This window comes from Paramisgurnus dabryanus, chromosome 11 (assembly GCF_030506205.2).
Source record: "Paramisgurnus dabryanus chromosome 11, PD_genome_1.1, whole genome shotgun sequence".
NCBI classification, from domain to species: Eukaryota; Metazoa; Chordata; class Actinopteri; order Cypriniformes; family Cobitidae; genus Paramisgurnus; species Paramisgurnus dabryanus.
In genome coordinates, this window is record NC_133347.1 from 30,454,674 (window position 1) to 30,526,762 (window position 72,089).

At 39.1% G+C, this 72,089-nt stretch overlaps 2 protein-coding genes across 2 annotated transcripts; both read left to right on the top strand.

The window, feature by feature from the left end:
* Positions 1 to 18,953: 18,953 nt before the first annotated feature.
* On the top strand, positions 18,954 to 53,137 carry LOC135729873 (cytosolic sulfotransferase 3-like). Its single transcript, XM_065247765.1, has 8 exons — positions 18,954 to 19,104; positions 20,144 to 20,279; positions 33,134 to 33,262; positions 33,913 to 34,013; positions 42,921 to 43,047; positions 51,284 to 51,381; positions 51,511 to 51,685; positions 51,773 to 53,137. The coding sequence occupies exons 1-8, from the start codon at positions 19,081 to 19,083 to the stop codon at positions 51,883 to 51,885; spliced, it is 903 nt and encodes a 300-aa protein (XP_065103837.1). The 5' UTR covers positions 18,954 to 19,080; the 3' UTR covers positions 51,886 to 53,137.
* LOC141283011 (general transcription factor II-I repeat domain-containing protein 2-like) lies at positions 40,328 to 42,835 on the top strand. Its single transcript, XM_073816274.1, has one exon. The coding sequence runs from the start codon at positions 40,687 to 40,689 to the stop codon at positions 42,001 to 42,003; it is 1,317 nt and encodes a 438-aa protein (XP_073672375.1). The 5' UTR covers positions 40,328 to 40,686; the 3' UTR covers positions 42,004 to 42,835.
* Positions 53,138 to 72,089: the final 18,952 nt, after the last annotated feature.

Here is a 72,089-nt window from a genome sequence, read left to right on the forward strand (position 1 = left end):
GCCTTGTTTTTGGAATTTTTGTGTCCCTTACAGATGCTACAAGACAATGATCACTTATATCATTTGCAAAAACAGAGGCTCCGGAGTATTTGTGAGGGGCATTTGTAAGAATTAGATCAATTAGAGATGATTTTTCTGGATGTTTTATATTTGGTCTGGTGGGGCTATTCACAATCTGAAAAAGATTAACAGAATCACAAAATGATTTAAAATGATCAGACACTGGCAAAAGCCAGTTCCAATTAAGATCTCCTAAAAAGACAATTTCATTATAATTTAAACTTGTTATAAGCTCTCTCAAAGAAGAAAGAGTACTACTGTCAGCTGAGGGGGGTCTATAACAACCAACAACTGTGATGTGAAGACTTTTAGAAACTTCTAAGTCAAGGGCCAACAATTCACATTGTCTACTTATTGACTTTGAGACAATTACATTCACAACAAATGACTTTTTCACATATATTACAACACCTCCACCCTTTTTAGGTCGGTCTGTTCTAAATAAATTGTACCCATCTATAGTCACATCTTTATCAGAAATAGATTTGTTGAGCCAAGTTTCACTTAAAACAAAAACATCAACATTGGTTGAAAGTGCCCAAATACGAACCATGTCTATTTTGCCAACCAGACTACGAACATTCAAATGACAGAAACCCAGGCCCTTTCTATCCTTAAAACTTTCAGGCGTGTCATATGACATATTTTGCTCCGGGCCTGGATTTGGATGGACATTTCCTGACATTAATAGCAACAAAATAAGCAAAAGTCTCTGTTTAGGCAGATTACGATGATGGTGGTTTTGAAATACTGGCAAGTTTGAAAGAGCTGCTCCATTACACCGCAAATAATTTTGCAGAGTCATAATAGAACTTAAACGTTGCACTTCTAGTGTGTCAGAGGTGAAGAGCAAAGGCTGGGGTTGAATGACCGCAGCCAACTGATGGTTTGTTTCACTCCTTCCACCGAATAAACAATCCGAGAATGAGTGCAACGCATCCCCTTGGCAACGAAGGGAGAATCCAATGGAGGCACACATCGCTATTAAATACAGCACAGGAAGAAACATCCGCTGCTTTAAATCCATTTTTGATTCAGGAGATTAATCAATATCATAAATAAATAAGTATATAAAATAAAAATCAAGTCAAGTCTCTTTTTCGATTAGAGTGATTTCACCACAGCCCCGCCCCCTTCAAGGCGCCAATGCCGTGAAGCAGGAAGCAAAACCAAACAAAATATCCTCCACGGATAAACAATGCAGAGAAAATGCGACAACAATGTTTATCCCAATATAATACTGTCCATGGATCCACCACGACCGGAACAGATCACCACTTCTTCACCGCGACACCACCCGCTATCACAGCAGTACAAAGATGGAAATTTATGTCGAAGTTGCTTTTCCCTGCGTCAATCCAGAAAAAAGTTCACATGACGCAGATTGAGTGAGTAGAAAATAACTCCCGGGATGCACACAGCCACACAATGTTTAGACTTAACTGCACACTTGCGTTAAGCCGAACGTGCCTGCAACGTTAGTCATTCATTCGAACAATCTCTCGGAGCGACGAAACAAGCGTGCTGCCACTTGCGTCTCCAGTGAGCCCATGTGGGATAAACAGGACAAGTTCAGTATGTTGACAATTATTACACTTTAATCTCAAGTAAACAAAGATTAATATGACAGACAAGATGTTACATCATGCAATTTTTTATGTATATGAAGGACCTTGAGTGCAGCCATGAGTGCAGCAACAGCAATGGGGGAGGAAAAAACAATACATCCTGCTCCATTTTTAGCGAGGGCAAGTGTTTGGAAATACTTTGGATTTTATAAGCTCCAGGGGAATAAGGAGCTTGACAAAACGTTTGCAATATGCAAGCCATGGGTTTTTAGAACAATTGAGCCACGATATAGCATACCATCCCATCGACAGTTAACAGAAAACATTACCTGAGCTCTACAAAGAGAAGCCTTGAAAACAGCAATTAGATTAGGTGCCTGGACATCTAGGGCAACTCAGTTTTTTTTCACCTTTACCGTGCAGTCTGTGTTTAGTTTTCTACAAACAAGAGTAAGGAATGAAAACCACACTGCGGCAAATATCTATCACTTGTTTTAGGCTGTTGAACAGGAATGGAAACTCACAGCCATCAACCTGCTAATAGTGTCACGACAAGTATGAAAGATTGGAGGCAAATGCAGGTGAAAGGTTAACAGTTTATTAAATGAATATGAAACAGATGATATGATGGCAGTCCAAAGACAGACAAAGGCTACGGTGGCAGATCCAGGTGCTTGTGGGTGAATGCTGTGTGACGGAGACAAAACCGGATACACAAACGGGCATAAATCCACACAAAGACGAGACGCTGGAACACACGAAGACAGAGCGGCTTGGGACCCAACTTCTCTCCTCCGGACCGTAACCTTCCCAATCCACCAAGTACTAAAACCAGCGTCCCCTCCGTCTGGAGTCCAGAATGCGATTAATCGAATAAGTAGGTTCCCCATCTACGAGACGAGGCAGGGGGGAACCGGGACAGGCGGATTAAGACGAGATTTAAACACGGGTTTAATTTTGGAAATGTGAAAAACCGGATGAATTCGTCTGTACACAGGAGGAAGATTAAGGCGGACTGTTACTGGGTTAATGATCTTAGCAACAGAAAACGGGCCGATAAATTTGGGAGTCAACTTATTCGAGACGGAACGCATCGGAATATTCTGAGTAGAAAGCCACACTTTTTGACCCACGACGTAAACGGGAGGCTTTGACCGGTGGCGATCAGCCTTAGCCTTGGTGCGTTGTCTCACTTGGAGTATAGCCTCACGCGCTCTACTCCAAGTGCGACGGCACCTCTGGACGAAAGCGTGTGCGGAGGGGACCGCGATCTCGGATTCCAGACTGGGAAATAAAGGTGGTTGGTACCCTAAGCTACACTTAAACGGAGATAGGCCCGTAGCTGACACTGGTAATGAATTGTGCGTGTACTCCACCATAGAGAGTTGTTGGCTCCAGGAGGAAGGATTCTTGGAAACCAAACATCGCAACACTCTTTCCACGTCCTGATTGGCTCGTTCGGTTTGACCATTGGTTTGGGGATGAAACCCTGAAGACAAACTAACCGTCGCCCCTAGCAACCTGCAGAACTCTCGCCAAAATTTGGAAACGAATTGGGGACCCCTATCGGAGACCACGTCTATCGGGAGGCCATGTAACATGAATACGTGATCAACGATAGCAACCGCTGTCTCCTTGTCTGAAGGCAATTTGGGCAAGGGAATGAAATGTGCCGCCTTCGAGAATCGGTCCACTACGGTTAAAATCACCGTATTACCCTGGGAGGGTGGGAGGGCGGTTGTAAAGTCTAGCGAAATATGGGACCAGGGTCTCGAAGGGACAGGCAGCGGTCTGAGTAACCCATCGGGAGGACGATTAGATGACTTACCCACAGCACAAACCGAACAAGCCAATACAAAATCATGTGTGTCGCGAGCCATCCCTGGCCACCAGAATCGTTGCTTAACCAGAAACTTGGTTCGACTAACCCCTGGATGGCAAGCTACGCTGGAATTATGACTCCATTTCAGTACATCTGATCTCAGTCCCTCTGGCACAAATAAACGGTTCGGTGGGCAACGAGTCGGGGGCGTTACCCCTTCTAAGGCTTTAGTCACCCTCGATTCGATCTCCCATGAGAGCGCGGAGATTAATAGAGTCTCCGGTAAAATGGGCTCGGGAGTGGAAACACGATCAGAATGCTCAAAAATACGGGATAAAGCATCAGGTTTGGTGTTTTTGGAACCTGGACGGTACGACAGTGTGAAATCGAAACGACCGAAAAATAATGCCCACCGAGCCTGCCTAGAGTTCAAACGTTTGGCTGATTTGATGTATTGTAAGTTCTTGTGATCAGTGTACACTATGAAAGGCACACCCGACCCCTCTAGCCAATGACGCCATTCTTCCAGTGCTAGCTTAACTGCCAACAACTCCCGATTACCAATGTCATAATTACGTTCAGCAGGCGATAAGCGATGAGAATAAAACGCGCAGGGATGCACCTTTTCGTCTGAAGATGTGCGTTGGGATAACACGGCTCCTACCCCCACATCTGACGCATCGACCTCCACTATGAACTGACGTTTACGATCAGGGGCCACGAGAATCGGGGCTGAAACGAAGCAGCCTTTCAGTTTGGAGAATGCAGCCTGAGCTGCATCCGACCACCTGAACGCAGTACTAGGGGAGGTCAAGGCAGTCAGAGGTGCGGCTAGTTGGCTGAAATTGCGAATAAAACGCCGGTAAAAATTGGCGAACCCCAGAAATCTCTGCAGGTCCTTGCGAGACTCTGGAGATGGCCAATCCACCACAGCCTTAACTTTCTCCGGATCCATACGGACACCCTCAGTCAAAATGATGTGCCCTAGAAAAGAAACGCTGTGTGACTGTGCATGAAAATCGCATTTCTCCGCCTTGACAAAAAGCCCATTCTCTAGCAACCTGAGAAGCACTCGTCGTACGTGTTGCACATGTTCCTGGAGAGACGTAGAAAAAATCAATATGTCATCCAGGTAGACATACAGAAACTGGTCGACCATGTCTCGCAACACGTCATTGACGAGTGCTTGGAAAACTGCTGGCGAGTTAGATAATCCGAAAGGCATTACGCAGTACTCAAAATGGCCTCTAGGGGTGTTAAATTCAGTTTTCCATTCATCCCCCTCCCTTATACGGACCAAATTATAAGCATTACGTAAATCCAATTTTGTGAAGACGGACGCTCCTTGCAACCTCTCGAAAGCTGAAGACATTAACGGCAAAGGATACGTATTCTTTACCGTAATGTTATTCAACCCTCGGTAATCAATGCAAGGTCGCAAGGACCCATCCTTCTTACCAACAAAAAAGAACCCCGCCCCCGCTGGAGAAGAGGAAGGACGGATGAACCCTGTTGCTAGAGAATCAGAAATATATTTCTCCATGGCCTCCATCTCAGGAACAGAAAGAGAGTAAAGCTTGCCCTTAGGCGGAGACGTACCTGGCAGTAATTCTATAGCACAGTCATAGGGACGATGAGGAGGAAGTGAAGCGGCTCTGGACTTACTGAACACTCCCTTCAAGTCGTGGTACTCCGCGGGCACGTTAGTTAAGTCCATCGTTTCCTCCTGAAACACAGACGCAGAGACAGGTACACAAGCAGAGACAAGACAAGACTTATGACAATCCTCACTCCAACCAATGATAGTACCCAGCCTCCAGTTGACAGATGGGTTGTGTTTAAACAGCCAGGGATGTCCAAGTACAACGGGAGCCAGAGGGGAAACCGTGACGTAAAACTTTAAAATCTCGGAGTGATTACCAGAAATACATATGGTGACAGGGTCCGTGATGTGCGTGATGACCGAAAGTTCACTTCCATTCAGTGCAAAAGGTGAAATGGGTTTAGAAAGTGCAGTCAACGGAACTTTGAGCTTACGTGCGAAATGATGGTCGATTTAATTCCCCTCGGCTCCCTAATCCAATAGTGCTTGACAGGTCAGGTGTGTCCCTTGCCACCGTAGCTTCACCGGGAGGAGGGTAGATGTTGCTGTGGCCTTTGTGGTGGAGATTCCGCCCGAGAGTAGCCCCAGATTTACTCCCGGGCGTTGCCTTTTACCGGACACCTATGTAGTAGATGTCCGGCCTTCCCGCAGTAGAGGCAAAGACCCAGTGATCTGCGGCGAATCCTCTCCTCCCGGGAAATCCGAGCTCGACCCACCTGCATGGGCTCCGGATCAGGCATGGAGGAACCGGCCGCTTTCTCTCTCACCGGTGACGGTCTTTCCTGACGACTGGGGAACCGAGCCTCATCGTCGTATGCTGGAGTGTCTCTCAGACGGATGTCGGCTCGGATGGCTGCGTCGATCACACCGTTGAGAGATGATGGTAATTCGCCGTGTTGTAACTCGTGCTGTATGCGGCCGGTTAACCCATGCAGGAAAGTATCCCACTGCGCCTCTTCATTCCAGTGAGTGTCGGCTGCCAGCGTGCGAAATTCAATGGCAAAATCTGAAACAGAACGGTTACCCTGTCGGAGATCGGCCAACCTCCTTGCGGCATCTCTACCCACCGCGGAGCGATCAAAAACCCTCTTCATCATGGTGGAGAGAGCCTCAAAAGATTGAGTGCACGGGTCCCGGTTTTCCGACACCGCTGTTCCCCATAGCGCCGCCCTCCCGGTCAGCAGAGACAAAATGAAACCAACCTTGCTTTCCTCTGTCGGATAGGTCTGAGGCTGGAGAAAAAAATGCAGAGCACATTGTGATAGAAATGGTCTGCAAAACTCAGGATCACCTGCGTACTTCTCAGGCGTGGATAACTTCGGTTCCTGACGGGAGATGCTCGCTGGTGGTGTGAGAGGAACAGACGGTGCGGTTGACGCAGTGGGTAGCGACAGCTGTTGGATCGCTTGGGTGAGCTCGGACACTTTGTCTGTCATATCCTTTGTTGCCCGGCTCAGTTCCTCGATCCTGTTGTCCTGTGTGGTGAAACGATGAATGGCTGCGGTGATGAATTCCTCGAACCGAGCCGGGGATCCCTTTCCTGCTGCTTCCATGAATGGCCAGATGATTCTGTCACGACAAGTATGAAAGATTGGAGGCAAATGCAGGTGAAAGGTTAACAGTTTATTAAATGAATATGAAACAGATGATATGATGGCAGTCCAAAGACAGACAAAGGCTACGGTGGCAGATCCAGGTGCTTGTGGGTGAATGCTGTGTGACGGAGACAAAACCGGATACACAAACGGGCATAAATCCACACACAGACGAGACGCTGGAACACACGAAGACAGAGCGGCTTGAACAGGCTTGTAGAACAATCATCTGGCAGTGAGAAGAGAGAATGGATGAGTATATATGCTGGCTGGATAACTACCACCAGCTGGAGCAAAGCAATCACACACACCTGCACTCACTCAGGTAATCAGCATTCAGGCACGCACACACTCATGCTTCAGTCACACAGACAAACAAAACACAGAAAGTCACGATAGACTTATCCTACCGTGACAAATAGGTTGCTGCTACACAGCTTGGCACTTTTGCACATATTAGATGTTTCACTCAAACCATCAACCTTGCTGCACAGCGAGCTTTGAAGCTGCCATTTTTATCACTACTGCTGGGAAGGATTTGGAAAATCACTGGATTTTTTCAGCGCAGCTTACTGCAAATCATGCCTTGGTGGAGAAACAGAGACTTCTGGGGCTGCTATAACACAAAGTGAAGACAGATGTTGCTTCCAGATGGAAAAGCGATTACTATTCGAAATGGTAGATCGATTCTTTGAGCAATGCACAGCTACTCCATGACACAGAAGCAGGTTTTTGTGTTAATGTGGCACCAATCGTCCAGGAAGTTAAACAGGCTATCCATGAAGATCTGGCCAAGAGATACACAAGTGTGGTGGAGAAGAATGTTCTTCTAAAAGCCTCAACCCCAGATTTAAAGATCTGACTTTCCTCTCCAGAGATGAAAACAATACATATACTCCAAAGTTATTGCTGAGGCTGCAGCACTTGACGTACTTATTAGAACTATATTTAAGATTTAAGACTTACAATACAGATTTTATAAGCACAACTACCATACATTGTGTGTGTGTGTTTGGTGAGTGTGTGTTTGTGTGTTTTGTGCATCAAAGTTAATCTTGGGGAAAGAGAATTTAGTTAAAACACAAGTAAACACTGAATTTGGAATTCAATGAAATCAAATGTGGGATTTTTGCTGGTTTTCTGTGCTCTTTTACTTCAGAATAGTGACCTTGAGGACCCTGCTAAGAAGCCAATCCCAAATGAAGGCCCTTCCCCGAAAACATCTGCTTTAGTGAATCTATTGGGCAAGACATTCAGTAATGACAGAGTTGTCCATAGATCTGCTGATGCCAGAGCTAAGAAGAAAATTATTAAATATCTGCCCCCCCCCCATTATCACTTTTAGAAAAAACCCTCAGCTGGTGGGGGTCCCATGAGATTGCCTTTCCTGTCCTGGCCAAGTTGGCTAAGAATTATCCATGCATCCCTGATACTAGTGTTGCAGCAGAGAGAATTTTCTCAACTGCCTGGGACATGGTAACTGCACAGCGGAGCACGTTGTCTCCAGAACATGTAGACCAGCTTCTGTGTCTATAAAAGAATCTGAACGTCCCAGTGTAGTGAACAGTAAAGTAAACTGAAACCTCAGTTCAAAAGTTTTTTTAAAAGTTAACATGTACTTTAGAGTTAAATCTAGCTGCTAATTTGATTTTGTTTGTATGAATAGAAAAAAATATTTTATGCAAAAAAACATTTATTTACCACCTTATTTATCATTATTATTTTTTTGCAAATGTTTTTTTTCTTGTATTAATTAATTTTATTTTGTATGAACCAGTTTTTCTATTTGCCTTAGGTCTGCCTTGCCCATAACACTGTAATTTGTTTAATTTTTGCAGTCAGTTTAAAGAGTAACTAAACACCTGGTCAGAGCCTTACTCCACCCCCCTGGCAATTTTTTGGATAAATGCAAGAAAAGTGGGCAGACCCCAACGGAGATAGAGGGGACGAACTGAGCTTGTAACAAGGGTGTGGTGAGCTTGAACCTGCTTACGTAGGGTCGTATCACTTACGCAGGGTTTCCCGCAGAAAATGTGTTAGTCAAGGTGGTAGGGTTAGGCGGGTGGGCGGGGCCAAGGGCGTGGCAATCAAAGGGGCGGGGCGTATGCGTCATGATGAAAATTTTAATATTTTAATAAAGTAAATAAATAAAATATTTATTTTTTAAAATACTCTAAAACTTAATTTTAAAGAAACTATGACAAAAAATGAACACATACTAGATTATTAATTAATTTTAATGTTTTTAACCTCTAATCGGAATAGCTGCATTATGAAGTGAAACTAAAGGGTTAATAAACACAAACTAAAGCAGATGTTGTAGATCGTCTGGCGAACAATGATAAATAGCGCAAAAATGGTAAAAACTGATTTTATGCTTTTATGACCTCTAGAATAGACTATTGTAACTCGCTACTCGGGGGATGCCATTCAAATCAGGTCAACAAGCTTCAGCTAGTTCAAAACGCTTCTGCAAGGGTACTTACTCGATCTAAGAAGTATGACCACATAAGCCCAATTCTGGCATCTTTACACTGGCTACCAGTTAAATATCGCATCCAATTTAAAATATCACTAATCACCTACAAAGCTTTAAATGGCTTAGCACCCTCATATCTTAGAGAATTACTATCAGAATACAATCCATCACGCACACTACGGTCGCAAAATTCTGGCCTATTGATTATCCCTAGACTATCAAAAGTGTCTAAAAGTGGAAGATCCTTTTCCTACTTAGCCCCTAAGCTCTGGAATGATTTACCAACCGATGTCCGAGAATCAGACACAGTCGATCATTTTAAATCTAGACTTAAAACTTTTCTCTTCAACAAAGCATTCGCATAATTTGTCTAGTAAAGGTACTTAACTCGCAATAGTTATTTTTACGGAACAAAGCACTCACGGTCATAACACAGACCAACCAAATAAATAAATAAAAACCTTTTCTGCATGAACACTTAAAATGAATTGCATTAAATAGTTTGCCACCGTTTGCCACGGAACCTGCATTAACGACGACAGTGGGGCTTCCGGCCTTAATCAAACGGTTTGGCAGGTATGGTTGGGTTGCGATTTTGGTGCTTTCGTGTGTCTTGTGAATAGTATGCCATACAGATCCGTTTGCCACTGAACCTGCATTAACGACGACAGTGGGGCCTCCAGCCTTAGTCAAACGGGTTGGTATGTATGGTCGGGTTGCGATTTTGGCGCTATCGTAAGTCTTGTGAATAGTATGCCATACAGACCCGTTTGCCACTGAACCTGCATTAATGACGACAGTGGGGCTTCCAGCCTTAGTCAAACGGGTTAGCACGTATGGTCGGGTTGCGATGTTTTGGCGTTTTCTCGTGGTCCTGTAAATGGTATACAATACAGACCCGTTTGCCACTGAACCTGCATTAACGACGACAGTGGGGCTTTAGGCCTTAGTCAAACGGGTCGTCAGGTTTCATTTTCTCTTAAAGATCGGAAGGTGACCCTTATTTACCATATATACCCTCGCATTGGGCCCCCAATTTGCTAAATCCTCAACTGTGGATAATATAATTATGCCGCAATAGTTAGTCTGTCTGGAACTAAGCTGAGTTAAACCACATCACTGTGTGACACTTCAATACATATGAACGGCCGCTACACTAATACGATATTGTTTTTCTCTCCCTGTCTCGTTCTCGACCCGAGGACAACGAGACAAACAGACCCAGTCCCGGTAGATGTGAAAGTCGGCACACCTCTGATCTACTGGCCGTCCTTCAACGTGATGCCCAGCTGATGCCTGACCAACGATCACCGGCAGAACCCGCTTAATCTCCGCTAAATCTCCATATCCGTTCTCCCAAGGGTTTTTCCCTCCTAGGACTTATTTTTCCACGGATAAAAGCCCGGGGGTTTTTTTCTCCTAGGGGGTTTATCACCCCGAGGAGGCAGCCTTTTTGGGCTTTACTTAGCTTCCTCTTCTAGACGTTACTTTAGTAATACGTTAACTTATAATATTGAGTCATAGCCGCAGCAAATTTAACTCCTTATGCTATCATGTATTTTGTTGTGCTATCTGTCGTGTTTTTCTGTGCTTTTCACTGCTTCTATTTATGTAAAGCTGCTTTGAAACAATTGACTTTTGTGAAAAGCGCTATATAAATAAAATTGAATTGAATTGAATCACTGATTTCATTCACCTGCGACACTCACCTGTTCTCATTTGCCTCCCCATTCGTTTGGTATTTAAGCTCTCTGTGTTTGTTGCTCCTTGCGAGTTCGTCATTGTTATGTTGCTTTAGTCCTGTCATGTCGTGTTCGCCGTTTTTGTTGGATTAATATATTTTTGCCCTTTTTGTCTTTTTTGCTATTTTTTGCTCTGCCTGCTCTGTCTGCAAGGCCGCCTTAATGCACGGGCTTACCTGGGCTGAAGCCCAGGGGCCTCCCAAGTTCAGGGGCCTCCCAAGTTCACGTTCATATTGTTTTGTAACTTGTCAGGTTATCTGTCAATCACTCTAACTGCACGTTACATGGCTGCTGATTGGTCCGTGGTAACTTACCGTGAAATAAAATATCAGACGTAACAGATTTTTCTATTCCGCGTAATGTAATTTAGTGCGCGTTGTCAACTTGGCATTCCTGCATGTTAGACTGAGTGTGACAGAGAAACGGGAAATAATCCACCATCAAATGAAAGAGTAATTTCTAAAATTTCATAATAAGCACTGAGGTGCAGGTCTCTCTCTCTTTCGCGCGCGCGCTCGCTCTCTCTGTGCTTGTGCAGCTGAGTCTCTGGCATGCAGAAGCCTCTCCAACTCTTCGCAAGATACTGTGCCGCGTCCACCAAATAAAGAAAGGAGTTCCCGAACATATTAATGCTGTTCGTTGTAATAAAGTTTAAGTTTACTCGCGTTTATATCAGTGACGCGTGCGCAGCTGGAGCAATGTAGTTTGACGCGATGTAAGCTCACAGTACACACATCTGTTGGTTTAGAAAGACGACGCAACGGTAAATGTGCAAGTCAAAGCGGGACAAGACCATCTCAAATGATCATCCCCTGAACGCACCATTCATATTTATATCTCCGTATCTAAAGATCTTATATACAGGTATGTTCCCTGTCTGTTTTGTGTACGTGTTCGTTTTACATAGTATGCATAAATACTAAATACAATGCATACTATATCTTCAATAGCCTACAAAATAAATAACTGATTAAAAAACAAGATTCTGTCTATAAAGACTTATCTTTTGTTAACATTAATGCATTTTCACTTTAAAACTAATTTTAACTTCTTATATTTTTAAAACTGTGGTGAGCATTTAGTTAGTGTGCAATTTTCTGCAAATTTGTATATTCCAAAAACTATAATAAACATAAAGATATATAAATATATACTCTCATACCTTTTGGTTTTATTTTCACCACAAGTTGCTGTGTGTGGTTGTTAAATAAAGTGTCTTGTGTTTATGCTCAAGTGGGCTCATTGATATGTTAATAATGATATTATGTGTTTTCTGGGTCAAAGAGGGAAAACTCACTGTTGTATGTATTAAAAGAAACTAATGCATTTTGTGATGAAGATTACCTAGATATTACACTTTTTTTTAAATGAGACTATAAATTGAGGGTATGGGGGGCCTCCAAAACCTCTCAGCCCCAGGGCCTCACATTAGGTTAAGGCGGCCCTGTCTGTCTGCTTTCTCTCGTCTCCTCTCATTAGGACTACAGCACCTCCGCTCCTCTTCTCTTCAGTGGATTATTTCTCCTCTCTCTGCCCTGCCGGTCTTCAGCCCTGCTGTCTCTCGTGTGTGGTCGTTGCCCTGTGGTACTGGGTGAGCTCCTCTCCGCCGCTCTGCTGTTTCTATCGGACTTCATGCTGTTCGCTGTCCAGAGTACTGGTAATCCCTGCTTTCCAGCAGCACTGTGATGGATCGTTTGGTGTTCAGCCTTCAGCCGGCTGTACTGCCGGGCTGTCATCTCATCTCTCCCCGATTTGAATCGGTGGTTCCCCACACCGCGCTGGGCGCGCGATCTCCAGTGCACGACTGAGACTTCTTTCTTCTATTTCATCACAGCGGCTGAGAACTTTGGACAGTTTTCTTGGACTATCTATTACCGGCAGAGCGGTGATTGGATTCCCCGTGTGTCACTCCAGTTTATCTCCCTGGCTACCCCAGTGGTTTTCTCTGTCTATTATTTGATCTTTATTAAACGTTTTGTTATCTGCAATTGGATCCTTGCATCTGTGTGTTCTCTACGTGTCTTGACACTTACAGTTCTCACGGACACGTGTTTTATCAACTGGCTATCCTCCAGACTAGGGGTGTGACGAGATCTTGTGCGACGAGATCTTGCAAGATTAATTGTGTTTCGCGAGATTACATGTGTCTCGCAAGATTTCTTGTGCAGGTGCTGGCCGTTTCTCAAATAAAAGACTGCATCCTTAGGAGGTCACATTTTTAAACTGCATTTACTTCATTACTGTATTATTAAAGACTATTAAAAAATTTGACCTAAACTCTGTAGTGCTCCGGCCCTCCAGAGTAAGATTTGGGGAACCCTTTGCTATAGTGTCCAGGTGCAGCTGTGGACATGAGATTCAAAACAAGACTGATTTGTCAGCTTCTTTAATATTTTTAAAATACATAGAGGAACATAAAAAACTATCCCAGTGTCTATAACAACAGGAGATAAGTAAATATTTAATTATCATTAAATTATCAAAAAAGTTGGAGATTTATCCAACATTGGATTAGTGGAGACACACAGAAAAAGATGTAATTTGTATTCGTAACTATATGGGTATGCATTTTATTTAAGATATTGGTATGTAAATAAAGGTACAGCACGTTTCAAGTTTTGCATATTTGTCCACATGGTACATATAAGGAACATTGCATACATACAATTGTGCATGAATTGTACAAAATCAAATTATGTATGAGCTTGTAAGTTTTTAATATAAGAGCAGGCTGTCAAAAATCTTTCAGTTTTTATGCTTGGGTGCACTTTGGGCCCTATTGTTAATTATGAGCAATTTTAAGACTCTGCCTAATTCTTTCTAGGCCTGGCAAACTCCATTCCTTTTAAGGATCCGGGTTATTGTGAGTCACTCACTAAAGTGATCCGGGTTGTGTGAGTAACTTGAGTCAGTATTGCTAAATCGCCAAGGAAACTCAGTAGAGACCCACTTGTAACCAGCTGATCCGCACGACTCGAGATTCTCAGAGCCAGTAACATTGCAGACTCACAGACCATGGGACCCATGAAACACTGCACAGCCGTAACATGGCAGACTAAAAAATGCCACATCTGAAATATATTTCTTATTTTTATTTATCAGTTAAATTAATTAAGTTAAATCAGTTAAGTATTGCATACATTTTGATGCTGATTTACCCTTTAATTCAGAAATACAATCTATGGAATTTTTTAAGTCAAGTTTAAAAATATTATAGTTATAATATTTTAGTTGTGTCCCATTCTTTTCTGGAAAAGGGGTTTGTAAATAAAGTTCAATGAGAAAGCTGTTACTTTATAATAATTAAGATATTAATAAGAAATATTCACAACAAGTGAATTAAGCTTTTATTTTCATTTATATTCTATGTTTTTTCAATGAAATGGGTGTCAACAAAAAGTAAAAGATAACAGTATTTAACCTCACACAGAGCAAAGGTTAATGCGCTGATTAAGCCCACTGTTTATTTTCATGCACAGGTGAAGGTCAACGCCTTATCAATAACGGCACGTCAGCAACTTTTAAAATGCTGGTGATTCTAGACGGGCACAATGTTTTTGGAAAACTGCACAGCTTTAACTGTTACACTTTGTAAAGTAGCAGAAATACAACGCTTGGTTTAAATAAATAATTTGTTGCTGTGATGGTTGTGACCACTATGTGAATTTATATACTATAGGGCCGAGGTCTCGAGTACTGGCCCTGGGATGTGGACAAGTTGAACAAATGCATAAATAAATAGCTTAATAGAGTGTTGTGCCCATTAAAAGCCGATTCAGACAACCTCGATTGTTTCCACTTTTGTACTGGGCCACTGTATGTCTCTCTACCAGCACATCTGCAATCACATAGGATTGCTATCATTAAAGTTGGAGCATACTTCTAAAACACAATCAAACTAAATTACATGAATCATTTGCACAATTTTTTTATTTTATTTAGAAATGTCATATATGTAATACATGTATAACATATAGTGTATTAACAATACAACCCAGATCATCTGAACAGATGGAAGAGAAGAGAAAGAAAAAAAAAAAGAAAAAAAGGTATTAATTACAGTACATTAAAGATTTCATCATATTTCTTCAAAAAAGAAATACATTTTTTGTTATCAATTAGTCTTAGTGATTTAATGAAATGTTCTACTTCACACAAGAAATCTATAAAAGTAGGTATTTTCTTAAGAAATCTTTGTTTGTGAAAATAGAATTTTAAGTATAAGTATAAGAAAGTTAACAGTTGATTCTAAAGATTTGTTTTGATTTTCAAAAAAAAAAAAATCACATCCTTAATGTGTAAATTACAGATCACATTAGTTTTTAAAAAGCAATAGGAACTCAAATCTTTCCAAAAAAGTGTTGACACATTGCATGAGAAAAATAAATGGCAGATATCCTCACTTTCGTTATTACAGAAGATACATATATCAGATACATCAGAAAATTTAGATAAAAAGGCATTACATGGGTATATATTATGCAAAATTTTAAAGTGAACTTCTTTCATTTTATTTGGTATACAGTATTTATATGGCAATAACCATGTTTTCTTCCAATTAATGTTATCTATGAATCATTTGCACATGTACCACACAAATCATACGCTGTGACATCGAAAGTATCACCCCTGCAGTCTTCTGGAAAACAGAATTATCCACCATGATGAAAATTAACTCTTTTACTGCATAACCATAGTTTAATGGGTACACTTTAAACTTTGGTTCGAGAGGAACCTAAACTTTCAGTCCTGTCTCAGTCATCATTAAAAGCATATAAGCGGCAGTCTGTGCACAGCTGCAATTCTTCTGTCATTTCCCTTCTTCCCAATCTCCTCCTTCACTGCTCAGTTTCTTGGGACCTAAGCACAGCTTCAGGGTCAAGCTGCCTTTGAGGACAGCTGGCCAATTTTATTTACCGTTAATTATTAAGACTGAAGGGGCAGCTAACGCGTGAAACAATGAAAGTAAAAACAATTCCTCCAAAATGAGGTTCTACGCTTTTACTGAAATAAAGCCATTATTACTTTTCCTCATGGATGGTTTTATAATCTTTACTTGGATACACTAACAGACCTTAAAAATAAGTAATGGAGCATGTGTTTGCATCATGCAAGTCTTACTCGCACAGCCACCACACCCCAGACTTCCTAAGCTGACGTGTTACAAGAAGACATGAGTTTAAAGCAACAGCTGTAAATTGTGATGTTCTGGTCCAAGGGTCAATTCTGCACATGTTTTTATTCAAGACTTATCTAACATAAAATAACATAAGAAAAAGGATAATTGGGCTGTGTAATGTTGTTGTTTAGTTAAGGTAGGCTTAACATTACAATAATACAATATTTATACAAAAGTACAATATTTGCACTGAAAAAAATGTACTGGATTAAAGGGCCTACTTTTTACATAAAAAATAAAGTTTAACATGGTGTTGAAAAGTACATGTTTAAAGTCTTTGTGTAGAGTGTTTTAACATTACAGGAGATTAAAATCCGGAATCAAAGGAGGAAAGAGAGGCCCCAGTTCACTTCCTGGAACCTAAGAAAAACACACACTGCTCCTACAGTATCAGCACAAACCTCCGGGAAAAACAATTCAAAGTCACGGTCTGAAAGTGTATTGGTAACACTTTATTTTTTAAAGGGTTGTTCATAACACTGACAGGACTAGGGCTGTCACTTTTGAGAAAAATCAAATTCGAACGGATTTCGAATATAATGCAATGTATCCGATTATATTCGAATATCTAGACGCCCCCCCCCCCACGCGCATCAAAAACCCACCGCAATGGAGATTCAATCACAAAATTATTAACAGTGACAGTCATAAACAGGGTTGTCTGGATTACTTTTTTACTTAATGTTTGAAACAGCAGGTTATCAACTTATGAATAACAAACTTATATATATAAAAAAATGATTCAGAACAGTTACAAACAATAACGTGACAACTTAAATAGCAGCAGGAGTATATAGGCAGACGCAAACGGAATTCGCGCCCGCAGATTTCGGCAGAAAACTCCGCGGAATTCCGCGGATTTAATGCCCGTCATTGACAAGCACACATATCCCGCGCTTGAGCGTGTTTGTGACCAGAACTGTCATTGACAACAAGCACACATACAAAGCCTATCCCGCGCGTTTGTGAGCCCTCAGTGACAAGTACATTAACCCTGCGTGTGCTGTTTGCTTGCCCGTTTTCAATGATAGAGCAACACAGTCTCACACCCATGGCGTCAATATTTGACGACACTTGACCATGCGTCAATATGTTGACGCGGAGGGTATACCCTCCGCGTCACTTTTTGACGAACTGGGGACTTCAATACTATTAGGTACGCGAAATTAAACAGTTGTCGCCTGACATTGGGGTTAGGGATAGGTTTGGGTAGGGATGTCATTATGTAAATCTAACCCTAAACCGACGCGAAAATGGTAGAAAATGGTAAGAAAATAGGAAAGAGAATTTCGCGTACCTGATAGCATTGAAGTCCCCAGTTCGTCAAAAAGTGACGCGGAGGGTATACCCTCCGCGTCAACATATTGACGCATGGTCAAGTGTCGTCAAATATTGACGCCATGGGGTGAGACTGGGTTGGATAGAGAGCACAAACCCTTTGATACTTGAGATGAAATTAAACTTACCTCTGAGTTAAGCCGATCTCACTTGTCGTCAATGTGAGGCGCGACAGTCAGCACATGATCATTTCAAATCCGTTTACAAGACAAATGCTGTTGTTGTTTAATATAAAGTTTACATTGCGTTGTAAAAATGATGAAATTATCTTCATACATGCTAATTTCATAATGCGAACGTATTAACTCAAGCTTTTTATTCTGCTATAATATTTAACACTATAAACAATGTCATTTTATATACAAACTATAATTCTATCTTGACATGCACATTAGGTTCATTTTGGTCCCATTTGATTCCCTCTCTTGCGCACAGTTGCCGTCGTTGGTCTCACTCTCAGCCTCCTTCCTATTACGAGGTGTTACTGTAAACAATGCGCTACACACGGCATTTAAAAAACCGGATGGTTTATTTAAAGTTCGAATACGGATATTTCACGTCATGTTCGAATGAATATTCGAATATCGAATAAAAAGTGACAGCCCTAGACAGGACACCTTCATAATCATGACATCACTTGTAAAAAGTGGCCAGACACAATAATGGCGTCATGACAGCCAATGTCAAAACCAGCCACATGACTTTCATGAAATGTTAACCCATAGTTTCAAAAGTGTGATAATTAATCACATACGTCATGTTTATGACAGATTTATGACAAGTTATATTGTCTAGATAATGTCAAGTTGTCACTACAAGTTATGATGAAGTTGTCATAACAAAGGCATCTCAAACAATATCAACTTGGCATTTAAAATGACATATGAGCGAATGATAGGTAATGACAGTTGTCACAAACGTGCATAAAATCTCCTGCATGTTCACAACACGTTTAAAAGCGTTCTAAGCTCATCTGCGAGACGTTAGTTTTTGTTGACGTTTGAATTGTTTTCAAACAGACGGAGCGTAGCTAACTCCTCCACCTCCCTTCTGTGCTTTCATGAACGCGCCCAACCCCCACCCCCAAATCCTTCTTGTCGTTTATTGGCTGGAACACTTTGTTTTGTGGTGCTAGGTTTGGCCACTGTGTTGTTATTGCCGTTTGTGAAGCCTGGGCTGTCTACAGAGATCGCGTTTTTTACAGTTTGATCAGCAGACAGGCAGCAAGCAGATAGTGAGGAGATGTTTGCTGTATGTAACAAAAAATGTTTTATGGTCTAAAACGCGTCAATTCGCTTAGAGCACCTTTAATGTCTGATTATGAAGGTGTCGTGTCAGTCTTATGAACACCCCTTCAAGTAAAGTGTTACCAGTGTATTTTGTGCTGTTTTACTTACTGGCGTGCATGTGTGCGTGTGAGTGCAAGAAGTCTGAGACAAAACAGAGGAACAGCAACCAGATTACATCTGTGATTATGATTGTGTTAAACTGAATGGAGGGAGGGCTGTTTGAACTTAATGTAACATTCGGGATTGAGTGCAAAGTAGAGAGAGAGAGAGAGAGAGAGAGAGAGAGAGAGAGAAATATGAACTGTGAACTGTAAGCATAAGAACAGAATGTAGTTGAACGCGGAAGAGTTTTCAGCAGAAAGATTTGATGAGAACAGAAGATCAGAGCTAGAAGACTTCATCAGAATGGAAACCCCTGACATGTCCTCAGTGAGTAAATAAAACTATGTTCTAATATTTTCTAATATAATTCAAAACTGTTGAATTATAAAAAAACTTTTTAATAAAAGTGTCCCAAGTTCAACATAATGCTGCCCTGAGGAAATGAACCCCTTGGCAAAATCAGGAGAGTTGTTCTGTAGCTAACGTATATTTTATTTTACACACTAATTTTAGCTCAGTGTAATAGTTGAGACGCGTTAGATATGATATATGAACGAAGGTAAATTACCTGACACTTGCTTGTTATCAGAAATAATCTGTTCTACAAAAACTCTGATGTTAATGATTCCATGTGGAAGTTTACAGAAAGTTTGGTCCACAAAGTGGTTTGTTTATGTTGTTACTGCTTAAACCATCTATATTAACAAATATTAAGCATCGTTATTTTCTTCACTCACACAGTGATTTGATTCTTTTATGATTTGATGAATTCACAAAACAGTGCTGCCAAATTTGAGTTTAGCTTGGTGTAAGATTTCCAGATGTATTGAGGGGGTGTTGTTCTTTCACCGATAATAATAAAGAAATGTCACACTAGAGTTTACGCTCAGCTTCTGTGTTTTATCTGTGTCACCTCAATGATTTTAACATTGATAAGTGCTCGGATCAGTTACTGGATGTTTGGCTTGAGAATGGATTTATTTGTGTGAAAGCACAGCATGTTTGCAAGATGCAGCACAGTTGTAAAATTATATTTAAGGCCATTAGATCTAATTTGACTTGAACAAATAAATGTGGTCTTAATCAAAGCAAACCCCCTTAATCTAAAATGACATTATATATAACTTATACATTTACCAAATCAGGCACACAAGGCACAATTCTTAGCAAAGCAGGGTCTGTCATTAAAAATAAAGTATGCCATCTTTTGGGGATTACTACATCATTTTATTTACCTTCACTGTCACTTTCTGTGTTTCCTGATAATTAAGACCTCAGCAAATGATCGTCAACATTTTTTAAAAACTATTTTAACAAATGATTATTATTGCAGTGAATCCTCAATAGTTTGTTTTCAATACTGCAGCTGATGCTCTCTCGGCCTGAGCTGATCGATTTTGAGGGCATTTCTATGATCAATTTATTTACTGACAACTGGGAAAATGTGAAGAACTTCCAAGCGAGACCAGATGACATCCTAATCGCCACTTACCCTAAAGCAGGTGAGTGTACTGAACGAGGTCAGTTACCATACATGAACTACATCTGACTCGCATAAATAAAGCTTGTCAATCACACAAATCCCATTAAAGCTGTAGTCTACGATGTTGAAAATCGGTCGAGAAAGCCTGAGAAGGTTAGTAAGTTTTAAAAAACTCATCCCGCCCCTCTGTGCTACCTGATCCCTCCCACCGGGAAACGACCTGAACAACGTCACTCATTCAAGCTCTGGTAGTAAACATCAGAACAGAGATTTACCGAGCAGTAAACACATAAACAATAAACAATTATAATTATGATTGTAATTGACGTATTTACTTTCACAACAACGTTTGGCATACGTTTCCCCTCCTGAGCTTCAAGAAATGACTTTATAAATATAATTACTTTGACCCGTGATACGCGATGCTAAACGGCTAAAATTCCAATGCCGACCGGCAGCATGAGCATGTTGTCAGATTGATAATAATATATTTATGTAACACCTCACACAATCTTTGTAAATATAATTACTTTGACCCGTGATACGCGATGCTAAACGGCTAACATTCCGATGCCGACTGGCAGCATGTTGTCAGACTCATAAAAAGATATTTATGTAACACCTCACACAATAAAAGTATAAATAAATGCGTACCTGTTCAACAAAAAGTCTGCCGTGTTGGCGTCGGTTTTCAGCCACAAATCTCCCTGAAGCTTCCTCCAACGGTCAATGGCGGACCCTATATTGAGGCCCAATCCCATTTCTCTGTCTTACCCCTTACCTTTCCCCTTACCCCTACCCCTTAGTTTTGCATGTTCACGTGAGAGTAAGGACCAATCGAGATAGCCCTTTCGCTCTCGTGAACGTGCAAAACTAAGGGGTAGGGGTAAGGGTAAGGGGTAAGACAGAGAAATGGGATTGGGCCTGATTCAACTTAGAGTCCGGCGTTTTTCAAATTTTTTTTAACCTCTGCTTTTTCTTCAACAGACTTCCTTTTTCTTCCAACCTTTACTGTAGGGACAAGCAGGGGCTGCTTGCTGCTGTCGTTTAGTTTTTTTTCCATTAGTGAGATGTTGCTGCTTCGCTAGCTACCATACACTGACACAAATTTCATGTCGCAGGCAGGAGAGGGGCGGGGTGGTGTGCGACGGGGTGGAGACGCGAGCACGAGGTGGATTTTCAAATGTAGCAGGGATTGGATGAGAGCAGTTAACCAATGTAAGCTGTCCGGCCGGACAGTTTACATTGGTCAACTTATCTGCTACCATACACCCAATAGACTGAATGGATTTTTTAAATTCTTTTTTCTTTTCATATTGTTAGGATTTTACTGTAGAACCATAAAATGTAAGAAAGGGACAGCACTCACAGTTCAAGCTTCAAAAATAGCGTTTAATCGCCCACAACGAACGTTTCGGGCTGAACGCCCTTCTTCAGCGTACTGGCGATTTCACAAATTAATCACAGGTGTTTCCTTAAATAAGGTGTTCACCTCTGACCTGTTTACAATTCCTCTCCAAAAGAGGGAGCTCAAGATACAAGCAACCATCAAAATACATTTCTGAAAATGTACAAATTGTACAAAATCACTGATATGCAAATGACAAATGAAAAAAAAATTAATATATAAATAAATTTACAATAAACAAAAAAGAAAAAAGCAGGAAGAGATAAACATATTCTTAAAGTTGTATCATATTAACAAAGTCAGAAAAGACAGGAAGAGAGAAACACATTCTTAGAATTGTATCATGTTAACAAAGTTACAGAAAACAGCTAAGGACCAATTCTTCATTCATCCCAGAGGGAATTATTGTACCCAAATAATGTATCCAATACGCTTCTCTCTGTAGTAACAACTTGTCACGATCGCCTCCCCTACGCGGCATATGTACGACCTCAATACCCATAAATGTTAACTCTCTGACGTCATGTTTTAAACTGTTGAAATGTCTCGCTACCGGTGATTTCTCATCATATTTACGAATGGAACACTTGTGCTCACATATCCTAGTCTTCAATTCACGCTTGGTCTTACCAACATAGTACAAATCACAAGGACATTTTAACAAATATACCACATACTTTGTGTTACAAGTAATTCTACCTCTAACCCGAATGATTTTATCCAAGGTGGTGTGCTTAAAAAATTGTCCTTTTATCATAGCGTAACAATGAACACAGTTATGGCATGGAAAATTGCCACTGGGAATGTGTGACAAAAAATGTGAATGTGTACTGGATAGATCTGTTTTTACTAAAACATCACGTATGTTTGGAGATCTCTTATGGAAGTGTCTGGGTGGACTGGTGAAACAAGCTGCGATCTGTGGATCTGTCTCTAAGATGTGCCAGTGTTTTCTTACTATATGTTTTAAAGACTCTGAAATCAAATTTTATAGACCTCATTTTCGTGTTCATATGGCAGTGTTGATCTTTTGCTAGAGTTCCATGAACATATGAACACGAAAATGAGGTCTATAAAATTCACTCTTGAATATGACAATGAGAAAATCGCTTTTCTGGATGTGTTGGTGAAAAAATTGGGTAATGTTTTAGACACTGAATTGTACAAGAAAGAGACTGATAGGAATACCTTCTTACATTATAGTAGTTATCATTCGCCTGCTTTAAAACAAAGTTTACCTTACAGTCAGTTTACACGCGTTAAACGTATTTGCGCTTCACAAGATACGTTTGAAATACACGCAAAAAACTTGTGGGACGGCTTTAATGATAGGGGGTATAAGAATCCTATACTACAACAACATCTTAGTAGAGTAAGACAGATACAAAGAACAGATTTATTACAGCCCAAACAGAAGGATGTGGTCCAACAGAGCTTACCGCTGGTCTCCACGTACAGTCCTATTTCAGAGTCTTTAAAACATATAGTAAGAAAACACTGGCACATCTTAGAGACAGATCCACAGATCGCAGCTTGTTTCACCAGTCCACCCAGACACTTCCATAAGAGATCTCCAAACACACGTGATGTTTTAGTAAAAACAGATCTATCCAGTACACATTCACATTTTTTGTCACACATTCCCAGTGGCAATTTTCCATGCCATAACTGTGTTCATTGTTACGCTATGATAAAAGGACAATTTTTTAAGCACACCACCTTGGATAAAATCATTCGGGTTAGAGGTAGAATTACTTGTAACACAAAGTATGTGGTATATTTGTTAAAATGTCCTTGTGATTTGTACTATGTTGGTAAGACCAAGCGTGAATTGAAGACTAGGATATGTGAGCACAAGTGTTCCATTCGTAAATATGATGAGAAATCACCGGTAGCGAGACATTTCAACAGTTTAAAACATGACGTCAGAGAGTTAACATTTATGGGTATTGAGGTCGTACATATGCCGCCTAGGGGAGGCGATCGTGACAAGTTGTTACTACAGAGAGAAGCGTATTGGATACATTATTTGGGTACAATAATTCCCTCTGGGATGAATGAAGAATTGGTCCTTAGCTGTTTTCTGTAACTTTGTTAACATGATACAATTCTAAGAATGTGTTTCTCTCTTCCTGTCTTTTCTGACTTTGTTAATATGATACAACTTTAAGAATATGTTTATCTCTTCCTGCTTTTTTCTTTTTTGTTTACTGTAAATTTATTTATATATTATTTTTTTTTTTCATTTGTCATTTGCATATCAGTGATTTTGTACAATTTGTACATTTTCAGAAATGTATTTTGATGGTTGCTTGTATCTTGAGCTCCCTCTTTTGGAGAGGAATTGTAAACAGGTCAGAGGTGAACACCTTATTTAAGGAAACACCTGTGATTAATTTGTGAAATCGCCAGTACGCTGAAGAAGGGCGTTCAGCCCGAAACGTTCGTTATGGGCGATTAAACGCTATTTTTGAAGCTTGAACTGTGAGTGCTGTCCCTTTCTTACATTTTATGACATTATTCACATTGAGGGATTCAGCACCCAGTTTGATTGTCCCCATTATCAGTAAGTGTGAGCATGTTGTTGCACAGAAGATTAACTGTAGAACCATAACCAGCATCTAAACGAGGTTATTAATAATGAACAATCTTTGAAATCGTAGACCATAGCTTTAAGAGCGTGTCACTCAACTTCAGTGATGGGAATAACGGCGTTATAAGTAATTGGCGTTAGTAACTGCGTTATTTTTTTCAGTAACGAGTAATCAAATAAATTACTGTTTCCCCCGTTATAACGCTGTTATCGTTACTGACATTAAAATGCTGCACGTTACTAAAATTGATCTTACTGTAGTGATTTTCAGCCGCGTATGCTCACTCTCTCAGCCAAACACTGTTTTTCTCTTGTGTGTTGTGAGAAACATAACGGATGATGATTGGCTTAATTTCCATCGATAGCCAACCAGAGGCAAAGTTCACAAAAAGGCCCGCCCACACGCGCAGTCCGAGGAGCGAGCAGCAGTGTTAAAAAGTCTGAGCAACTTGGTCACTTTGTCGCTAGATTTAGCAACTTTCTATCACTTTAGCGACTTTGTAGGACAAATCTAGCTATCTTTTCTGGCGTGGTTGGAGACTTTTGTAGACTGACATGAAGATACGCGTCGTTTTCTCTTCTCAACGAGCAGCGGTGCTGCTGCTGACTGTGCCCCATCTCAAAGCACTGACATGCAGCCCGGTCATCGCGCATCAATCACTCCGAAAACACCGGCGACAGGGCGATGGCAAGTACAACAAGCTCGCAAACACGAAGTATAAAGCACTACTTTTCCATTGTTGAGGTGAAAGGCAACAATGTTTGTGTAATGTGCAACTTATGCCCATGAAGAAAAAGTCTCTACACGTCTGTGGCAAGTAATTCAGCACCTCACATCGTCACATGCTGCCACAAAATTAGTGATTTCTCTTTAGTATCAATTTTAGTCATTTAACATATTTAATTTTGTAAGGGGCATTCAAGTTATTTGAAATATTAAAAAAATTTTAAGTAACGCAGTAATTACTTTTCCTGGTAATTAATTACTTTTATAATAATTTAACGCAGTTACTAACTCAGTTACTATTTGTGAGAAGTAATTAGTAACTATAACTAATTACTTTTTTAAAGTAACGTTCCCAACACTGCTCAACTTCCACCGAAACGTATACAAATGAAACTTGATGAAAGCATTGATGTTGCAAAGAGTGCACAAGATGCTTTCTGAATTACCTTTTTCTTTACCTTTTCTTTAATTTTTAGGGGAAACACCCACATTTTTAAGAACTTTCTAAGAATTGTGTCACTAGGTGCACAGATGAAAAGGTTTTAAAACTACCCCAGGAGCAAAACAATGGGTATGAAGCATATGTAGCACAAGTGTCAGGATCCTGCCAGACCCTTGTTTGTATTTTGATCTAGTTCAGCATGGCAGGGTTCTGACAGTACAATGTTTCATGTGGGAGATGCGTGGTTTTAGTATTGATTTATTCTGACCACGCATTTCCCAGGTCTTGTCACTTTTTCCCCGATCCCTTACTTGTAATGATTTCCAGGTGTATGTAATTTATGTTGTATTTAACCCTTTAGGCGCCAGAGGTTTTTTCCTAAAACGTTTAATTTTGACATGTTACTTTCAAAAGGCTATATCTTAAACGTGATAAGAGATAGAGACTTTCTGTAAATTAGAGAAATATTAAGGATGACACACTTTATGGAGGGGAATAAAATGTCCCATTAAATTTGCATATTATGACATCATATGTGGCAGCCATCTTGAATTTTCATGAAAAGTCACATGTTTGAATGATAAAATGCAGCACTTCTTTCCCCCCAAAATGTCCCTCACCTTCTGTATGCTATATTGCACAATACTGAATGCTCAGGTAAATAGTAAGTAATAAACAAACTGATCTGCGCGCCGATAGACTTACGTTATGCACAGGGCTCTGAACCGGTTCAAGGAACGAAAACGAAAACCGGAAACGAACGAAATTTTGACAGGAACAAAAACGAAAACGAAAACAAAATCAATTTTAATTGTTCTGAACAGAAACCTTTATTTAAAATTACCATTAACCGGTTAATAACGTTATTTTATCGTTTTCTTTAATATTGTACTTTATCAGTGACAAATCATGAATTGAACAGTACAACATGTGACTTTGACGCATCAAGTGTGAGTGACTTTGACACATAGTGTGAGTGAAATGCCCGCGCCGCAGTCATCGAGTCTCCGGCCCGATAGCATTTGTCTTAAATAACCACAAAGCGTCCCATCAAATGTTCAGAGGAATGTTTAAGTTAAAACTTGCTTGGAAATATGAAGATGCAAACTGTAACTCAAAAAAGCCAGGGGACTTATACCACTGTCAATTACTTTTTAGATGGGTCGCCACCAAGAAATTCCTTTTCGTTATTATTTTTCTTACGACAAGCTGTCTTAACAAGTCTGTCTGCAATATTGAAGGATGTGGGGAAGGGGTACAGTAGCCGGGAATCACTGAGGTAACTTACAGATCCAGCAGATATGCTGCGGTTTCAACCAGTAAAAGACCGGCATAAAATGGGTCGTTTTTTTCAGCTGTTTATACTTCAAATTAATGCAGGTATTTCTTATGTGGTTTTAACAATTAATGAAATGTTGAAGTTTAGTTATATCATGTGTTGTTATTATTTTTGTGTGAAAATTTGTCTGTATGCATGCATTTGTTAAAGTATAGCCTGAATTAAAATAACGTTATTAACCGGTATTTTTTCTAAGTAAACCGTTTTCGGAACGTAAATGTTCAATGAGGAACGCAAAAACGGAAACGTTAAAATATCGATTCTGCTCGGAGTGAAACGATTGATAATTTTTTTCGTTTTTAAGCCCTGGTTATGCATAATGGCCCCTCTGCCCCGTGTAACACCGCCTCTGCTCCTGCTACGAGCTGCATGGCCAGATCTGCCTCGCATGCGCCCCGAGTGGAGAGAATTTGCACAGCTGGGACTATTGCCTTTACTGTCGCCGTGATTGTGATGAGGTGCACGGGACGGAGCACTGGAAGTCGGCCGCTCGCCCGACAGACTCCCAGGGCCCGCTCGGGAAGACGCAGCTCGCTCTACATTGCTTGCACGGTAAAAAGACTGGACGCTGAAAAAGATTCGGTAAAGCATATTATACCACGGGTCTGTTGAATGCTGTATTCTGATTGGCTGAAAAATGTTCCGTGAGTATGCATTAATGTCTGATAACCGCACACCTAACTTGTCAAATGTCTTAAAAATAGGCACCAGAGCAATGTTTGTGGTAACCGTGGTATAAGAGGAATAATTGACTCCGGTCCTTTAAATTATTTGAAAATAATGCACACCCGCCGTGTAACGGCACTCCACTTCGCGTCGTGCCTTGGGTGTGCATTGTTTTCTTATAATTCAATGGCCCGTCGTCAATTATTCCTTACGTAAATATTAAGAAACATTGCAGTTTTGCAGAATAAATTTATTAATTTTGCCTTACTCAGTCATAAAGATAAAGACCACAGAGACAAGGAGCAAATGACTCGAGAGGAAATGAAGGGAACAGGTAGGAATATCAATGACATTATAGATTAGGGTAATGGTGATTTTTTTCTGTTGTTAAAACATTCATCTGAACAAAACACAATGTTAATAGAACACAAACATTTATAAACTCTTATGTCTTTATTGAACACATCCCCTTCAACATTTACAGTACTGTGAAAAAGAAAAAGTATTGGGTAAATGTCTACCTTGAAGTTTTTCCATGAATAATCCACAACAGTCTTTATATCTTGTAATAGTTGAGTCTCTTGTTTGCTCTGAGATATTAACTCTTTCACCGCCAGCTTTTTAAAAAAAAGTTGCCAGCCAGCGCCAGCGTTTTTCATGATTTTCACCAAAGTTTAATGCCTTCCAGAAAATGTTCTTCTTTAAATATATAAACATACAATATATCAAATGAAAGAACGGACCCTCTGCTTTCAAACAAAAAAAAACCCGTTTCATCCTACCTTTAGTGGTTCTTTTGTAATCAGCTTTTGAATATGGGTAGGTTTTTGCAAAAACACCATATTTTGAGCAAAAAGCAGAGATAATTCCATTTTTGTGACGGACTTTTCATAGAGATCCCATTCAGAGCGATCTTTAAAACAGACACGGACATGCAGCAGCTTGCCATAGGGCAATACTTCCGGGTTTAAAAAGTTGCGGAAGGGCGCCACCTGGTGGATAATAGCGGTATTGCAGAAAGACGGAAAATCTCGTCATTGGCGGGGAAGCGTTTTCTCTTAATTGAGGAGATATCTCGTCAATGGCGGGGAAAGAGTTAACGTGTCCACTAATCTTCGGAAAAATCCTCCAGGTCTTGCACAATCTTTGCTTTTCCTTCATCTTTTGCATATTTGACCTCTTTCCAACAGTGCTTGTATTATTTAAAGATTCATCGTTTTACACTGAGGACAACAGATGGACAACTTTTACTGTCATGATGCCTGTCTCCCCTGTCTTGTGCTTTTTGAGGTCTAGTTCTGTGTTGTCACCTCCCAATGCCACCTTATATGTTTCTCTTTAAGAAAACCTTCAATGCCACAATTGCTTTAATGAGGGAATATTTTGGCTTCACGCCAAATAAGAGATGAATGAAAATTCAATGAAAAGAGCAACTTAACTAACCTGAAGAAAACATAACATTCCACCCAGTATTTTGACCTTTCAGACATTTAGCTATTATAAACATGAAAACAGAAAAAATGTTGCCTAACTTGCTATATTAACACAACAAGCAGCTTAACCCATCAAAATCAATGATCGAAACAAACATTTTATATTTACTATTTTTTATGTTTAATTTATTGCTTGAATGTTATTTTTTACCTTCCATTTTCAATGTTTACATTTTTCATAATCAATGACATAAAATGGTTTTCAAATGACAGGCTTATTGCAGTTATTTCTGAGACAATAGGATGTAATCAGAGGCACCTTAAAGGTTCTCTAAGCGAATTCACACGTTTTAGACCATAAAACATTTTTTTGTTACATACAGCACACATCTCCTCACTATCTGCTTGCTACCTGACCGCTGATCAAACTGTAAAAAAACGCGATCTCTGTAGACAGCCCAGGCTCTACAAACTTCAATATACACACAGTGGCCAAACCTGCACCACGAAACAAAACAAAGTTTTACAGCCAATAAACGCCAAGAAGGATTTGGGGGTGGGGGTTGGTCGCGTTCACGAAAGCACGGAAGGGAGGGGGAGGAGTTAACTACGCTCCATTTGTTTGAAAACAGTTCAAATATCAACAACAAGTGACGTCGAACATTTTTGCTTAGAGAGCCTTTAAGAATTATCTTCAGACTTGAAAAAACAAGAATAAAGTAATGGAGGCCACAAGATTGATCATGGGTGTGGAGAAATATAAGTTGTTCAACACAAAAATACTTTGTTTTACCAAATGACAGGACCAGTACTAGGCTTTCTAGACTCGGGGGCAGTAAGGAATTTTGGGTAGGCAGCAATAATACTCAGTGTAAAATAACAGTTCTGAACGTTTTACATTATTTGCCCCCCTCAAACAGAAAATACATAATTAATCTTCTGCGTCTTATTAATGTCAGCAGGGAATAAAAGGCTATAGGAGACCTTTTCTGAAGATAATTTGCTGTGTTTTCCTTAACTAGACACAATATGTGTTATTTTAACACATTCTTTTTAAGAGTGTATAGATATAATAATGCAGTAACGACGTTCAATATGTGGCATCAATCAACCTGATCTCACGAATTTCCGTGTCATATTTTCAAACCATTATCGCTTCGGTTTAGGGTTAGATTTACATAAAATGACATCCCTACCCAAACCCAACTCTAACCCCAACGCCAGGCAACAATTGATTAAAGTTTAGAAAATATAAAAGAATACATCAGAAAAAATAGTTTAAACCAATACTTAAAGTGACAAACTAATGCAAACACCAAATCTAACCCTAAACCGAAGCGACAATGGTTTGAAAATAGGAAAAAGCAGTTGAGCAACCAATCCATGAGAATGCCACGGAAAAGAAAGTCCGTGGCAGGGCCACGGAAATATGCGGAGATCCGTGAGAATGCCACGGAAAAATGAGCAAAAAATTCCGTGACTATCCCACGGAACTTTGTGAGATCATGTTGCATCAATTCACCAAAAGCCAAGATATGGCAGACTCTCTTGACGTCATATATTTTCATTAATTCCTGACCCTGCTGCTGCAGCAACCATGCTCAAATATCATAACAAAGCACAACGCTTTAAATAATCTATTGATAGGAACATCATGGAAGCAATTTGACAAATTGATGAAAAGGTTAACCTGTTTGCCAGGAGAAACAGCACCAGACAAAAGCACAAGCCCGAAAATACTGTAAGTGTGAGTTGTGCTGAGTCCAAAAATAAATAACACTGCTTTGTTCATAACACAGCAAATTAGATATTATAATACAACATAACATTTTAAAACACCACATTTTTACCTTACAATGACCTTGCGGAGTAAAAGCTCTCCCTGAACTTTAAGGTCCCATTCTTTATGTGTTTTTGAAGCTAAAAAACACAATTGACTTATCTGTATAGCGTTGTTTTCACTGTCCTCAAAACAGGCTGATGTCTTTCTTGTTCTATGAAGTCCCTCCTTCAGAAATAGTAATGAGTTCTGATTGTGTAGCTTGTTTAGTGTGTTGTGATTCGATAGCAGTTTAGCTCGTCATTAGCTTAGCTGGTGACTGACGTATTCCTGTGGGTGGAGTTTAGTCAAAAAACTGTTTTACTGACGTCATTAAAGCAGGAAGTAGAGGGCTGTAGTCCAAATCGGCCGTTCAATGTAGGCTTTGAAAGGCAAATTCTATTGAAGAAAATATATCGCCTGGCAGTGAACTTTCAGCTTTATCATTTTACAGGTATTGTTATAATATTAGCAATAATATTAGCATTTCTGCACAGGAGTGGCAGCTGGTCAATAGTAAGTGCTAGGCTGCCACAGGGTCACAGCAGACAGTTGGGCTTCTCGCCCAGTGTGTGACTTCCTTATGGATATTTTTTTGGGAAGCTTACCGAGTTCAAGGAAATACCACTTTGTTTAAGGGAAATTCATGCAGATTGAGCAGGGTTGGGCTGTATGTTGTCTGGAAACACATAATCCATGAAGCACAGCAGTGTTTCCCATACATTGATTTACTCGTGGCGCACCGCCACGGAATCAACACTGGCCACCACAAATAGATTTTTCATGATCCCCATTTACATTTATATTTTACTGTTTAAAAACGTCTTAATTCATTGTTGCACGCACCCAGCGCGCCCCTCCCTTTCTCGTGTGCAGCGCGCGCCTCTCTCTCTCCCTCTCTCTCTCTCTCTCTCTCTCACACATAACAGTGAAAAGGCGGTGTTTTCAATGTCCGTTGACGCTGTTCCTCCGTATACTTTCTTTTTCGCGTAAACATCAACCGTCACAGATTTTACTGACAGTGAAGACAGCTGATGACTTGACGAAAGGTTAGCATTAGTGTTTCCCACACACACACACCTGTTCTCTCACTCTCTATATGATGCGGTATGCCAGCGCACATGTTTTGTGAATTTGCACCCAATTGTCTGCGCTATACGCGACAATAAAACTCACATTTAAATAAAAAAGGGCTCACAACAAGACATTGATGAGAAGAGCAACAGCAGTAAGATTTCAATGTAACTGTATGGCGATTTATACCCCAGCTGTAAACATACACGTACATTTCGTAATTTCCTGTTATTTTGCGGGTTTCTTTCAAATATAAAAGTGCTTAAGCATTTACTTGCGTTCTAGGCGAAAAAAAAACAAGTCAGTGGCAAGTCAGTTCCTGAATAACACGACACAAACTTTAAAAAGTCAAATTCACTTCTCAGAGGCACAGAACTGTTCCTGAAACTGACGTTCTCCCCAAACTGAAATTAAACACAGTGTTTCGAGTTTTTCTCGTCTGTGTCATCTTGATATCAAGAAGCAACGTGCACATGACGACGGGAGAGGTGACCTGCTGCGCAATCGAGTTACCCCTCCCATTTCTGAATGTTTAACTGAGATTTCTAATCCCGTCCGAATTGACCATCAATATTACAGACGTCCTGTGGTAAAATTACATTACGCCATCTACAACCGTAAAACTTTCCGAATAGGGCTATAGTCTACTCATTTTATGTCTGACAACAGAACTGATAATATGTATAATATAATAATAGCAATCAGTTGTGTTAAAATGCAGTATAACGTGACAGATCAAAGAGTAGAAGTGAAACATATTTCAGGTGCCAACACTCGATCAAACGCAAACACGTGATGACGTCACATATATGCTAATTAGCTTGTGACGTCATCACCGCCACAAGTCCCTCAGAATCCTGTGGGAAACGCTGCACAGAGTAGGGCGTTTCACTCAGTTCGGGCCGACGAGACCACCAATGCCACACAGTGTCAAATTGTGCTTGTGCTGCTCTAAATTGATGGAAAAAAACAGACTAGCCTGTGATTAGGCAACTTAACTGTGCGTTTGTGTCTGTGTGTGTGTGTAAATGATCACCTTGATTAGTTTATTACTGATAATAAACAAACATTGAACTGAATTTCACAGATTCATAGCACATTTATTGCATGCTACGTGTAACAGCTGACTTCAGCTGTAACATTTTCAAAATTTTAGCTAAGCAGTAACCATACAGTGCATTGTTACAGTCCTGCATTACAACAATAACAGTTTGATATTAAGTTTGTTTGTGCCCCCCCATCATTATACAGTCCACACTGTAGTTTGTGAACATTCCTTTCCCATGTTTGGCAGTTATTGTTATTTAAAGTTTATTAAAGGTATGACATTATTATTAGTATTAATTCTTTTTTTTCTCCACTGTTCCACTAGGTACCACCTGGCTTTCTTATATATTGGACCTTCTGTATTTTGGTAATGATGCTTCAGATCACCGGAATACAAAGCCAATTTACATGAGGGTGCCATTCCTGGAGTCATGCTTTCAAGTTATTCCAACAGGTCAGAGATCACAGTATAATTCACTTCATTAATTCAATCATGATATATTCCATCAAGAGTAGTATTATTCCATCTTAAAAATGGCTTGACATTACATTAAGAGAAATATAAACTAGATGGACTGGAAGTTTTCACATGAATAAACATGTTTTTATTTCCTTGAAATGCCTCTCTCTCTCTCTCAGAAATATGTATTCCAAAATCCTACCTCATATTAACTTAAATGTAATATTGACTCTGTATACACTGTAGAATCAAATAAAATACTGGGTTATTTTCAACAATTAACCCAGAAAGTGATTATATTCGCCCCAACAATGGTTTAAAATAACACACATTTTGGGTTGAAATAACTCAGCATGAGTTAAATTAAAACCAAGCGGGCTGGGCTTGTCCCTTTTTGACCCAATGCTGGGTTGAAAATATAATAGTATTTTTTTTAGAGTGTATGTACCGTCCAAGTCTCTCACCAACCAAGCTGACAGGCTTGTTAAATCTGGGGCAAATTTTGGCTTTGGTGTTTATCTGTTTAACAAGCCTGTTGCCCTGCTGGTTTCCGTCATATGTTGTATTTTTTGGATGTTGATGTTGTGCATGAGACATCTTTACCAGCTTGACTTCTAATCTAGAATAAAATTTCTCACTTTCAGGGACAGAACTTGCTAATAATCTGAAAACTTCTCCTCGCCTCATCAAAACTCATCTACCTGTTCAGCTGGTGCCTAAGTCTTTCTGGGAACAGAACTCTAGGGTACATATATTTATAAATAAATAAATATATTGATTTTTCCTGTTTATAAGTCTGTGTTGATTTCCATCACACTGTTACACTAACCTATCTGCTTCCCTGCCTGTTTATCTCGTTTCCTTCATTAAACTCCTTCTGAACCCTATTACCCATGGTCCTCCACTCTTCCTCACCTGCCAGCCATCATCTTCACTAATTAAACTCCATTTATATGCTTCTGTTACCCTCTGTCATTGTCCATTCTTAGTGTTGTTTAGTGTGCATTCCATGCCTGTCTGCCATGATTTATTATTAACCCTCTGAGGTCTAAGGGGTTTTTGGGGCCCATGGGAAGTTTTGACCTGCACTGACATTGCAGACAAATTTTGTGCTTTTTTCAGTTGTTAAAAACAAAATAATGGCAAACATCTGATAACATTGTGTTCAGCACAAAATGAGCTACAGTATTATAGGGTGGAACGGTAAATGTATTCGTTTCAAAACCGAATCGGTACGGGGATCACGGTTCGGTGCATTAATTTAAACGGAGAATACATGGTATGAAAATAAAAAAACTTGCGTGCAAAATAATTAATGTAATGCCGAACTACTGTAAGATACGCGGGTTCTTTATAGGCAGCTAATCTGTAGCCCCGCTTTAGCTCTGAATCTCTGATTGGCGCTGATGCAGTCGAGCTCCGCCTATGTATGCACTCTATCAGAGCCCGTCTGCATTCTCTGGCACTCTGCAGTTTTTTGTTTGGTTGACGTTCTAGTGAGTGAGTGAGTGAGATAGTAGCGACAGCGAGTATGGCAAATGGTGGTGAGGATCCGCCAGCCTCTTTAAGATCGCAAGTTTGGTAAAACTTCACTTTTCCAGTCAGTTACAGTAGTACAGGCGAGAGAGTGGTGGAAAAGACGAAGACTGTGTGTCTGCGTTTTCAGCAGTTGTTGGTTATGTGAGTGGAAATACATCTAATCAGGGCTCTCAAGTCTCACGCATTCACCATGAGACACACGCATTTCAGTCATTTCACACGCCACACCTTGTTTTTCTCACGCTGAGAAGTAGGAGATATATTGTCCTGCTAATATACAATTAATGGACGAAGCGCACGCATACGCAGGGCAGTTCTGTCGAGTTCAGCTGCTTTCAGTTGTTTAAGTGTTCTCAACTTTACGCAGCGCCATCAGCGTCAGAGTACCGCGAGAAATCTTGCGGAAGAGGCTTATTTCAAATCGCTCTCGCGTTACTCTGACGTCATCTACTTGTCGTTTCTTGCAGCGCCTCATGAAGTCGTACACACCTATTAATGCATCCCACAAGTCTACATTTTTTTTGTTCTTTAGTATATTAATATGAAATAAATGTGCTAAAATGTAATTTAAAAATGTATTTAGATAACTTGTAATACATTTGAAACCCATCTTTGTATGAAAGATGAGTACAAGTTTATACATTTTTGTTATACAAGATAGTATGTTAAATGCATTTCAGTTCATATTCATGACATCTCACAATAAAACAGATAAGGACACCTATGTTTTTAAGATTATCTTAAGTACTAAAAAAATTTGCCTTCTTTTTGTGTTGCTTTTCCCTCCATTGTACCGAAAATTGAACCGAACCGTGACGTCTGAACAGAGGTACGAACCGAACCGTGACTTCTGTGTACCGTTCCACCCCTAGTATTATATGAGGAACATGTATGTACATGTTTGTGTTTTTGAGAGAAAAATATTTATGCGTGGTTTTTGAAAAAGCTAAATTTTTAAGTCACAAAAAAACCATACTAAACATGTTTTCACAAAACTTTTCAAAACAGGATCTAGCAGTTTAGAGTTTTTTCTTTTAAATAATGTAAGAATCGTTCTTCCTACTCATTCACATTAAGCAATTTATTGATCTAGAATTTCTAAGCAACTTTTTGCTGAGAAAGGCCATATGCGAGAAGGCGTTAAAGCTCTTGAATTTGTGATTGACACCTGATGAAGTTAAATGACTTGCATAATGAGCCGCATAATGAGCCTTGTAGGCAGGAATGTAAGAGGAAACAACTTTCTCTGTAGTAAAAACATAATAAGGTTTACTTGTGAATTCATAACAAAATATTTTAATAGAATGTAAATACACACACACATTCACACACACGCACGCACGCATGCACACACACACACACACTATATAAATATATTCTATTGAAATATTTTGTTATAATTTCAAAAGTATACCTTATAAAAACCATGGTTTTACTACAGAAAAAGTGCAACCATGTTTTTGACTACAAATACTATAGTAAATCATGGTAAATTTAGTAAGGGATGAAGTGTATTGAGTTGTTATTGAACTCTGGTAAAAGTACTGTTTGCAAGTAAATAAGGATTTAAATGATATGTTTGCTGCGCTCTGATAAAACAACTCGGCACAGCAATGAATGGAGAAACTGGATCAGAGATTCATTGTGGGCTAGAGCTATGCATATGGATCGTCTCTGCTTTTCTACTTCAATGGCACAGGGCGTGGCGATCTCAGCTCATTCTTATTATACTCCTCTTCTTATACAGTTAACACCGAATGAGAATATTTTTTTTATTTCACTTACATAATTTAAAATAAGACATTTCAAGCATAATGTAGACATTTATCTTTTGTTTGTATGAAAAGTATTTGTTTAGTTACAGTAAATGTTTCTGGCATGCAGCTTGTGTATCTAAAAGACCTTCACTGAGGGAGAGAGAACAGAACATGCATCACGTTTATTTTCCTAATTTTGCGAAAAGCACAACATTCTGTTTTTATTGGGAGTCGGCACAAAAAACGGACACTTTTATGTTTTAAATTATGTGTAAATGTAAGGTTTTGTTCTGTGTTATGTTGTGTTTTGTACTTTTATTTTGACACCCCGTTCTGTTCTGACTTTTATTTTATTTATATATCATGCCATGTCACACTTCACATCCCACTTCCTGTTTGTCTAGTATAAAGCCACTTCAGTTCTGGTCAGTCACTGCTGATCATTACATTGCCTGTTACTCTGTATTGTCTAGCCTGTCCGTATCTGGTCACCTGTATCTTGTTTAGTATCTGCCTGTTTTTGACCCGTGCCTGTCTTTTGGATATTGTTTGTTTTGCTGCATGCCCTGCAAAATAAAGAGTTTGCCGTTTACGCCTGACAGAAGAACGGACCATTAAATGATTTCTAATAGACCCTGCCAACCACCAGCTCCACAGCTTCCAGTACCCACATGCTTACTCGAACTCTGGTTTTTTGGGACCATCTTCAGGAGTGGGCTGGATGACCCCCTCTACAGTCAGGTACCATAGGTTGTCTTAAACAATACCTGGACACTGTGTTGTGGCTGTGTGGCTTACCCTTCACAGTGTCCAAAGTGGATCACAATGGCAACTCCAATTCCCAGTCCACTCTAGTTCTCCTGGCACCATCAGTCTTAAGCACCAATGCCACCAGCTCTAAATCCTCTTGGTGGTCCCCTCAGATGCAGAGTCTGCTCCAGAGTTCATCAAAGAGTCCGCTCCTGTATCCGCTTATCTTCCTGAGCACAGCTAGGTGCCCGCTCACAGCTAAAAGACAGCTCTCCTTCACGAATTCGGGCACAAGCCCGCTCTCCTGCCCGAACTCAGCCACATCGGACAGACAATGTCTTGATGAAGTTTTAATTTTGCTTTGGAGAATGATCTTATGCTCTTCCATCACACTGGAATGTGTTAAACTTTAGTAGTGCTGCACAGACCTTTCAGCATATGACTTCAAAGTAAAGCAAAGAGAATTTAGAGACCAGTGCTTACTAATCGCTTTCTTGCAGAACTTCACGTAGATCACTCTGTGCTGCATTAAGTTAAATACACACTTGCTACAAACTTTACAAGACTGGGAAGTACATTTACAAGTTGTGTCAAAATGACTAATGGCTTTCAGATTTTTTTGGGGAGACATATTTCTATATATATATATTATGTATATAAATTTGCTACACATGCTTTGCTTTGGCAACATACACTGTGTGCAGAATTATTAGGCAAGTGGTATTATTGAGGATTACTTTTGTTATGGTACAAGTACAGTGCTCTTGGCCAGTCCAAAATGTTAAGAAACCCTCAAACCTGAACATTTAAGTTGTAAAAGTGAAGTTTTGCTTTTCTTAAGAGAGTAGTTAGATGTACACCATTATAAGGCAACTATGAGTGTGCAGAATTATTATGCAACTACATGAAAAACAAAGATTTTTAGTTTGACCTGTTAAAGTGAGAATAATAAACAAACTCAAAATTTCCAAAGAAACATTCCTGAAATTTTGGGAAAAAATCATCAGTGACCAATATAGTCACCTTTCTTTTCGATAACAGTCACAAGCCTTCCAATCACACAGTCAATCAACTTTTAGTGATCCAACCATGGGCATATCCATCTGGTCCGTCAAGAGTCACTCTCATCTCAACAGTTCACAAAACCTTTGAAAAATCTGTCATCATATATTTCTTGGTCCATTGTTGACTTTTCAGCTTATGTGTCCTGTTCAGAGGTGGTCGGGTTTCAGCCTTTCTTACCTTGGCCATGTCTCTGAGAACTGAACACCTTGTACTTCTTGACAGTCCAGGTAGGTTGCAGCTGTGGAATATGGCAGCACTGGATGATAGGGGGTTCCTGGTAGCGTTATGTTTGATTCTTCTCAAATATTTGGCAGTTAATTTGCGTCTTTTCTTGTCAACAGGTTTCTTGCGACCCTGTTGACTCTTTGCAACAAAACATCTAATGGTTCTGTGATCACGCCCCAAAATCTTAGATATTTCAAGAGTGCTGCATGCCTCTGAAAGACTTTTTACAATTTTTGACTTTTCAGAATCAGTTAAAAAAAATGTGGCCCATTTTTCTTTAGGAGAACAATCTGCCTAATATTTATGCACACCTTGATATAGGGTGTTGATTTCTGTCGGCCACACCCTACCTCGTAACGCAAACACATATCGATCCCTATCTTGCACCCAGCGCAATTGACTTTGTCAGTGACGCATGTATCATTCGTATTTTGCACCGGCGCACAGCTGGTTTTTCCATCCACAGACGCACGTCGGCAAACTAGGGAATGAACTTGCGCTCCCTGGGAGGTTCAGCGCAAAAAAGGAAGTTGTTGTTGCGCAAACCATCCCTGATGCTATTTTGCAGTTTCAAAAAACAATTGCGCGTTGTGCGTTGTTCATTATGCTATTTTAAGGGCGCATGCTTGACCATAGTGTGCACAACGCACAAACACTTTGCTTATCTAATCTACAAATATGCAACAGTTATTTATGCAAATCATAAATTGTTACAATAAAAAATATGAACACATGAGATAAAGGAAATCATTGTGGTGAGCATCGTGGTGATAGTTTTTATTTATTTTCTGTGGCTGCATTAAAAAAATATCATGCAAATAACGATTAAAATATTTCATAAATTTGTTGTGTGGCTGTATTACATTTATTTTATGTAAATAATAATTAAAATGTTTTCATAAGAAACCTTAATGTATGTGAACTTGATTTGTAAGTGTACTTTGGGGTTGGACTGCTTGCGATTCTTGGCTTTCAGCGGTGAGGGTGGACGCAGCGATGTCCTCTGCTGGCGTCAGGTCCTGAGTAAAGGCAGATCCACCTCCCGTTACGGCGTGCCCGATTTATGCTGGCAAGCTTGGGATTCCCCCGTCTCCTGACATCATTGTAGTGCTTGCGGCGCAACGTCCTGGGGATGCAAGCTGATGAGACAAATGTTGCTATTTCCTCCCACGCCTTTTAAACCGAAGCTGATTTGGGCAGGTTTCTCCTATCCCCATACAAAACAACTTCTCTGTCTTTGACTGCTCTTACAAGAACGTTGGTCTCCTCGGCTGTGAACCGCTCCTAGCATGCGCCTGGTAAATCCGTCACAATAATAGCAACCCGCCATGGAACTTGCGCACTTGCGTTTAAAGGGAATGTTGGATGACGTTCTGATTGGTTTATTTGACATTACGCCCAAACCACACCTATGAATAATGAACCTACTTCAGACCAACCCCTTATTGATTTGCGCCTGGCGCAAGAGTTATTTCTCCCGCCGGGAAAATAGCAACATCGCCCAAGATTCGCCCACAAAGTCACTTGCGCTTTGCGCTGCGCACTTGTGTTTCAGATCGTTAAAATAGGGCCCATCACCTGATATGCATTAAATCCAATCAGCATTCAAGTTTATACAGCTTTGAGTTGGAAAGTATGGACAAACTGAAGATATAGTCAAAATCATCACTATCCTAATATTTCTGTACAGCACATGTGTCAAATACAAGGCCCGCGGGTCAAATAAGGCCCGCGAACAAATTCTGGTCATCATTGTAATGTGGCCCGTGCTCTGTTTAAATATACATCTGTGACAATTACAACATTGAGACGCAGGTGGCGCTGCCGCACTTCACTCAACTCTAACTTAATCAGAGAATAAGCGAATAACTGTAAACAACGTAAATGCTATCTGAGGTGGGCCAGTGACTCTGACAATGTCTAAAAAAAGAAAAGTGGACAGTGAATATCGGCAATTCCAACCAAGATGGGAAACAGAGTATTTATTCTGTGAGTACAAAGAAAAGCCAATTTGTCTCATATGTCAAGAGGCACTCAAGGTTTTTAAAGAGTATAATATTAGGAGGCATTTTGAAACAAAACATGATCAGTATGGAAGCATGGATATGGATCAGCGGCTGCTTAAAGTTTAAAGAACTAAAACACAAACTTCAGCTTCAGCAAAACATGTTTTCTTGCATGCACAGTCAGAGTGAGGGAGCTGTGAAGGCAAGTTTTATAATTGCAGAAGAGATAGCAAGAGCATGCAGGCCGTTCACCGAGGGAGAATTTATTAATAACTGTATTGAAAAGGTATGTGGTATTGTGTGCCCCGCAAAAAAGCAAGCCTTTGCTAACATCAGCCTTTCCCGAAATACCATTGCTAGTCGGGTGGATGAGCTGGGCTCCGACTTACAAATCCAGCTAAAGGAAAAGGCTAAGGACTTTGTTGCCAATTCATTGGCTATAGATGAGAGTGCAGACCGGACGGACACTGCCCAGCTCTCTGTATTCATTCGAGGAGTAGATGCTAAGTTTTCCGTCACAGAGGAACTTTTGGATTTAAGAGCAATTCACGGGACAACATCTGGACAGGACATTTTATCACAAGTGGAGCAATGCGTCAGCAACTCGGAACTGCAGTGGAATAAACTTGTTGCCCTGACAACTGCTGGTGCGCCTGCGATGTGCGGGGGAGTCCGTGGTTTGGTACGAGAAAAGCACACAGGAGAAAACCACTGCATCATTCACCAGGAAGCCCTCTATGGAAAAGTGCTAGGCATGGGGCAAGTAATGACAGTTGTGAACAAAACGGTAAACTTTATTCGTTCGCGGGGTTTGAATCACTGGCAGTTCAGATCACTTTTGGAGGAGGAAAACTGTGTGCATGAGGATCTCCCATACCACACAGAGGTCCGCTGGCTCAGCCGGGGTAAAGTTATGCAAAGATTTTATGATACCCACAATGCTCGTTTCATGGAAAGCAAACAAAAGGCCATACCCGAGCTTGAGGATGAAAAATGGCTAAGTGACTTGTCATTTTTGTGTGACATAACGGATCACCTAAATGGCCTAAATGTAAAACTACAGGGTCGAAAGCAGCTGATCACTGAAATGCGAGACTCTGTAAAGGCGTTTCAAATGAAACTGCGTCTGTGGGAGGGCCAGATGCACCAAGGCAACCTGTCTCACTTTCCTGTTTGTCAGTCAGTCAGTGATGCAGTCACCATACCGTTCCCGACTGAAGTGGATGCCGGCAAACTGAATACACTGAAAGTGGAATTCAGCAGGAGATTTGCTGATTTTGAAAGACAGAAAATCAACTTTGACTTGTTCGCGAATCCGTTTGCAGTTGATGCTGACACTGTCCCTGTGCACTTTCAGTTGAACTCATCGAATTGCAGTGTAATACTCATCTAAAGACCCAATATGAGTCAATTGGGGCAGCTGAGTTTGCACCTCTACTCCCTGAATCAATGCCACATCTGCGCCTTCACGCTGCACGCATCATGTCTATGTTCGGGAACACCTACACGTGTGAGCAGATGTTCTCTATAATGAAGTTGACCAAAACATCCCACAGATCCCGCCTCACAAACCAGCATCTGGTCTCCGTAATGAAAGTGGCTATGGCAAAGGACATTAGTCCTAAAATAGATGAGATTGTTTCTAAGAAAAGATGCAAGGTGTCTGGTAAGAGTTAAAAATGCCTAATTTCTTATGTTTGGCATGTACTGAAAACCCACATAAAATAACATCTGTTGCCATGTGGTAGTTATATCTATCAATTGTTGATTAAACAGTTTTCTGAAATTGAAATTGTTTTTAAATGACTGTTTTAAGCTGCTGTTTTTAAGTAAGCTACTGTTTTAAAGTACTGTATAAAGTACTGTTTTAAAGTACTGTTTTAAGTACTGTTTTAAAGTAGGCTACTGTTTCAAAAAGTACTGTTTTATGCAGTTATGCTGATGAGTTATTTCTTGTTTTGATGAAGCCTGTGCTGTGACACAGATGTTGTCTAAATGTGTTCCAAATATAAAATAGATTTAAAACCTTTTTTAATCAAAAAGGTTTAATGAACATTGAGTTTAAAAACACTACAGTAAACACTAATAAACTATTTCTTTAATAAAAAAATCCTCTAAATATATGTCGGCCCCTGATTTTATCTTACAGAGTTTGAATTTGACACCCCTGCTGTACAGTGTAATGTAGAAGTAAACATGCATCAATTGAAGAGGCCCATTTGAAAATCTACAGAAAAAGACCTTTATTAAATTATGTGTGATAGCAATTACAGCACTTCTGAAATTGAATTATTTTGTCTTTCATTCTAGGTTGTGTATGTAGCTCGTAATGCGAAGGACAATGCAGTTTCCTATTTTCATTTTGACCGAATGAACATGGTACAGCCTGAACCGGGTGATTGGAACCAGTTCTTACAGAAGTTTATGGAAGGAAAAAGTAAGTTAAACAATTGTTAAAGTAACAAATAAAAAATAAAGGTATTTGTCAATTACAATACAACTCTAAACTTTAAGGGACATTAAGTCCCAGACTAAAACGTTTGAGATATCTTAACAGAAACAGATTTATTTTTGCCATTCTTTGTCTCAAGATGCACACTAGTAATGTTTTTTTGTGAGCTATGTAAAAAAATTACTTAAGTGACCTAATAAAACTAAGGCCTAGTCCTGGCTTAATCTAAACTATGTCTGGGAAACTACAGATGTGGCCTTTAAAAACGCGCGTTTTCTCCCGCGGCATTCGCCAAATCGTCTCGCGGAGTCACGCAGAATTCTGCAAGTGTTTTCGGGGGGGCTACTTTCCCTTTTCCCTTAATGTGTTTCGCTTCACAGAAAATCCACCAGGTGGCGCATAAAAAACTACATTTTTATATGCGTTGTCATTGCGGTTGTTTCCAGAAGTTAATAAGGGCATTGCTGAATATTTAATATTTCTATTAAAACAGCAAAGTGACGTCAACCCCTTCTTGCCAGCATAACAGCGCATACATATATTAAGATGACTGTACGTGCAATGGGCATTTATACTAAGTGCAACAAAGAATTTAGTGTGAGCCTAATACCCTTAACTCTATTTACAATGAATATCTTAATTATTTGTGTTGTCGAATTTTGACACCGTTTCATTGTTTGTTTATAATATTAATAATTATGTCCGTTTTTCTAAAAGTATTAATATTTTAAAGAGATTCATGTGGTATAAAAATACATGTTTTAAAGTTAAAAATGTTGTAAAAATATATTAGTATTATTGTTCTTAATATATTAAGAACAATAATATGACACATGTATATTGCGCTAAAATGCTATACATATGGAAAGAGGAATTCTTCTCAACCACCACCAATAAAGTTAAAAAAATATTCTTTAGAAAAATAGCGTTTAAACCCACGCAGAGCGAACAAGAAAACATGGGCCTATGCTTACATACTGTACAGTGGGCATATGATATCTTTATTTAGTTTTACATATTTAAAACTTTAATAATACCTTTCTTGCGCATATAGGCAGTCAGTGTTATGATTTTTTTTAATCCTTTCAGCCGTTATTCATAACAATAAACAGATTTCCTTATTGAAAGGAAAACGTAGAAAATGTTATTATGGGTATAGTTGATGCAAATAAAGTGTGCAGTATACAAAAAATGCAAACAAATTATTTCTAAAAGTGGCAAGATTTTAAAAAGATAAAGGTGGTATAAAGAAAGACATGAGAAAAGTAGAGGTATGCAAAAGAGCACAGTTTAGTTATTGTTAATTAAAGCGGTTTTATACACCTTTGTTTGAATTGACAAGCATTTTATTCGCCACTTTCAACACATTTTGTGATTCATTTACTGATTTATTACAGAAAATTGTTGTCAGAAGCAAAGCTATTGTACAAAGCATCTTTATATGTATGTTTTAAAGTTAAAAATGTTGTAAAAAATATATTAGTATTCTTTAATTTAAGAATAACAATATGATACATTTATATTGCGCTAAAATGCAATATACATTATTCTGCAAGCAATATAAATTATTCTCAACCACCACCAATAAAGTGTAAACATTATTCTTTAGAAAAAAAACGGCGTTTAAACCCGTGTTGCGTGGAGCGAACAAGAAAACATATGCTTACATGCTTATTCGGCATATGATATCTTTTTTATTTAGTTTTACAGTTTTAAAAGTGGCAAAAAAGTTCTTAAAATCTAATGAATACTGGTTTTGTAAAATGTATATAACTGCAGATGCGTGCGTGGGATCCGGGCAGGTATCATTTTCCTCCAGACCTTGACGCATGGTCGCGGGAAGGCGAGAAATATATTTTTTTTAGGTTAAAATATTTTGCACAATTGATATATTACTTATGAATATTTTAGGAAATTATTTTTGACACACGTAGGTTATTACGTGTATTTTGGATTTTAATTTCATTACTGTGCCTATCCGTGGCCTCATCCGAGCGCACTTTCTCCGCCTTGCATCTTTTGAAGACATTGGTATGCAGCACCATGACCCAGAAAAGACTCACACACCTTTCCCTGATGCATGCCCACACAGAAATACTGAACTCCCTGGATATTAGTCCTCTAGCTCATGAGAGACTTTGGAATCTCTATTATACAACCGGCGCAATTCGCGAGGCGAGTTTTTTCTGTTCGAGTAAAGAGCGCGTTGATAATATGCGTATTAACGGAATGACAACGCGGGTTTGTTTATTACATGGATGCGCAGCAGCACAAAAACGCTTTTTAATATGAAAAATTAAAGGATTAAAATGTAACAGATTATTATTGAGTCTCTTGGACATAAATGATGACCAATTATGAGACGTTAGAAGGCGCAAAGAGCTGCTTCATCTGTAGCTAAGTAAATAAATGCTTTGCTTTAAACAAATGCATCTACTTTTAAATGTTTTTTTTTAAATGCTACCCAACGGATTTATTGTATATAATGACTCTGCACCTGTAGATATGGTGAGATGAGAAAACATTTTAAGTAATGCTTTTAAAAAAAACATTTCGCTGTTCAAGTGCTGAAATGGCTCTCCACACGTTTGTAAATTCTTTATCTTTTGTTTGTAACAAATAAAGTATTTTTACAGTACAAACCTTATATAAAGCCTATATTCTAAAAATGTAATTATACACCATGTTTTTCTTTATAAAAGTATACAATATCAGAACTAAACCCATTATTATTTTTGTTCAAATTATGAATTATTTATATGTTTAAAAAAGACAGTAATAGTACTATTTAGTAAAAAAATATCTATATAAAAATATACTAGGTATGTTAATGTGAGAATATTTTACATCTGTTAATCGACGTGTGATCTTAACTTAAAAACGAAAGTAAAATATGTTCGTCCGCATGGACATTGAAAACTGTGAAGTTTAATTAATATTATATGTTGTTATAATATTATATGTTGTATGTAAATTGTAACGAAAGTAATTCCCCCTGGGATAAGTATTTTTGCTTCTGATTAATAGCGCATATTCATCTGAGAACTGATGATGTCTGTGTTTCAGACCCTGGCTGTGTGCCCTGAAGTGTATATGACAATAAAGTAGTAAATCTCAATGTATTTATTTTTAAAATGTATTTTAAATAGGCCTATAGGCTCATAGGTTTTTTGGTTAAAAAAATTCACAGCACCCCCTGTTCAAAATGACTTCCAGCGGCCCTGCCTTGACGCTTTGTGTGTTCGACTTTAAATGGTGCGGCGCTGACTGGTCGGCGTATGACATCAGAGTACCGCGAGAGCAAAGGTAAAGTCGGACCATTTGTAACATTTCGACTTGCTCTCGCGGTACTTTGATGTCTTAGTTGCCGAACTGTCTGCGCAGCGCCACATAGAAACGCCCTTTGACTCTTTAAGGCAAAGTACCAGCAACATGAGAAGTGGTGGCACGCAAAAGAAAGTGAAGGTACGCAGTACGCTAAAATATAAAGTGTCTGTACTGCGAGCACTGGTTTAGTTATTTACATCGTGTGTTGCTCTTTCACCATTGTGCACCCGCGCACTCGCTCTGTAGTTTGTAGCTCGCGCTCCGGCTTCGATAAACAATGCCCGTTTCTCAATACCAAGTAGGGGAGAGTGGGGCAAAGTGAGCCAGTGGGTAAGTTGACCCACCCCCTTTATCTAGGCAACCATACAGATTTGTAGCCGTGTGACCACAAATACAGGTAGCAACCATAATTTATATTTGGCAATGTTAAAGAGAAGGACAAATTAAAGAGTTATGATTAAAGTATGATTTAAAAAAAAAAAAAAACAGTTTTTATCCTATCAAAGTAAAATGTATACATACCAGGTATAATGGCTGTTATGTCAAAGTAGATTTATCCAGGTCTAAATATTTATACAATACATATTGGTGATAGGCTAATGTATAAAACCATGTGAATGATTTAGCTAAAGATTAGCCTGAATTACTAAGCTAGGCAGTTTTCCAAAACGGTGGCTGTGGGGCAAAGTGAACCAGATGGGGTAAACTGAACCAGGGGTTCAACCCCACCATGAGGCACTGTAACCATTGAACATGTTTCATAACAAAAAGAGCCTAGGTTATATCAACATATGTCAAATTAAGTTACCTGATATCCACTTAATTTTATAAGTTATAAACATTCATTTAAAATAACATACAGCGTATGTATTAGGCCTATTTGCTTAAATTGCATTTTAACAAAGAAACTGCAAGGGTTGAAATTAAAACCCAACGCGATGGTGAAAACTGGATAAACCGGTTTTCTTTTGATTCCCTGATGATGAGGTGATCGATTAGCATTGGGGGTTGGCAAAGAATTGGCAGACCTAGGGGTGGTTTTTAATTTCTTGACTCTGTGTCACTGGTAGCTGCTAAAACAAGCAGCTAAACCATGTACAATTAATTACATTTTGGAATGAACTTCCTTCATGTCTTTTTATTTATACACTGTAAAAAATATTTTCTGAATTTTTAAGTAGTTAGCATTAAATATGTTTACAAACAATTGGTTTACAAACTCTGGGATGTTTGTGATTATCATCATTCAGAAAAGTGGTGCTTGTGTTTAGACTTGTGTTTTACGTGATTAAATCATGAAGATTACATTAGTTTCTTTTCAGTGTAGAACAGTTTGTAATCAAAATGCAAAAATATACTATATTTATAAACATCGCTGAAACAAAGAGTGAATTAAAATTAAAAAAGTAATAAAGTTAAAGCTGCTGATAATTTTGTTTATATTTACTAGCATTTTCTGAGTGAAAAATGTTTAGATTTTGTTAAGTAGCCTAAATCCTACTCCAATTTATTTCAGTGTGGGTTTCTCATTTTTATCAGCTTTCTTTTGCTTTTCAAAGGGCCGTCTACCTTTGCTACCGCCAGTGCTTTAATGTGGGCCGGTAGGCGCCAGTACTCAGTACCGCCACTTCCAAATATAGCTCTTGCGTACCACCACCTCTCCCTGCGCCCAGAACGTACTTCTAGCGTACCAGAACGCTCATTTGCACATCTGTTTAAATCAGAGGCTTAATTTAATCCTTTGGCTGCGCTGCCGCTTTTCAAAGCGCCCTTCACAATGCAAGCTACCTAATTCGTCCCACCGAGAGCAGAGACTACATTACCCATACACCTTTGAGTTTTACAAGTTAAAAGCGCATGTGTAGCTTTTGCTGCTGTCAATAGGCTTGTTCGACTTCATGCGGCGCCCCGAGAATCGACAGCCGGAAGACGTCACAGTATCGCGAGAGCGAGGCGAAATATGATTTCTTGAATCATTCTCGCGGTACTCTGACGTCATCCGGCTGTCGGTTCTTGTGGCGCCGCATGAAGTCGAACAAGCATAGTGTTAACAACGTGGTTTGGAGAGGTGTGTGAAACGCGCAACCATAGCTGCTCTGTTAAAATGAAAATACAATGAATACTTAATATGCCCTCCTGGTTTTAGACTCTGAGGAGTAAAAGAACAAGGCCAGAATCAGAGGACTCTCGCTGGCTGACATCCCACCAAGCCAGAATGATATCGCCTTTTGTAGGTACTACGTGACAATCTCTGCTGTCGCGGCTGTCAGCTTGGTTCCCCTCGACGCAACTTCGGATTTCCTCAGACGATGTGCAGTGTAAAAACATTATTGAAATTGTATTATACATACTTGCTAAACTACAAGTGAACAAAATTTCAATGAATTTGAACGACGTGCACAGGAGTTTTATCACCCGCAAAATGGAAAACAATGGGACAAAATAAAGTGATGACTTTCGAGTTTCAAATGGCCAATATTTTGTTATTCTTGAACCCATAGACATGGTCTTGGTGTCCAGAGAGTATCTTTGCCCGACAGCGACAATATGTTATTAAAAAATAAATTACATCATTATGGATAAATGAGTGCTTGCAGAATATACATATTTGAGAATGCTTATCAGTACTTTTTTGTTTCTTTAACTTTAAAGATGAATATTCTTCTTTAGAGATGGGCAATTTTCAGCAATAGCACATTATATTCAACATTTTGAGCTCATAAAAAAGATTTTTCGCTTATTTAAATGATTTTTTTATGTTTTTATGCACGTTTAGTTTTGGTGCAATTTCATCAAAAGCTTATAATTAGGAAATACACACAACACGCTTAACGTATATTTTCTATATGTTAAAAATGTTGTAAAAATTGCGTATTCTTATATAATAAGAATAACAATATGATATATTTATATTGCGCTCAAAATGATTTAGAAATGGAAAAAGGAATTCTTCTCAACTGAGTGCATGCAGAATATATAGGCTATATTTGAGAATGCTTGTCAGTACTTTTTTGTTTCTTCAACTTTAAAGATGAATATTCTCCTTTAGAGATGGGCAATTTTCAGCAATAGCACATTATATTCAACATTTTGATCTCATAAAAAAGATTTTTCGCTTATTTAAATTACTTTTTTATGTTTTTATGCACGTTTAGTTTTGGTGCAATTTCATCAAAAGCTTGTAATTAGGAAATTCACACAACATGCTTAACGTATATTTTCCATATGTTAAAAATGTTGTAAAAATTGCGTATTCTTATATAATAAGAATAAAAATATGATATATTTATATTGCGCTCAAAATGATTTAGAAATGGAAAAAGGAATTCTTCTCAACTACCACCAATAAAGTTTTAAAATTCTTCTTTAGAAAAACGGCATTTAAACCCACGTGCACCGAACAAGAAAACGTATGCTTACATACAGTCCGTGTATGATATATTTTTTATTTAGTTTTACATATTTTTTTTTATATGCATTTAATAATAGTCTACCGTAAGGTCATAATGTACACACTGTTAAAAATGATTCAGTGGCTTTGTAAATATCTCTAAAATAAATGATTAAAGTAACTTAATAAAATCTCTTAATGCAGTTATGCGATTTTTTAGTTGGAAAATAAATTACTTAAAATAGAACAGATATTTTGTGTAAAATGTACATATATTATTTGATGTATACGCCTTAATAATATAAGTATTACATTTACAGATTATTTTAGTCAATATATTTAAAAAGGTCAGAGTAATATATTTAAGTTTTTTAAACTGTAATAATTGCATATTTCAAATTATTATTATTTCTATTTGACATCAAAAATGTGTAAGTTTTACGCCTAACTTGAAGTATGAATTACTTATATTTTCACATTGATATTATTTGAGTAAATGTAGGCAAAAAATAAATTAATAATAAGTAGAAAAAATGTCAATTTTAAACAATCACATAGCCAACGGTTTTTAATCAGCAACAAAGAAACTGCACATTTTGCCGATGACAAACACCTCAGAAACTCCTCCAATTTATGAATATTTACACTCACAATATGATTTTATTTCCTTAGTACAAAAGTATAACATATTATACAAATTCTCAGTGAAATGTATTAAACACCATTGCATACTTTTTATCGTGTTTCATACCATGTAAATGGAAACATGATAATATAAAAAGTAGCCTACTGTTCAGTAATGCAGAAAAGTGCAACACAACCATGTTAAAGCTATTAAAACGTTCAGATGCAAAAATGAACTAAATGTAAAATTAGATAAACTAGTTAATGATATTGCGTAAATGCGCTCGGTCTCTTCAAAGGTCTTCGCGAATTATTTTGTTATAAGACTCGATTATCATACATCACGTCTCTTCTACTGTAAGTACACGGAAAAAATAAGACAAATGATGCGCGTTAGAGTCGGATTTTTATGAAGAATATGTGACTGTTTATGTAACTGGCAAAAGAAAACTTCGCCAACAAAATGTTTGCCAAAAAGCATGCATTTGTATGACATCAAAGTCTATCGCCTAAACATTGATAATCCGTGTCATGTTACTTCAATATCATACAGTATACGCTAAGCATGAAGTCGAGCACACACATTGTCGTCAGTATGGCCTACATGAAACACGCCTGCCCTCTACAGGTTTTTATATTTCCTGCGTCCCCCACCGAACTCCCCTTCTGCGGGATCTCGCAGAATTTCGGAAGTCTCCGCGGCATTCTGCTCTCAGAAACGCGCATTTTTAAAGGCCACATCTGTAAGGCTAGAAATTGATTTTAAAAGGATCTTATGACTAGTACTCTTTAGGTAGAGTAAATGTATTCAGAGTATCTACTGTGTCAAAAAACCAGTCTAAAAGTATCATCATTAAACATCAGCTTTTCACCCCACAGATGTGTTTGGTCCATGGTATGACCATGTCAGCGGATGGTGGGAGAAGAAACAGACATATTCTAACTTACTGTACTTGTTCTATGAGGATTTGGTTGAAGTATGTTTCTTTCATAGAATAATATATATATATTTCAAGACTTTGGCCCTCATTTTATCAAATGAACACAGAAACCCATAAATGATGGCCTCTGTGTCTAAAGTGTAATTTGTTTAATTACTTCCTCAGGACACAGGACGTGAGGTGGAACGTTTGTGCTCTTTCCTGGGATTATCAACTTCGGCTGAGGAGAGACAGAAAATAACAAAAGGAGTTCATTTTGATGTCATGAAAAACAACAAGATGACCAATTATTCTACAATCCCAGTCATGGACTTCAAGATCTCACCCTTCATGAGGAAAGGTTAGAAAACATCATCTACATTTGTCTGACTGTAATGGACGATTCTGGTGTTCAGCTAATTTGCTTCTCTTTGTTTGTGTATAAAAGGTAAAGTTGGAGACTGGAAAACTCACTTTACTGTGGCACAAAATGAAGAGTTTGATGAGGTCTACAAACAAAAGATGAAGAACACCAATGTCAAGTTTAGGACAAAACTTTAATGCTTGCTGAACTTTAGCTCAACAATATTCACTGAATTTGGCTCATTTGTCTGACTAAAGGCAAATTTTGACTCTGTTTGACCTACAGAATATTTTATATTAAAACACAAATATACAGTATACCAAAGAGAGCAAATAAGCCATATATTTGTAGGACAGGTGTCCAGAAGATCAGCATTGGGTTTGCTTGTGGAGATACCTATAAAGGACTCAATCTCTCGGTCTTCCTCTCCCAAATTCCAGTTCACTGAAGGTCTACTGAATCTATCTAATGTGACATTGTATGTTGTGATGCTACTAAGGTTTCATCTACATGTTTGGTGTTATTTTAAAGGCCATGGTGCGATGGTTAAAAAGGTCTAATTTCTATAATTCTTAGAGAAAGTATATCACAGTTTAGAATTTAAGACATAATCTCTACTATGGCTGGGTATCGATTCAGGTTTTCCAGATCGATTCGATTTCGATTCAAGCTATCAAATCGATTCGATTCTTGATTCAATTTTCGGTTCCGGTTCTTGGGCCGGTTTTTATACTCGATTCTCGATTCAATTCGATGAATATAGATTTAATACAAATACTATATTAATAAAAAAAACAGTGAACAGCAGGTTACAAGTGGGTAATTAATAAAATCGATGAAGCACCTGAAACTGCCATATTAAGCACTGAATGAATGAATGACAGGTTCGCCTCTCTCTCCTTGATAACATCATGCAAGGCACAAAATAGGGTGACATATAGTGAAGAAGACTAGTAATTCGATTAACGTTAATCTTTCGTTCAATGTTTGCAGAAATAAATATGAAAGGGGAAAAAAATCGATTCTGCTCTTTGAGAATCGATTCTGAATCGACCAGGTTTAAAAAAAAAAAACGATTAATTGAAAAATCTGTACTAATCCTAGGGGTGTCTCCTCCTGAGGAGATCTAGATTACAGATGGTTAACAGTCCCATTTGGTGCTCCTTCAGGTCACAAGAACCTGACCTGATTTGGGACTTTTATGATTTTTTTGTCTCATCTGTGTAGATGGCTTGGCAAGAGACTGAGAATCTTCCCACACAACAGTGTGTATTAAAACATCAATGGGGATTCTGTATTCAGAATCTTCCTGGACTCTCTGTGTATTCAAACATAAGGGAAGCATGGTTAAAACATTATAGAAGTCCTCAGTAGCTAGAGTGTCTATTGTATTGTTTAATTGATGTTTTAAACTGGAACCTGCCTGGTATAATAAATTATTACATTTGGCATATTCTAAATGGGTCAGTTTTTCTTTATACAAACATTATGGGGCGGTTTCCTAGACAGGGATTAGCTAGTCCTAGATTAAAATTAATGTAAGAGCTGTCCAAACCGAAAACAACATGCACTGACATATCTTAAAATACATCAGTACCCTTTGTTTTGTCTCAAAATGCACACAAGTAATGTTTTTAATAAGATATGTTTGTTAAACTAGTTATATTTCCTTAATAAACTAAGGTCTAGTCCTGGCTTAAGCTAATCCCTGTCCGGGAAACCACCCCTATATATTACTGAAATTGGATGATAACGCTTAGTTAAAGTTAGACTGTAGACTACATTGGTTTAAGTTAGATTGGAACAGCCTCAACTTAGACTTGAATGGAGAAACATCTTCTAAAGGCTGAATAGTATAAACTTAAATTAGAATTGATAGGCTCATTTTAAGTTTATAGTAGTGTATCAGCATTTCATTTTATCATTTTTATTTTATAACCATAATAAAATAACCATTGTTAAACTGATCTTTATCTTTATTATTTAAAAATGGAGTCAGATTATGAAACAGACACAATTCTGTCAAAAGCGGTGAGAAAAGACAAAACACGCTGATACCTTTGCCCACACCATTGGATATTGTCATTGGGCCCATGGGTTTCTTCTTACAGGTTGATTTCCTTCATTAGCTTTCAAAACATTTCTCGGTTTGTTTAACCATCCTTTTTTAGCTTGACACTAAACATATGAGGTAGCCTACACCAGGTAAGTAAACATAGTACCATGGCTTCTCCAAAACATCCAATAATTCAAGTTCCTAAGAACAACATTTAAACATTTAACTTAAAATGTACCTGTCTTAGCAGGGTAGTTTAAGGCCTGTAGGCCTACAAGTATGTGAGGTAGCCAGTCTAGCCAGCAAAATAGAAAAATAAACCATGGCAGCCAAGTGAAGTCCATAGGAGCAACATTTAAGCAAACTTAAAATTGTACCCATCTTAGCAGAGTAGCTTAACCCCCTTCGGTCCAAAAATGAGGCTCCGCGTTTTGACGTGTTTTCTCCTTATCATAGCAGAATCAACTCAAAATACTCCATTATTAATAATATAGTAGTTTTTGTTGGGTATATTACTGATCATATACTGTATTAATATTATATTAAGCCTAAGGCCTATTGCTTTTACACAAGGCTATAAGACACCCAGTTAAACTTTCGTTTTATGAGAAAAGGTCGAAACGACCGATAAACAAGAGGACGTCATTTCAGATTAGTTAACTTTCGTTTCCTCAGTTTCCCAATTAAAAGAGACCAGGTGCGATCCTGCCACTATACCCCATTTGTTCTTGCCACGATTATTTTGAGAAACAACGTCGAAACAACCAATAAACAAGAGTACATCATTTTAGATTAGAGAATTCGTCCAGCTGTACTTCGCTACGTTAACAATAAGGTATCTGTGCAAGCTAGGCCAAGGCCATGAGAACCAATAAGCTGAATATATCATTTTAGATACGAGGAAGGATTCAGCTGCACTTTTGCTACATCAAACAAATAAAATTAATTGTGGCAGACCGAGACCAATTAGAAGAGTACACGTCATCTCAGATAAGAAGTGTTTGATCTTACTGTATAAAAATGGAGTCAGATGTTGGGAGGGCAGATGATCTTTGAGCACCTCTATGAGGGGTGTTGATTGTCTCACCTTGTTGGCTCAAGCAAAAAAAGTTATTTTTGTTTGGCACCTGGAACCTTTGTCTCCTGAGTATTTTTCTTATGAAGATTCAAGCTAAGACTTTTTGCCACAACAATAATCATACACTTATGTGTTTGATATCATTTGAAACTGTAAAGGGTCTTCTTTAATCTGTGTACATTCACAATAACAACAAATCTTTGTGTTTTTGTCAAATAAAGAAAATAAACAGTGTGTGCATTCAGACATTTCTGTCTCTGCCAGCTGTCTCTCAAAACACGTTACACAAATCAATTGAAACTCTGCGAATTCTCGTCACACAAACATGATACACATATCCAAAGAAAGCCTAAAATGTATACTTTTAAGCAAACTTAATTATAATTGAAAACAAATATTGCCTGTTTATATAATCTGCACTGAAGTAAAGTTTTTCCTGGATGAGCTCGTTATCTTTAATGCGGTCACGCCCAGAGGCAGTACCCACTCTTGACATGGTAATGAACAGATGCACAGTTCAAACAATAAAAAACAAAGTGTGGAGTTTTATCAGATTTAAAGACTTTACTACATGTTTGGATGATAAATTTTCTACACACACGTGAGGAAGATCTTCATTTAAGTCTGGACATTGAGGAAGAGAAGCGTTTATCGTTAACGTTATTGAAGAAGAACAATGGAAGACGCACTGGAGGAGGATATACAGATGTGGCCTTTAAAAATGCGCGTCTCTGAGACCAGAATGCCGCGGAGACTTCCGAAATTCTGCGAGATCCCGCAAAAGGGGGGTTCGGTGGGGGACGCAGGAAATATAAAAACCTGTAGAGGGCAGGCGTGTTTGTTGTAGGGCATACTGACGACAATGTGTGTGCTCGACTTCATGCTGAGCGTATACTGTATGATATTGAAGTAACATGACACGGATTATCGATGTTTAGGCGATAGACTTTGATGTCATACAAATGCATGCTTTTTGGCAAACATTTTGTTGGCGAAGTTTTCTTTTGCCAGTTACATAAACAGTCACATATTCTTCATAAATATCCGACTCAAACGCGCATCATTTGTCTTATTTTTTCCGTGTACTTACAGTAGAAGAGACGTGATGTATGATAATCGAGTCTTATAACAAAATAATTCGCGAAGACCTTTGAAGAGACCGAGCGCATTTACGCAATATCATTAACTAGTTTATCTAATTTTACATTTAGTTCATTTTTGCATCTGAACGTTTTAATAGCTTTAACATGGTTGTGGTGCGCTTTTCTGCATTACTGAACAGTAGGCTACTTTTTATATTATTATGTTTCCCTTTACATGGTATGAAACACGATAAAAGGTATGCATTGGTGTTTAATACATTTCACTGAGAATTTGTATAATATGTTATACTTTTGTACTAAGGAAATAAAATCATATTGTGAGTGTAAATATTCATAAATTCGAGGAGTTTCTGAGGTGTTTGTCATCGGCAAAATGCGCAGTTTCTTTTTTGCTGATTAAAAACCGGCTGTGATTGTTTAAAATTGACATTTTTTTCTACTTATTATTAATTAATTTTTTGCCTACATTTTATCAAATAATATCAATGTGAAAATATAAGTAAATCATACTTCAAGTTAGGCGTAAAACTTACAAATTTTTGATGTCATATAGAAATAATAATAATTTGAAATATGCAATTATTACAGTTTTAAAAACTTAAATATATTACTCTGACCTTTTTAAATATATTGACTAAAATAATCTGTAAATGTAATACTTATATTATTAAGGCGTATACATCAAATAATTTATGTACGTTTTACACAAAATATCTGTTCTATTTTTAACTGCATTAAGAGATTTTATTAAGTTACTTTAATCATTTATTTTAGAGATATTTACAAAGCCACTGAATCATTTTTAACAGTGTGTACATTATGACCTTACGGTAGACTATTATTAAATGCATATAAATAAAAATATGTAAAACTAAATAAAAAAGATATCATACACGGACTGTATGTAAGCATACGTTTTCTTGTTCGGTGCACGTGGGTTTAAATGCCGTTTTTCTAAAGAAGAATTTTAAAACTTTATTGGTGGTAGTTGAGAAGAATTACTTTTTCCATTTCTAAATCATTTTGAGCGCAATATAAATATATCATATTGTTATTCTTATTATATAAGAATACGCAATTTTTACAACATTTTTTACATTTAGAAAATACACGTTAAGCATGTTGTGTGTATTTCCTAATTACAAGCTTTTGATGAAATTGCACCAAAACTAAACGTGCATAAAAACATAAAAAAGTCATTTAAATAAGCGAAAAAATCTTTTTTATGAGCTCAAAAATTTGAATATAATGTGCTATTGCTGAAAATTGCCCATCTCTAAAGGAGAATATTCATCTTTAAAGTTTAAGAAATAAAAAAGTACTGATAAGCATTCTCAAACATATATATTCTGCAAGCACTCATTTATCCATAATGATGTAATTTATTTTTTAATAACATATTGTCGCTGTCGGGCAAAGATACTCTCTGGACACCAAGACCATGTCTATGGGTTCAAGAATAACAAAATATTGGCCATTTGAAACTCGAAAGTCATCACTTTATTTTGTCTCATTGTTTTCAATTTTGCGTGTGGTAAAACTCCTGTGCGCGTCGTTCAAATTCATTGAAATTTCGTTCACTTGTAGTTTAGCAAGTATAATACAATTTCAATAATGTTTTTACACTGCACATCGTCTGAGGAAATCCGAAGTTGTGTCGAGGGGAACCAAGCTGACAGCCGCGACAGCAGAGATTGTCACGTACCTACAGAAGGGTATTGGAAAAAGCTTGGATCTGACCTGCAGCGATATCATTCTGGCTTGGTGGGATGTCAGCCAGCGAGAGTCCTCTGATTCTGACCTTGTTCTTTTACTCCTCAGAGTCTAAAACCAGGAGGGCATATTAAGTATTCATTGTATTTTCATTTTAACAGAGCAGCTATGGTTGCGCATTTCACACACCTCTCCAAACCACGTTGTTAACACTATGCTTGTTCGACTTAATGCGGCGCCGCAAGAACCGACAGCCGGATGACGTCAGAGTACCGCGAGAATGATTCAAGAAATCATATTTCGCCTCGCTCTCGCGATACTGTGACGTCTTCTGGCTGTCGATTCTCGGGGCGCCGCATGAAGTCGAACAAGCCTATTGACAGCAGCAAAAGCTACACATGCGCTTTTAACTTGTAAAACTCAAAGGTGTATGGGTAATGTAGTCTCTGCTCTCGGTGGGACGAATTAGGTAGCTTGCATTGTGAAGGGCGCTTTGAAAAGCGGCAGCGCAGCCAAATGATTAAATTAAGCCTCTGATTTAAACAGATGTGCAAATGAGCGTTCTGGTACGCTAGAAGTACGTTCTGGGCGCAGGGAGAGGCGGTGGTACGCTCAAGAGCTATATTTGGAAGTGGCGGTACTGTGTACTGGCGCCTACCAGCCCACATTAAAGCACTGGCGGTAGCAAAGGTAGACGGCCCTTTGAAAAGCAAAAGAAAGCTGATAAAAATGAGAAACCTACACTGAAATAAATTGGAGTAGGAATTAGTCTACTTAACAAAATCTAAAAAATTTTCACTCAGAAAATGCTAGTAAATATAAACAAAATTATCAGCAGCTTTAACTTAATTACTTTTTTAATTTTAATTCACTCTTTGTTTCAGCGATGTTTATAAATATAGTATATTTTTGCATTTTGATTACAAACTGTTCTACACTGAAAAGAAACTAATGTAATCTTCCTGATTTAATCACGTAAAACACAAGTCTAAACACAAGCACCACTTTTCTGAATGATGATAATCACAAACATCCCAGAGTTTGTAAACCAATTGTTTGTAAAACATATTTAATGCTAACTTTACTTAAAAATTCAGAAAATATTTTTTACAGTGTATAAATAAAAAGACATGAAGGAAGTTAATTCCAAAATGTAATTAATTGTACATGGTTTAGCTGCTTGTTTTAGCAGCTACCAGTGACACAGAGTCAAGAAATTAAAAACCACCCACCCCTAGGTCTGCCAATTCTTTGCCAACCCCCAATGCTAATCGATCACCTCATCAAAGAAAACCGGTTTATCCAGTTTTCACCAGCGTGTTGGGTTTTAATATCAACCCTTGCAGTTTCTTTGTTAAAATGTAATTTAAGCAAATAGGCCTAATACATACGCTGTATGTTATTTTAAATGAATGTTTATAACTTATAAAATTAAGTGGATATCAGGTAACTTAATTTGACATATGTTGATATAACCGAGGCTCTTAAGTCCCACTTAATCACCATGAGACACACGCATTTCTGTCAGTTCACACGCTCACACACCAAACCTTCTAAGCTATTTATCACGCTGAGAAGTAAAATAGAACTTTTCCTGCTATACAAATTAATAAAGGAGGTGCTGGTATATACAGAGCATTTCTGTCGAGTTTAGCAGTACATTTTTTAGGTGTGGTCAACTTTACGCAGCGCCACAAGAACCGACAAGCAGATGACATCAGAGTACCGCGAGAAATAAAGCGGAGGAGGTTGGTTTTAAATCGCTCTCGCGGTACTCTGATGTCATCCACTCATGTTTGAGTCTGTATCAGATGAAAATACAGATTTTGAGGAACAACTTATTGTTTGGAGATTGTCAATGGACGTTTCTGAGTGGAATGTTTGTTTTTTCAGTGTAGACCTGCAAAACGCCAAATGCATAAAAATTAATTAATATTGTAATGTCTTAGCATGATATGTTTTCTAAAATGTTTAAAAATGAACAAATCAGTTATGCGAAACTACACAGAATTTTTTTTTTATGAAACATATTCAATGGTTACAGTGCCTACTGGTGGGGTTGAACACCATGTTCAGTTTACCCCATCTGGTTCACTTTGCCCCACAGCCACCGTTCTGGGAAACTGCCTAGCTTAGTAATTTAGGCTAATCTTTAGCTAAATCATTTACATGGTTTTATACATTAGCCTATCACAAATATTTATGGTATGAATATTCAGACCTGGATAAATCTACTTTAACATAACAGCCTTTATACCTGGTATGTATAAATTTTACTTTGATAGGATAAAAACTGTTTTTTTTAAATCATACTTTAATCATAACTCTTTTTTTGTCCTTCTCTTTAACATAGCCAAATATAAATTATGGTTGCTCCCTGTATTTGTGGTCACACGGCTACAAATCTGTATGGTTGCCTAGATAAAGGGGGTGGGTCAACTTACCCACTGGCTCACTTTGCCCCACTCTCCCCTACTTGGTATTGAGAAACGGGCATTGTTTATCGAAGCCGGAGCGCGAGCTACAAACTACAGAGCGAGTGCGCGGGTGCACAATGGTGAAAGAGCAACACACGATGTAAATAATTATACCAGTGCTCGCAGTACAGACGCTTTATATTTTAGCGTACTGCGTACCTTCACTTTCTTTTGCGTGCCACCACTTCTCATGTTGCTGGTACTTTGCCTTAAAGAGTCAAAGGGCGTTTCTATGTGGCGCTGCGCAGACAGATCGGCAACGAAGACATCAAAGTACCGCGAGAGCAAGTCGAAATGTTACAAATGGTCCGACTTTACCTTTGCTCTCGCGGTACTCTGATGTCATACGCTGACCAGTCAGCGCCGCACCATTTAAAGTCGAACACACAAAGCGTCAAGGCAGGGCCGCTGGAAGTCATTTTGAACAGGGGGTGCTGTGAATTTTTTAACCAAAAAACCCATGAGCCTATAGGCCTATTTAAAATACATTTTAAAAATAAATACATTGAGATTTACTACTTTATTGTCATGTACACTTCAGGGCACACAGTCTGAAACACACAGACATCATCAGTTCTCAGATGAATATGCGCTATTAATCAGAAGCAAAAATACTTATCCCAGGGGGAATTACTTTCGTTACAATTTACATACAACATATAATATTATAACAACATATAATATTAATTAAACTTCACAATTTTCAATGTCCATGCGGACGAACATATTTTACTTTCGTTTTTAAGTTAGAATCACAAGACAGATGTAAAATATTCTCACATTAACATACCTAGAATATTTTTATATAGATCTTTTTTTTACTAAATAGTACTATTACTGTCTTTTTTAAACTTATAAATAATTCATAATTTGAACAAAAATAATGATGGGTTTAGTTCTGATATTGTATACTTTTATAAAGAAATACATGGTGTATAATTACATTTTTAGAATAGGCTTTATATAAGGTTTGTACTGTAAAAATACTCTATTTGTTACAAACAAAAGATAAAGAATTTACAAACGTGTGGAGAGCCATTTCAGCACTTGGACAGCGAAATGTTTTTTTTAAAAGCATTACTTAAAATGTTTTCTCATCTCACCATATCTACAGGTGCAGAGTCATTATATACAATAAATCCGTTGGGTAGCATTTTAAAAAAACATTTAAAAGTAGATGAATTTGTTTAAAGCAAAGCATTTATTTACTTAGCTACAGATGAAGCAGCTATTTAAGCCTTCTAACGTCTCATAATTGGTCATCATTTATGTCCAAGAGACTCAATAATAATCTGTTTTATTTTAATCCTTTAATTTTTCATATTAAAAAGCGTTTTTGTGCTGCTGCGCATCCATGTATGTAATAAACAAACCCGCATTGTCATTCCGTTAATACGCATATTATCAATGCGCTCTTTACTCGCGCAGAAAAAACTCGCGTCGCGCATTGTGCCGGTTGTATAATAGAGATTCCAAAGTCTCTCATGAGCTAGAGGACGAATGTCCAGGGAGTTCAGTATTTCTGTGTGGGCATGCATCAGGGAAAGGTGTGTGAGTCTTTTCTGGGTCATGGTGCTGCGTACCAATGTCTTCAAAAGACGCAAGACAGAGAAAGTGCGCTCGGATGAGGCCACGGATAGGCAAAGACAGTAATGAAATTAAAATCCAAAATACACGTAATAACCTACGTGTGTCAAAAATAATTTCCTAAAATATTCATAAGTAATATATCAATTGTGCAAAATATTTTTACTTAAAAAAATATATTTCTCGCTTTTCCGCGACCATGCGTCAAGGTCTGGAGGAAAAGGATACCTGCCCGGATCCCACGCACGCATCTGCAGTTATATAAATTTTACAAAACCGGTATTCATTAGATTTTAAGAACTTTTTTGCCACTTTTAAAACTGTAAAACTAAATAAAAAAAAAAACATATGCCGATTGACCATGTAAGCATTATGTTTTTTTGTTCGCTCCACGCAACACGGGTTTAAACGCCGTTTTTTTTTCTAAAGAATAATGTTTAAACTTTATTGGTGGTGGTTGAGAATAATTTATATTGCAGAATAATGTATATTGCATTTTAGCGCAATATAAATGTATCATATTGTTATTCTTAATATAAAAGAATACTAATATATTTTTTACAACATTTTTAACTTTAAAACATACATATAAAGATGCTTTGTACAATAGCTTTGCTTCTGACAACAATTTTCTGTAATAAATCAGTAAATCAATAACAAAATGTGTTGAAAGTGGCGAATAAAATGCTTGTCAATTCAAACAAAGGTGTATAAAACCGCTTTAATTAACAATAACTAAACTGTGCTCTTTTGCATACCTCTACTTTTCTCATGTCTTTCTTTATACCACCTTTATCTTTTTAAAATCTTGCCACTTTTAGAAATAATTTGTTTGCATTTGTTGTATACTGCACACTTTATTTGCATCAACTATACCCATAATAACATTTTCTACGTTTTTCTTTCAATAAAAATAAACATATTTATTATTGTCTTAACTTAAAACTTTGTTTTTTAATTTATAAATTAGATTTTATATAAATAAGTTTTAAAAGTGTTGACTGCGAACGTCTGAGATAAGATATCTGGAAGGACCTATAATATATGCCTATAATATATGTACATTTTAAATTAAAATGCCTGTTCTATTTCTAGCCATTTATTTTGTTTTGACCAACTAAAAAATACATAAGTGACATTAAGAGATTTTATAAAGTTACTTTAATCCATTATTTTAGTAATGTATTTACAAAGCCACTGAATATTTTTACTGTTATGAATAACTGCTGAAAGGATAAAAAAAAATCATAACACTGACTGCCTATATGCGCAAGAAAGGTATTATTAAAGTTTTAAATATGTAAAACTAAATAAAGATATCATATGCCCACTGTAAAGTATGTAAGCATAGGCCCATGTTTTCTTGTTCGCTATGCGTGGGTTTAAACGCCGTTTTTAAAGAATATTTTTTAAACTTTATTGGTGGTGGTTGAGAAGAATTCCTCTTTCCATATGTAAAGCAATTTAGCGCAATATACATGTGTCATATTATTGTTCTTAATATATTAAGTAATACTAATATATTTTTACAACATTTTTAACTTTAAAACATGTATTTTTATACCACATGAATCTCTTTAAAATATTAATACTTTTAGAAAAACTGACATAATTATTAATATTATGAACAAACAATGAAACGGTGTCAAAATTCGACAACACAAATAATTAAGATATTCATTGTAAATAGAGTTAAGTGTATTAGGCTCACACTAAATTCTTTGTTGCACTTAGTATAAATGCCCATTGCACGTACAGTCATCTTTATATATGTATGCGCTGTTATGCTGGCAAGAAGGCCGGCAAGAAGTGGTTGACGTCACTTTGCTGTTTTAATAGAAATGTTAAATATTCAGCAATGCCCTTATTAACTTCTGGAAACAACCGCAATGACAACGCATATAAAAATGTAGTTTTTTATGCGCCACCTGGTGGATTTTCTGTGAAGCGAAACACATTAAGGGAAAAGGGAAAGTAGCCCCCCCGAAAACACTTGCAGAATTCTGCGTGACTCCGCGAGACGATTTGGCGAATGCCGCGGGAGAAAACGCACGTTTTTAAAGGCCACATCTGTATACTTGAAGTAAGTAACAGTTAATTTATACCATTTATATTTGCTATCATGTAGTATGCTTATGGCTTGTGCAGTTCAGCCTACATAAGCGACCTCAGCAGACTGCACGCTTCAGATTGAAAAACTTTCGCATTGTTTACAAACGAGGACTCACGTGAACTCACGTAATGGCGGATAACTGTTACATGTCATACAGTGTTAAACACAGTTATTCACTTTCGAATCTTCATGGCAACTTTTAGTAAGGCTGCACTGCAGGATCTTTCAAGTGTGTGCTGTAATATGATTCCATATATTGTTTACATGCAACGCAATTCCATACATTGCACTTTACAGGCGACACCGTTTTTTATGAGCGTGCATTGTTTACGCTGAGACGCGTTAAAAACAGAAGTTAGATGATCAGTCGATGGGCATTTGAAAACAGTCATCTTAAACGGGACTGAACAATTAACCATAATATTATGTTTATCATTTAAACACCAAACAAACACTCATAATTAAATAAAACAACCAAAATTACTATGTTTTTGAATTCAACTATATAATCATCGATAATCATCCTCATATTTTTCCGAAAATTTAAATTACTTCAGAATTAGTGATGGTCTACCCAGATCTTTTTAAGGATTCGGGTTTTTCTGAGTCACTCACTAATATGATCCGGGTATTAAGAGTCACTTGAGTGACTTGGTCTAAATCTCCCAATTCCACTCGCTAAGTCATACTAATGCCAACCAAGCAACTCAGATCACTCATGCAGCTACGAGTCTACGACTCCTCTGCTCGTAAAAAAAAAAGGGTCATGTGACCTGAGGAACTTGTAAAAGACATAACATACAATAACATAATTGTAAAAGTTCGGGGTGTTTAGTTTCATTTCATTATGACAAATATATCAACACCATGTTTAGAAGATGTCAGGCTTTGTTGACTTGGAAGTGAGAGGAACGTGTCCTGTTTCAGATTGACTTACAAGATCCACGATAGGCTACGGTTAATGCAGCCCCACAGTCACTCATCCGCGCAAGAACATCATCTTGTGAGTGAGTCCCAGACAGAGCCGCCTGCTCCTGCACGGGTCCTGTGCAGAGGTGGATAGAGTAACCAAAATCTGTACTTAAGTAAAAGTACAAGTACTTATACAAAAATGTACTCCAGCAAAAGTAAAAGTATTAAATCTAATTATTTACTTGAGTAAGAGTAAAAATGTATTAGATGAAAAAAGTACTCAAGTAGTTAGTTACTCGTTACTTCCCATCTGATAGAGAAGTAGCGCAAAAGCACTGAAATTCAGACTACTTGGAGGGTTTTCACAAACCTCTCCTTAAAAGTCTCATTGTTCTGCTTATAAACAAGTAAAGCAGCCTATCCCAGCCTGCAATGGGTACATTAACATCACATAACGTGTCATTTGAGAAAAAATCTCAAACACACACACAGATGTTTTCTGACGGTCTTTTAAACAAAAAAGAACTTGTGTGTCTGTTTGTTATCATGTTTTTATATGAATAGGTTATTTTCATTGCCATTAAAGTGCAATTTCTGAACATAAACAGGAGCTTAATAAAAATTATCATTTTAGAATTTCATATGGAACTTATCTGTTTGTGCAAATCAACTCTACATGTTTTATAATATATAATACGTGTTTCTTTAAAATCAAACTTTATTCTTTTATTTTTATTCATTCATTCTTTAGGAAGGATTTAAATAAAATACAATCCCGTTTTTATTTGAATGTATTTTCTACACATTAGTGAGGTGTCCGGATTTGTGTATAAATGCAAGGCGTCCTTACATTATGCTGTTCAGTTTGTTTAGTTGTGAAGAAATGATATGGAAATGTGCAGATGTGAACGTGCCCTTTGTATGGTTTAACTTACACTAGGTTTTGTCAGGTTTGAGTACATATGGCAAAAAAAACTCAGACAGTGTGTCACATAATAGTGTTCAAATAGACATTACTGACACTTACCACTTCAGGTTGGATCTTGAATTCCTGTACGCTGAGATGTCAGCTCGTTTATTGAACAAAGCATGCATCACATTATGAAACGCTTAGGTTACTCACGTAACCCCGGTTCCCTGAAATAACGGGAACGAAGCATTGCGTCAGTTAGCTGACGCTATGGGGGGGGAAACTCCTGTTTACTCCGTGACTGAAGCCTATTGGTTAACGTCTGTACAAAGTACAGACCAATGACGTTTGAACCCGCGCGCGGGAGGAACGCGTCCCTATATAAGTGCGGTTCAATCGTCAGGAGCTCATTATTATTCGACTGAAGCGCGCAGCCGAATAACACTCGCTGCGTAGACGTTTGTAGCACGGCAAGAGACGCAATGCTTCGTTCCCGTTATTTCAGGGAACCGGGGTTACGTGAGTAACCTAAGCGTTCCCTTTCAATACGGTTCACTTCGCATTGCGTCAGTTAGCTGACGCTATGGGGGAACGTAATCCCATCACGCCGTGCATACACAACGTACTGAAGTGCCTTACCGGAGAGACACTGCGTGTGGCCCTATACCCGGCATATTCACAGCTTTAAAAGCAAATGTGTAAGCACCATATAAATTGTTGACGCGCACACGGTGGGATTTTAAACGCACCGGGGGCACATAACATAGCACAAGACGGCGAGGTACCGAGCGCGCCGCGGCTGTGCGAGATAAGTAAATTCAGAGTCACGTTGGTGAGCTCGCTGAGCGCACCGTGGTGTACACATAAAACGCATGAGCGTGCATGATTGAGCCGAGAGAACCTGCGCTCGTAGGGCAGGGACGTCTAAGCTGTACAATCTGACAACGTAGACGGCGAAGACCAGCCGGCCGCGTAGCAGATATCAAATATAGATATAGATACCCCTGTAGACCAAGTTCATGAAGAAGCCAAACTCGCAGAGAGTGGGCTCTATATAGGACATAGCTCATAGAGGGGCGTGAGCCAGTGCGATGGTTTCAACGATCCATCTAAATAACCACTGTTAGCAACAGACATACGTAGTGAGTGATCTGCGAAGCTCACGAACGGCCGATCTGACTATAATATGCGGCAGAACGGTTCGTAGCGTGGGATTATACAGATACCACAATAGTGTGAACCCAGGTGCACCCTCGAGCGCATCGGGATGCATATAGGTAGTATTATAGTGCACAGATCGGTGAGCTTTCCAAGCGCGCCGTAAATGTGTATTGACTATAAATTGCACGGGCACAGGTGAACACTTGAATACATCGTGAATGCATATAGATGAATCAGAGTGTTATAATGCACAGGCCGGCAAGATTCTCGAGCGCGCCGTCATGTGTTCTGATAATAAATTGTGCGCACACGGGTGAACTCTTCAGTGCACCGTGAATGCGTATAGATAAATCAGTGCACAGAACGCGCCGTGAATGTGTACAAATATGATTGATGAACGTAACGGTGGGCACCCAACGCACCGTGAACGTACACAGATGAACAACAATGTATGTGTCACAAATCATAACACAGCTGTGTATACAGGTGAGCTTTCCCAAGCGCATCTTATTGTATACCAAAATGTTACAGCGTGTACATGTGAGCTTCTCTAAGCGCACGGTGGACGCATACAATTAAAAACCATATCGTGCATACAGGTGAGCTAATGGGCGCACCTTTAATGCAACAAACCTCAGTAGTGCGAAGCAGGGGTGTCGAAGCTGTAAACTGACAACGTGGACGGCGGGGACCAGCCGGCCGTGTCACAATTGTCAAATGAGAAACCTCTAAGACCATGCCCATGCTCTAAGACAAGTGAGCATAATTGTCACGGGAGGTGATAACGTCAACGATCCATAAATAGCCTGTATTGACAGGTGCTCTAGTGAGTGATCTGTGACGCAGATGAACAGCTGATCATCTGATGTACGTCAGACGTATGTGTCATCCAGGACCTTGGACAGTTCCAGAGCGCTGTGCCTCGGGCACCGTCCGCATCTGAGAAATGACAGGCTTATGAATAAAGTGAATGGCCAGCCGTAAAAGCATGGTTCGCTGTTACCGCCGCCGTCCGCATCTGAGAGATGACAGGCTTGTGAATGAAATGAATGGTCGGTCGTAAAAGCGTGGTTCGCTGTTATCACGGCCACATAGATATAGGTAGGGGAGAGAGCCGCCGTGCCTCTGTAGTGAGGAGAAAAGTGTGCCACCCACGATTCGCGGGGGGTATTGACTTTCAAATGTCACTAGACAGAATGGATCAGACTTTGCATAAGGACGCCTCGTGAAAGGGGTCCTAGCAGCTTGTGTCAATGTGTCATAAGGCACGTAATGTAGGTCGTGTCCCACGGATGCCATCTCCGCACGCCCATCGTAATGGGTTAATATTGGTAGTTTAAGCATGAGATGCGTATCACTCTGATTGAACATAGCTTATAAAGCGATGCAATGAGTTTATAAAGGAGATGACTCGTCAGCTTGTTCAGGGGGCGAGATCTCAGTCTGGTTCGGTAAATAATGAAACCACCGTAGATTGCCCGACCGCATTATCACAATAACACGGTCGAGAGTGCTGCAGTGCTAAATCATCCTCTTAATGTACCGTATTCACAGTACAAGGTGATTTATATGAGACAAACGGCGTTCCACGCGCCGAAGGCTGATTGCCGTCGTAAAGCGTGTTCAACCCACAGCAAATGCTGGGCTAGCTCGTAATGACAGCACTTCATGCAGCAGTGTGTAACGTAAGCAAGCTTCCCGGCCGTCAGCTCGGGGCGGGACCTTTGCTTAGTCAAACTGAATTGGACTTATGAACAGAATGCCACGATATTCAGCTTTCTGAGGCTCGTTAGAGGGGTACGTGCGCCCGTCTTAAACGAGATGCCGCGCGCGTCTGACTGTGCGCGCGCTTTAAGCTTTGAAACTTATTGTGGCGGGTAGCAAGCTCACTTGAGGTTGATATTACCCTTAATATCTCCGAGTATTGGAGCGGAGGTGTGAGCGTCTTCGGATCCGCTAATATAAATCAGCTATATGGCCGAAAAACGTCATAAACCACTTGGCTGTAAGCCTTTGAGTGGCCGTCCGGAGAGGGCGCGATTCAAACGCTTGGAGCCATGCAAAAGTCTGAGGCTGTCCTTCCTCTAGGAAGAGAGAATAACAGCCGTAAGACCGTGCTCGTTTGCGCCATCAGCATCCTAGCGGAGAAACTGAGGTGGGCTGCGAGCGAATTTGGCAGAAAGGTGTTAGAGACACCGTATAGTCGTGGGGTGTCAATACACAGTATATGGCCAAACCGGGGTTTTTTCGGCTAGCGTCGATAGAATTATGGACAGCGGGCCGTGTGTGCGTATTACTGATTGCTTGTCAGTAAGGCGATAAAGTGTTTAGAGACACCGTACAACCGTGGGTGTCAATACACAGTATAGTAAGCACGGAAATTACTCTTTTTAGAGGAATTAAATACCGTTCGCCACTATAGTGAGGTCGCATAGCCGACAGTATTACACAGTATGTTTGGATAAACAGCACACAGAAAACATTTCAGGGCAGTCCAGCCGAGGCGCGACATAACCCCTTTTTCCCAGACAGTTTCGTTCTCTGTTGATGCAGCTATGCTGCGGAGACCAGAGCTCAGCCGTTCAGGTGCACAAGCCTCAGTAGTGACGGTGACCGAACGGCTCACGGAGCAGGGTAGTATGTCTAGGTAGTTTAATGTCAGACTGAACCCATCGCAGAGAGGAAGTCTGCCGCGAGGCCCGCGGTTTTGCCGTTTATTAAAAGGGCAGAAAAACCGGGTATATATATATAAGAATGTACCAATATTCAGCGCACTGATATAGGACGGGACTGAATAAAGGGAGGTATTCGGGCCTCAGTATATTATAAACAAATTCGTTCTGCCTCTTATTCCGTCTAAACCAGAGAGAAATTACCAGGCAGACGAAAAATGAGCTATCTGAAGTGAGATCGGCTCAGGCCAGTAAAGCTCTATAATACGTGTTTTAGCGCTCCAATAGAGGCGTGTCCGCCTTATCGAGCAGACGAATGAGATCGTGCCGCTCCAGGAGGGGAGGGGCATGAAGCTCTCTTATAATGAGTGTTCTTGGTGCTCCAATAGCGGCGAATTGGCCCTATCGAGCAGACGAATGAGATCGCGCCGCTCCAGGAGGGGAGGGGCATGAAGCTCTGTAATCGTTGAACACTGGACAGCTGCATTTAGAGGCAGCGAGCCGTAATACCGCGTGCTAGCTAAGCCGTTAAGAGACCTCACCACTGTGGGGAAAGGAGCGAGGGACTCCGCGAGCGTGGAGCACGAGTGGCTGTGCTATGACAGAGACAGGGGCAGACCGCCCGTGTTTGCTTGTCGTATGCATCTATCCAGGTCTACGGTTCCCCGCTTGTTCATCTCAACAAGAGAGGAACGGCAGAGGGGAGCAGCAACACAGACAGAACAGCCATGCGTCGTGACGGTATCACCCGATGCACTCGGGGGATTAATATATGTGCCAGAGATCTCGCCACTGAATGTGAGAGGAGCGAAGGGACTCTGTAAGCATGAACGGTTGCGGTGTGACAGAACACAGGGGGGGTTAGTCCGTGTGTGCTTGTCTATGCATCCATCTAGTCTCATGGCTCGCCGTGTGTTCATCCCGGCGAGAGAGGAACAGCAGGGGGAGCACGAAACATGGATAAGACAACCAAAGCATAAGCGCGGTCCCGGCGTGGGAGGTGCCAGACCGGTAACGCGCTCGGAGGAAATTCATAGCAGAGAGGCTCACCGAGCCGCTGTGCTGGACGCTATTACAACAGCGCCTGCTCTTTTAGCTTATAGCTTTATATTAAAAATATTGATCTTACCGGGCGGCCGCAGGGGAGACCTCGTCAGGCGTGTGTCCGCTGCACAGGGCTCGTACCACGGCAAGCGAAGGCTATCTTCGGTTCTCGGCCGGAAAGCGGCAGGGGAAGACGCTAGACCTGGACTCTGCTATCTTCGGTTCTCAGCCGGAAAACGGCAGGGGAAGACGCTAGGCCTGGACTCCGCTGCAGGGCTTTTGTCAACGGCGAGGTAAGGCTTCTTCTTTTTCTTCGGAGCAGCGAGAGGTTCGCGCTGAAGGAGAAAATAATGAGCTCCTGACGATTGAACCGCACTTATATAGGGACGCGTTCCTCCCGCGCGCGGGTTCAAACGTCATTGGTCTGTACTTTGTACAGACGTTAACCAATAGGCTTCAGTCACGGAGTAAACAGGAGTTTCCCCCCCCATAGCGTCAGCTAACTGACGCAATGCGAAGTGAACCGTATTGAAAGGGAACTATTCTTTTTGACCTCTTGGAGTGAAAACATAGACCGAACTTGAAGCCACGCATGATCTGCCTCCAATATCTTGCACAAAGCACACGCGCCCTCAACTGCTTCTACTATCACCTACGCGCGGTCGCACGCTAAAGGGTGACGTAGCAGCCTGTCTCGCGAAACTTTCGAACACGCCCTATAAAGTTTAAAAATATATATATATATATATATATATATATTCAATAATTATTATAATTTGAAAGCGCAGTAACGCCGCCAAATGTAGCGAAGTAAAAGTACAGTTTTTTCACTAGAAATGTACTTGAGTAAGAGTAAAAAGTACCCAACCTTAAATTTACTCTAAAAGTACTAGTTACCCAAAAAATTTACTCAAGTAAATGTAACGAAGTAAATCTAATTCGTTACTACCCACCTCTGGAACCACTTCAATCTGAGTGACTCAGTCAACAAGAGGAGCCGTGTACATCAGTCAGTGCCGGATCTTTCCAGCAGCACAGCTGCAGCAGTCCTTTTTAAAATTTTAAAACATTTGCAGCTTCTACCCAAAACATTGTGCCAGTCAAATATTGCAACAGATTAGCCTACATGAGTCAGTGGGTTAATAACACGAGCAAGGCTCGTTTCTCCTAGTCCAGGATTCAAGCTCTATGAGTTGAGTCACTCTCTGTGTGAATCCCGAGCCGCCGACCAACTCATGTCGCGTGCCCGCATCCCTTTGTACTCGGACTCGGAGCTGCAGGAAATTACTATCCGGAATAGCAGATTTTGGCTCACTCGGTACCCCCAGTCAACATTTGGTGATGTAAATTAACTCGTTGTTGCAAGTTATAGAACCTATGGCAGCTTATGTAGAGTTATTTGTTGTAATTCTGTTGTAAACATTTGAAAAGCTTTGTGTTTGATACAATTTCTCATTTTTAATGCAAAATCTCAGAGGTCTCAACTGACTCGGGTTAATGGTCACTAGGACTCATGGTTCTCGAGTCATTTTAGGGATCGGGTTAAATGATCTGAGTTTCGAGTGACTCGCTCAT

What these genes read in the sequence shown, in the direction of transcription:
- LOC135729873 (XM_065247765.1), top strand. Translation starts at nt 19,081, where the DNA reads ATGGAAACCCCTGACATGTCCTCA. An exon ending in AAACCCCTGACATGTCCTCA is followed by an intron (nt 19,105 to 20,143) that starts GTGAGTAAATAA and finishes TCAATACTGCAG; the next exon opens with CTGATGCTCTCTCGGCCTGA. An exon ending in GAAGTTTATGGAAGGAAAAA is followed by an intron (nt 43,048 to 51,283) that starts GTAAGTTAAACA and finishes TTCACCCCACAG; the next exon opens with ATGTGTTTGGTCCATGGTAT.
- LOC141283011 (XM_073816274.1), top strand. Translation starts at nt 40,687, where the DNA reads ATGATCAGTATGGAAGCATGGATATGGATCAGCGGCTGCTTAAAGTTT.